This window comes from Hetaerina americana, unplaced genomic scaffold, assembly GCF_022747635.1.
Source record: "Hetaerina americana unplaced genomic scaffold, ioHetAmer1.1.p SCAF_15, whole genome shotgun sequence".
Lineage (NCBI taxonomy): Eukaryota > Metazoa > Arthropoda > Insecta > Odonata > Calopterygidae > Hetaerina > Hetaerina americana.
In genome coordinates, this window is record NW_027286625.1 from 7,212,445 (window position 1) to 7,284,533 (window position 72,089).

A 72,089-nucleotide genomic window follows, 5' to 3' on the forward strand; every position below is an offset into this window, starting at 1 on the left:
ATAAGTTTTCTTCGTCACCGTTTAGCCAACTTTTCAAAATGCAAGTAAAACGGTCGTGGGCAAAAGTCGTCTGAGAAGTTCCACTAAGCGCCAGAGCAAGCAGCACTAACCTCGAATGCAATGTGAAAGATGTCATAGCGCTTAAGCAGCCTCTCGTGGCAGGAGAGAAAACTAGTAGGAGCGCACTTTAATTCCCAATCCTTATTCGATTTAAAAATTATTATTACTTGGTAGTCTACCGTTTAAGGAAGGCTAAGGAGGGAAAAGGACTGAAAAATAATATCGTTTGCCTAATGGCACTACTAAAAAAAACAAACTGACATCCAAAATAACAAAAAGTCCCTCTTTAATTTCGCTAACTTCGGTTCCACCGATCATTCCTTCCAACATGCCCATATTTTCCTAGGCCTTCCTATTTTCCTGAAGTTCTCACCCCTACCACAGTGTTCAACATGTCATTGCCAATCAAAAAGCATTGCATCCATCTTTTCAACCTCGTTAGGATTTCTCCCAACAATCTCCTCTTCTTCCAAACCATGCCTATCACTTGACATGTTTTCCTTTCGGTCCATTTATCCCTTCAATCCTTCCTCAGGCCCATATTTCAAAATCTTCCCATTGGCTCCTACCATTCTGCTTCAATTACCATGTTTCCGAGCAGTACATAACTACGATCCAAGGCAAATTTTTGACGAGCCGTTCCTCAACAACCTAATCAAAGTCGCTGTTTTCGATTACTTCTGACTAACGGAAAAGAAAAGACTTTGTTCTTCCATATATATTTTCTTAATTTTTTGTCATAAATGTTTCAAATACAAAAGAACTGTGGAAGAACAAAGTATTTTCTTTTACGATATGAATAGCTTCCACAAAGTGACGCCTCAAACCATTCTATCCTTCGACTAGTAAAAGCTTCTTTTCCTTAAACAACTCTTCTTACATCCCAAACATTTTCAACATCTTGGCTCAAAACACTTCCGAGATATGTATACTGTTCCACTTGCTCAAGTTTATAAGAACCTATTTTAACATTCAACTTAGCCTTGGTGGTGAGAAGGGCGAATTACTACGTACATAAGGGATGATCAGATTGGTTTCAGGAAAGGGTGAGGAATGTGTGAAGCCATAGCAGTGGTAATGAGGTCACTAATTGAGAGGAGTGTAGAATACAATAAGAATTCATTTGTTTGTTACGTAGATTTCGAAAAGGCGTTCACGCAAGGAATTAGGCTTTTATCCTTGACGAAAAACCCCACTGCAGGAAAACACCCACACATGAAGGGGAGTTTGAAAAACCTGAGGATGGATGATGTTAATGTTATAATTACTAAATTTTTTAAAAAAAATAACAAATAAAAATAAATCAATGCATGAAAAATAAGAGAAAACCAAAATAAGAACTGGTATACACATATAAATGTGGAGAAAATTTAATCAAATTAAAATTTTTGATAAATAATACAGAAGTAAGAAATATTAAAGAAAAAATATTACTACAATACGATTAAGTGATATTTTTTTAATTTAACCATAATCTAACACAAGAAGTGAAATTTTAACAGGGATATTAATATGTGAAGTGGATATTTCTGATAGTTGTGTGAATAAGATGTGACCGTGAGCCCCGGAAGTGTTTTACTTGCAATTCTGTAATTGTAATGCTGTAATTTTAGGAGAGTCTTCTCTAAAGTTCTTTTAAATGATCCAATTGAAGGAGCTCCCTCGAGGTTAAACTGAGTTTGTTCCACTCGTGCAGTTATAGTAAACGATTTATTTTAGACGACCGTTCGATGCTGCGGAATAGCCAGGTTTTTATTCCCTCGTGTATTCGTTTTATGAACCTATTATTGTGTTTTGAAATATTCTAAAAACTAGTGAGGATCATTTGTGTTCAGAATTTGTTCAAGTAAAGATAGTGTATAAAGGTGACGTCTGTCACTAAGCTTTGACCAAAAAAAGTTTATTAATGTAATTTGTGATGTGATGTGATCAAACATGTATATGAAATATGAATCTAATGCATGAATTAAGCAAACACTGAAGTTTTAATGATAGTTCATCTCATAAATCTTAGTAAACTACATCTATGTCTACAACTAAATATATGTTAGATTGCAAATAATTTGAGAGACCTCGGTGCTGAAACATGCGCATCTGAATTTATTTAGTAAGTTACAACTACCATTGAATCGTCTTTCTTCCAATGATTCCCACCCAAACTCCATAAGCATTTCAGTGACGCTTTTCGTTTTACCGGTACAGAAACGGGCTCAAAAAGGTTTTAAAGGACTTATTAAAGCGATGCATCAATAGACTTAAATCTTTTCAAAATCAACACACAATTTATATGCTATTATACACTAAGAAAAAATCCTCCCCGGCGGGGAATCGAACCCCGGTCTCCCGCGTGACAGGCGGGGATACTGACCACTATACTACCGAGGACTGGTGACGTCTAGACAAATTCCTGGAAACTAATTTTTGTGGCTTTCTCATGCATGGGTGTAGTCCGCAAATTCATTATCAATGCGATTTTTTGGGTAGCAATAACAGATAAAGTTTTACCAACATTAAATAAGGAAAGTAGCGCCAGGATCTGTAAACACTCTTGAATAATCGTTGCCCACATTTCTGTCGCACAAAGTGGGGGAAACCACGTTTACCTCGCAAAACTGGCTATGAAAGTACGGTCGCTAAATCCGGGGGTACAACTGTAATTAATACTTGAGCGTGCGAGTTTTATTAGATGGAAAAATATAACTGCATGGCATGTGAAAGTGAATGCAATTGAGTAGAACGAATTATTTCCTGGACACTGAGGGTGGCAAGTGGTATTTTTGCTACCTATAGCCCTGCAGTTGCTCTCCCGTATTGTCCTTGGGAAGGAGTGCAAGTAGCAAATACTCCAGCGAGGCCCTGGAGGACTGATGTGGAGAAGGGTTTCGTGTGAGCAGCCGTTGCACACGAGTCAGTCGATCCTAAGCCCTAGGAGAAATCCGAAGATAACGGCGATAGAAAAAAATTTTCATAAGAAAAATCAGGAGTTTGCTAGTTCTGGCCCCTATTTCCCGAATTTTGTATACATGATCGAAGCGACCAATATATGCAGGAGTGCGAATAATGTCAGAGACCTCGGTACCGAAACATGCGGATCTGAATTTATTTAGTAAGTTACAACTACCATTGAATCGTCTTTCTTCTAATGATTCCCACCCCAACTCCATAAGCATTTCAGTGACGCCTTTCGTTTTACCGTAACAGAAACGGGCTAAAAAAGGTTTTAAAGGACTTATTAAAGCGATGCATTAATAGATTTATAACTTTTCAAAATCAACACACAATTTATATGCTATTATGCACTAAGAAAAAATTCTCCCCGGCGGGGAATCGAACCCCGGTCTCCCGCGTGACAGGCGGGGATACTGACCACTATACTACCGAGGACTGGTGACGTCTAGACAAATTCCTGGAAACTAATTTTTGTGGCTTTCTCATGCATGGGTGTAGTTCGCAAATTCAGTATCAATGTGATTTTTTGGGTAGCAATAACAGATGAAGTTTTACCAACATAAAATAAGGAAAGTAGTGCCAGGATCTGTAAACAAGCTGCAGGTAACAGGAGGGTCCCCCATGGAGAGACACTAGGGATGGAAGGGAAATCTTAAATAGATAAAAGGCACAGCAAACAATACTATGAAAAAGAATATGGAAACATGGAATATATATAGTATCCTCATTCTCTTTGCAATTGAGCAGGCGAGAGTACTTTCGGCCGATTTAATGAAAAAATTACGAACTATAGCGCAGTCATTTGATGATCCTCACTTAGCAAAAGGATTTACCCAGTGCCGTTCGCAATACCCATTCCCCCACTCCTCTGCCAACTAATCGACGCCAAGCAAAACTTCTTTTTTTCAACAATATTTGTATAATTTTTTTTTCTCTCTCAACAATGTATTTTTTGTTCTTTTGTATTTTCAACAATGTATTAATTTCTTCTCCAAGCCTGCTAATTTATCAATATTACCAATCCTCCTCCTCCGCCCCCTCTTCCTACCTCAACCGATCCTTGCTTTCCTCCCTCCCTCCTCTGCCCCTCCGTCCACAGCTATATATACAGGGTTCCTCCGGAAAATAAGTGTACTGAGCTCAGGAAAAAAAATTTATTACACTTTTACATATCTTAAGCTAATATTCCTCAAAATAGGACCCTTGTGAGTCGATACACTTGTTCCAGCGGCGTTCCCATTCCTGGAACGCTCCCGCGAAGGCATCATCGGGAACCTCTCGAAGACACGTCGTCACGGCCTCTTTGACGGCGTCCCGTAACGCGTTCCTTTCAAACTCCTCTTTATCTTCGGGAACAGAAAGAAGTCCGGTGGTGCCAAGTCCGGGCTGTAGGGCGGGTGCGGCAGCGTTGCCACGCCGTGCTTGGCCAAGAAGTCCGACACGACAAGCGCGGTGTGAGACGGCGCATTGTCGTGATGCAGCCGCCAGATGTTTTTGATCGCTGGCCGGACGCGGGCGACTCGTTTTCGAAGCCTGTCGAGCACTTGGACGTAAAATGCAGCATTTACAGTTTGTCGTTCAGGCACAAATTCGTAGTGGACGACTCCCCTTTTGTCAAAAAAGACAATGAGCATCGCCTTGATCCGAGATTTGCTCATGCGAGCTTTCTTTTGACGGGGTGATGATGGGGTGTGCCACTCCGCACTTTGTCTCTTCGACTCCGGGTCGTACTCAAAGATCCACGTCTCGTCACCCGAAACAACGTTCTCTAAAAAATGTGGATCATTTTTGCAGTGATCCGTAAGTTGTGTCGCGATTTCCAAACGATTGAGTCTTTGATCATCATTGAGCACTTTCGGCACCAACTTTGCACAAATTTTTCGCATCTGTAATTGCTCCCTAATAATCTCGTGCACTGTTGTTTTTGGCACATTACACTGCTCTGCTATCATCCGAACACTAAGACGACGATCAGAGTTCAGTAAATCGCGAACTTTTCGCACATTTTCGTCGGTGAGTGTCGTTGATGGGCGTCCAGGCCGTGGTTCGTCGTCGACCTCTTCTCTGCCCTCCACGAACATCTTGTGCCACCGAAAGATCATGTTTCTGGACATGGCTGACTCCCCGTAAGCCTGGTTAATCATACCGACAGTTTCGGTAGACGATTTCCCAAGCTTTACCGCAAATTTGATGGAATAGCGCTGCTTCGGCATCGCGTTCCGTGACGTGGGTCGAGCGTGGAGGTTCGCGTTAACAGAGCTCCTCACTACACCACAGCTCAGGCCGACTGCCTTTTTCAGCGTCGCTTGCCAACATACCCCCCTCCAATCGCAGCCCGTCAGAGCGGTGCTGGGCGCGCCTGGAGCGGCGGGAAAAAATCAGTACACTTATTTTGCGGACGAACCCTGTACTGTGTTTGACTTGTATTTTTACCTGATGATGTTATACCATAACGAAACCTAGGTCGTAATAAAAGTTTTTTATGTGGAAAGGCGAAGTATTTTAAATTTAATTTCAGCAGTGGATCGGACTTACATTAGACATTACATCAGGAGTAATGTGATGGGAGAATAAGTGTTTTACTGATATGCTGCATGAAATCGTGAATAAATGCCGATAATATCAGTTACCTGATGTTTTCGTACAACATAATTCCTTGGACAGGGTATATCTTCCATAATTGAGAATGCAAAAGCCATTTAGTCGCTGTTTATTTAGAATTAGTAGTTGGGGTTATGATTTATCACTGTGCCATGCAGCTATATTTTTCCATCTAATAAAACTCGTATGCTCAAGTATTAATTACAGTTGTACCCCGGATTTAGCGACCGTACTTTCATAGCCAGTTTTGCGAGGTAAAGGTAGTTTCCCCCACTTTGTGCTACAGAAATGCGGGCAACGATTTTTTAAGATAGTGTTTTTAGACCCTGGCGCTACTTTCCTTATCTAATGTTGGTAAAACTTCATCTGATATTGCTACCCAAAAAATCGCATTGATACTGAATTTGCGGACTAAACCCATGCATGAGAAAGCCACAAAAATTAGTTTCCAGGAATTTGTCAGCATGTCACCAGTCCTCGGTAGTATAGTGGTCAGTATCCCCGCCTGTCACGCGGGAGACCGGGGTTCGATTCCCCGCCGGGGAGAATTTTTTCTTAGTGTATAATAGCATATAAATTGTGTGTTGATTTTGAAAAGTTATAAATCTATTAATGCATCGCTTTAATAATTCCGTTAAAAACTTTTTTAGCCCGTTTCGTTGAATACTGTTACGGTAAAACGAAAAGCGTCGCTGAAATGCTTATGGAGTTGGGGTGGGAATCATTAGAAGAAAGACGATTCAATGGTAGTTGTAACTTACTGAATAATTTCAGATGCGCATGTTTCAGCACCGAGGTCTCTGAAATTATTCGCACTCTAACATACATTGGTTGCTAGGATCATGTATACAAAATTCGGGAAATAGGTGCCAGAACTGGCTGACTCAAGGACTACTTCCCACGGACAATACGGGAGAGCAACTGCAGGGCTATAGTTAGCAAAAATTCCACTTGCCACCCTCAGTGTCCAGGGAATAATTCGTTCTACTCAATTGCATGCACTTACACTAACCTCGTGTGTTTTGTTGTAAAAAAACCCTTTATCTCCGCATGACCTCATTAGAATGCCTTTAAATATGTAGTGCTCTTTACAGTATTGTTTGCTTTGCCTTTTATCTTTTTAAGATTTCCCTTCCATCCCTAGTTACTCTCCATGGGGGACATTCCTGTTACCTGCAGCTTGTTTTTAGATCCTGGCGCTACTTTCCTTATTTTATGTTGGTAAAACTTCAACTGTTATTGCCACCCAAAAAATCGCATTGATACTGAATTTGCGAACTACACCTATGCATGAAAAAGCTACAAAAAATATTTTTCAAGAATTTGTGTAACCGTAATCAGTCCTCGGTAGTATAGTGATCAGTATCCCCGCCTGTCACGCGGGAGACCGGGGTTCGATTCCCCGCCGGGGAGAATTTTTTCTTGCTATTCCATGAATTTTATATTGATTTTGAAAACATATAATACTATTGATGCATTGCTTTAATAATTGCATAAATACATTTTTTTAACCTCACAACCTCCACCATGCCGAAGCACAGTGCGCAACGTATATGAGACGAATCTCCAAATACATCTAATTAAATATTAAAATAATAAGTCAATTTAGTCCAAATATCTTTCCTTCCGTGTTGAACAATGGATTAATAAAAATTATATATTCATTGAAATTTTATTGCAAATTGGAACTTGTAAAAATATGATAAAAACAAATGTTCTCATATTTATACAAGTACTAATTAACTTGAAGTCAGTGAAGCTCCGGTAATATTTAACTGAAGATTCGTATTTTAACGCGTCTTTCGACAACTTATCGATGAACTGATTATTTCTCTCCTCTCCTTCCATTTTCCTCGAGTTACCTGTTATACCCATACCGCAGTTTTAACGAGTTGAATGGCTTCGGTAGACTATGGATAGTCCAGCTAGACTACCCATAGTCTAGCTGGACTATCCAGTCCTAGTCCAGCTATGTGCATGGCTGCATGATATTGAATTATCAAACACTCAAAAAATTATAAACCTACTATTGGCATGTCCACCACTACCCTTTCCCTAGAGCAATCATATGAGACTTGCTGGGTTGGTCCGTGAAATTCACACCCACCTGCCAGCCCAAAAGGTAGCGAAGTCGAGTTTCACCTCTGCCATGGGTATTGAGTCAGCTCTGTTGGCTTGGTTTCTGGATCGCCTGATGGCATATGAAGGCTTTCCGGGATCCCAGCGGCTGACATGTGACCAGACGTATCCCAGTAGCAGAGGTGTCACCGGCTGGCCAAAAGAAAGACACCCCTATGACGAAACAGGCATTCACCAATTAAGACCTTGCATTCGTTTGCAGTTTGCATTAATTGAAAAGAATGCATTCCTTTTTTCAGTTTTATGAGGCTCAGCTGTGTCCTATTGATTTTTGCATTCATAAAAAAGTCTATTCGGCCGGTCTTATTCTCTTCTTTGTACTAAGAATTAATTAAATAAATATAGAAAAATGTATCTTTACACCGACTTAAGATGCATAAAGGGGTTGAAATAATCTTGGCGGATCAAGTAATATGCCTATGAATCAGTCCATCATCAGGCTGAACACTGGCTAAACACGTTTATTTTGTTTATTTATACACCCCTGCCAGTCACCGCTAGGATGTGTGACAGGGGGTGAATACACACCAGAATAAATTTACCCGAACATGACCCTATCTTAATATATCTACTCTACACTCCATTTCCCTAATTTAATTAACATGAGCTCTCCTATCGTAGTACTATGGGGGTAGTAATACATTTTCAACATCACTGCTAAAGAGATCTCCTTACGATTTATGCAAGGGCTTCATCTGTAATTTAACCTTCACTCCGCGAGTAATTCCCAGCTTAGCTGCTCCAATATTTTGGAAACACTATCCCTCCCATTCGTATAAAATCATCAACAAATAAAGGAACGCGAGTATTAAAAAAATATTTTTTTTAATTTTTAATTAATTATAATAATTTCTTGGTGAAGTACTTTTATGCATTCATTCTTGAATTCTCAATTTGTCTACATGATTATCAATATTTTATATCCCTAGTAAATTTCTGATATCTTAAAATGATCTAAAAAAATGCTTCTTCGCCGGTTACGGGTTTTGGTAAATTTTGGCGAAAGCGATATTGCAAGACCCAAGGAAATCACTTTTTCTGCGTTCTCTCCCGCCTTCCCCTCCTCTCACCTCATTCTCCTCCTTTATTTTCTTTTCTTAACCCTCATCTCAACGCCCCATTCCGAGATATGTAGTACTCCTTCACCACCCTCCTCCAACCACCCCTCTCCCACTTACGGCTTCGGATTCCCGTTCCTCGCATCCTGCCATAAACATTTCATCACACTCTATTAATTGCCACGCTCCTCTTCCTTACTTTCGCTAGAACTTCGGCCTCTTCCTCCCCTTCTCCGATTTATGCCATGCTAATGCTGTTCCATCCTCTCCCCGTTTCCCTCAGCTGTTTATTTCATTGAGTTTGTTTTTTTTCTCTATTTTCCAATCCCCGTTGTTTCTCTTCTCAGCTGTTACCACATCTTACCGCGAAGTGAATCTGGAATTGCGCGCCAACATGCAACATTGCAACGAATCTTTTTCTGCACTGCCAAATACGATTGGAATGTTTTTTTTGGAACTTCCATATTTATGTCGCCTTCCCTGAGGTAGTTTACAGAAACGCTTCCCTTTCTCTTATAGTATGTTCCGGTCAAATATGTTCGGTGGCTTATCGCACCAGCTTGCTAGTACCTCAAGAATTTGAGTTTCGAGTCTCCCCTTAAGTGATTTGGTTGCGCTTTTTAATGTGGCATTTAATTTCCACTTCAGCGCTGGTCCCTCTTCAATGCTATCCCAAAGCCGGTCTTTACTTTCATGTTTTACTTTGCATGAATATTGGTGACGTATCAATTTCTTGGTGGACTACATCTAAATAGGACTCCCATGTTATTTCAACGTTTCCAAGAAGGTTGGTGTCTAAAAATCTCAGAAATTCGACGTTACATTTTTCGAAAAGAAAAAGTTTTCGTTTTGGCTTTGTGATATTTTCCAATGTAGTTTTTAGTTCAACGAAGGTTGTCGTATGATCATTTGTTCCATAATTTACAATGATGATGAGTCGCTAAAACATCCACAGTTCTATTTCCTCTCATAAACTATGAGCGAGTTGATTATCGCATCACCTAACTGTCGTTTCAAGAATGTATCCCAATGCTGTAGATATCTTAATTAATTCTTGGGAAGTTAAAGACACTGCCGTTAATCATCCCTCGATTAGGGATCTTACGTAAAAAAGTGGCTCGATCCATGTAGACTCAATGAAAAGCGAAAAGTTTACTGATCTAAATCCCGTGTATCACACTGACTACGAGAGTCATGCTTGCTGCAATATGTGTATTCTTCGTATTATACTATGCATATCGTGTAATTAGTCTAGTATACCTGCTTTTACCGTGTTATCTCGTTTCATTAATCATGTATCGAGGAACGGGGACATTTTAGAACAAGGGGGGACCCTATATCTATGTTCTTCATAACAAGCATTTATTCTTCTTATCCTCTCTATGTCACAACTATATCTAGAATTCAGGACCTTTATACAGTCTGGTAGGCAAGCAATGTTAATTCTTAAGTCCTCGGTAGTATAGTGGTCAGTATCCCCGCCTGTCATGCGGGAGACCGGGGTTTGATTCCCCGCCGGGGGGAATTTTTTTAAGTTAAAGAGAGAAATTTTGCTCTAGTTAGACCTCATTTGGAATATGCCGCATGTATTTAGGATCCTTGGAAAATTTGGCAAAAAGAAATAGATGAAGTCCAGAGAAAATCCGCTAGATTCGTTAAAAATTGTTATGATAAGAACACTAGTGTGACAGGTCTCTTAAGGGATTTAGGCTGGGAACCACTTGAAGGGCGGAGAGAACAAGCGAGGCTTAGACTTTTAGAAAGGTTCAGAACAAACGAGTTTAACTATGACACCGAAGGAATTATAATGGCCCCATACCACTTGACCACAAAGATAAAATAAGGGAGATAGATTCTAGTACAGATAGATACAAATACTCATTCTTTCCCCAAACGATCAGAAATCATAAAAGTAAGAAACCGAAGTCACTTTAGAAATATTAAAAACATTGAATTTACAAGTCGGAACAAAATTAAACATTGAAAAGTGTTAGGTATACTTTCAGGTGCATGTAAGATGTAGTTTGAGTGTTTGCATGTGTGGGGTGTCAGTGTTCTTGCATGAATGTATGCCATTTTTTTTGCGGATGTATGAATTTGTGGTTTTTGCATGCGGTTTCTTTTTCTTTTCTAAATTACGGGTGGTGTCCTAACACCCCCCGCCACATGCCCTTGCGGCGGCTTGCGGGGCATTAAGTAGATGTAGACGTAGATATCGAAAAAGTTGGTAAATGGAGGTAACAATAAGGAAATTATTATGATGATCTACAGGGATAATATAAGAGAGATATTGCCACTGGCAGATTCATGTACCTGCTCTTCCCTCGCACGATACTTGGTCATAGCTAATGTGATCGTACCACTGAGTTTTCCCTCACAATTCTGGTAGGAATTTGTCTTCAGAGCATATTCCACATCATTAAAATACAATGCGTAACTTTATATCTACGATAAATATAATTGTGTGAATTCGGGTAAACTGTAAAACTTGTTCCCGGACGGTGTTACGAATCGTAAAAGCTGCAAATCTCTTCAATTATATGATCAACAGATGGTTTAATTCCCAGTCCAACGAAATATAAATTAATTATGAATTAATATTCCTTTGATCCTCCGGTATTCAGGACGAAAATGCATTTACTGTATTATTTACTGTATTGTATTATTTTACTGACCTAACACTCCCCGCCACACGCCCTTGCGGAGGCTTACGGAGTATTGTGTAGATGTAGATGTAGATTTGTCTACCAATGAACCTCTGTTGACAAGGGCATTCAGCATTCACTATTGAAATATTATCATATGCTGTTTTAAATATTAAATTAAATTTTTACATTTATATCATAATTACTGTACAACATGTTAGTGATGATGTTGTAAATAGCCTATGATTCAACTGTGACAAAAAAATATTAATTTTATCAAATTGGAATACATTAATTCTATGTATGGATGAATATTCTCATCATATTCTTACTATATATCTCGCGGACACTCAGAAAATAGGTCTGGTTCAAGTGAGCAGGTAAGCTTTGAATGTTGAGGTGGATCAATTTCTTTGCGCGTGGAAATCGAATAAACTTGTCCTTGAGTATTTTGCCCATTGGTGTGTGTCAGTGTGTGAATTCCAAGAGGGCGTATAATTATGTCTTTCTTGGAAGGTGCAGGGTATTCAGATGCGTTCGGATTAAGTCCGATTGTCGTATGGGTTAAAAACGAGGCAGGTAGAAAAGAAGGGGCTATGGGGTTTAGAGGGGAGGCCTGAGTAGGGAAGCGATTTTGAGGATAATTCACAATGAAAGGGGTCGTTGAAAGGAGTGGAAGTGGAGAGAAGGAGTGCTGAGTAATGCGAGTACATAATACCACTCAAACCGCCGCAGGGGCGTGTGGCGGAGGGTGATAGGTAACCCTCCTTAAAAGAGAATATAGCTGCATGCGAAACGATGGTTTGCCGGCCTCGGTGGCGGCGGGGTAACGTCCTCGTCTGCCAGTCCATGGGTCGCGGGTTCGATTCCCTCCTGGGTGCGTTTTCTTCCACCTAGGGCTTGGGTGTATGTAATCCATTGTTATTCTTTGTTAATATAGTCCGATGTAAAGGCCAGAGCGCTGTTTTCGGACTAAGGCTAAATAAATAAAACCGACAAATTAATGCATACCTACACCTACAAAGGCGTAGATTTCACGCGAAAACCTTTTCAACTTGACGCATGCAAATACATATATTATCAATTAATATGCATATGCACCTACAAATGTAGTAAAAATCTATCCACTGATGAGGAAAATTAGAAATGAAAAGTATTTAGGGGAAATTCTACTATCACATCTATCGCTACTCATGGTCTCCGCCCCCATAAAAACAGGTACGGAATGTGACACACAGTAGGAAGCAGGCAGCGGAGGCACAAGGAAAGACCCGTTAAAACTTAGATATGGACCGTGGTTTTGTACGGACTTAGTCGTTGAACCAAGACGATAAGGGTAAATTGGAGGTTTTAAAATGCGGGTCTGGATAAAGATGCACGAGGGTGGTTCCATAAGTACCCGGCCTGACCCAGATATGGCGGTCGTTGTTTTTAAAAATATCACTGTATTAGTATGCATACAATCTATAAAACATGTGTTTTAAGTTTGAAGACGCCAAGTTGTTTGGTATTTGTTTGGCAGCCATCTATATTGAACGTTTTCAGTGAATTTGTGAAAATGGATAAAATTGGTCATCGTTATATGATACAATACTTTTATAAAAGACCTCGGCCAAACCAATATAAAACCTGAACTGGATTCCTACTCTGGGTGAGTCTGCTCCTTCGTTTACAATGGTAAAATATTGGGTAGCAGAGTTTAAACGAGGTCGCACGAGGTGCCAAGACGAGCATCGCATTGGTTGACTAAATGAGGTGATGACTCCAGAAACGGTGAAGAAAATCGACAAAGTGATACTGGATGATCGTCGACTGAAGGTATGCGAGCTAGCAGACATATTAGGCACTTCATGAAGTGCGGTACAACGCATATTAAATGAAAATTTGGCCATGAGAAACTTGGGTGCAAGATTGGTCACACTCGAGCAAAACCAGTGTCGTGAAGATGTTTCAATTGAGTGTTCAGCAAAGTTTCGCAGCAACAAATTAGAATTTTTGCGCCGTTTCATAACCATGGATGAAACATGGGTCCATTACTTTACACCTGAGACAAAATAAAAATCAAAACAATGGATTCAAAAGGGAGACCAGCCTCCAAAGAAGGTGAAGACCGGTTCATCTGCAGGCAAGGTAATGGCGTCGGTTGTTTGGGATGCGCGTGGGACAATTTTCATTCACTATCTTGAAAAAGGAAAACCTATCAACGACGAGTATTATGCGAACTTATAGCAACGTTTGAGCGAATAAATCAAGGATGAACAATAAAGCACACGGTTGCAGTAAGATGGAAGTATTAACATAAAAGAAGAGTTTCGAAAAATTACATTACTATCCAATACAGAGTTTTCTCTTATTGTTGTTTGTAATCTACCAGCTTTAAGGTACGTTTTGGATGGACACAAGCTACACAACGCTTCCACGATTACTTCCCTGCCTCTCTTAACAAAACAAAACCTGAAATTTGACTTTTCAGTAAGTCCCTCTCCAATTTCGCATACTTCTTTCATCCTTTCATTCCGTCCAACATGCCACACCTATTTCTGCTCCTTCCCCGTTTGTCTAACGTTCTGTCCTCTATCGTAGTCTTCAACATCCTATTGCCGATCAAAATTTTCTGCGCCCATCTTTCCTGCCTCCTTGGGATTTCTCCCAACAATCCTCTCTCTTCCTCCACCTTAATTAGCACTACTTCATTTGTTTTCTTTTCTGTTCATTTCATCTTCCCAATCCTTCGCAACATCCATATATTTCAAAAGCGCCCTATCTATGCTTATCATCTTGCTTGAATGACCATATTTCCGTGGCTTGCAAAACTATACTCCTAAGTTTCAACGAGTCTTTTCTTAACACCCTTTTAAAAACATCCCTGTCATCAATTCTCTCCTCCTTATGAAAGTTTCTTAAGCGAACGCACATTATGTCCCCACTGCTTTGACTACTTTGATCCAAAACACTTCCGAGATTTTTACTGTTCCACCTGCTCTAATTTATGAAATTTCAATCCTAATATTTCACTCACCTTTTCTCTCCCACGAAACCCGCATCATAATTGTTTCGTTTACATTTATTTTCACCTAATACCTAACGCACTGACTTTCCAATGCGGTCACCATTACTTGCAACCCCTTGGTTGACTGACAGCTAAAGCTGTATAACATTTCAAAGGGACGATTCGCTATGTAAGTAAAACATGAATAAGTTGTAAAATGAATGTATCAATAAAAAAATGAAAGAGACCAGAGTTTAGCAGAGCAATGAAATGTCGATACTAGAAGGTAGAACTTCATACCGAAGCATTCGATCCCTGCGATTCCATAACATTGGCCATTTATGGATTCAATGACAAATTCATAGGCTGAACAATAAAGTACACGATTGCATCAAGATGGAAGTATTAACATAGACATTACTGTCCAATACACAGTCTTCCCTAATTATTGTTTGTAATCTACCAGTTAAGGTAGGTTTTGGATGGACACAAGCTGCACAACGCTGCCACGATTATTGTTGACGACTTCCGAGGAGGATATGGCTTCCTCTTCTTACATGCATTTATTCTTTCCAATTGCGTACCATTTTGTACGGAATCGCTTGACGCTCCAGAATTGCTGGTGCTTGGATACGATTTGTTACGCGTACGCTACTCGTATATCGTGCGAGAGAAGAACAAGTACTGAACCGCGCCAGTGACGGAGTCTCTCTCTCTTATTTTACCCTTGTGGTGCCAATGATATGTGGGAATATTAATTCCCCTGGTGTCACTAGTAAACTGAGGTGTTCTGCAACTTCCTAAAAGTCTTAATCTAGCTCTCTCTCTCTCTTTCGTGAACTTAAGGCTCTCGCCCTAGTTCCTCCGACATACCCATCGCGCTTACTCTCTTCTCGAAGAAATTTAACAAAAAATCTCAAACCATTTTCACGTTGCCTTGCACGTGGTCTGATGGATCTCGACGGGCGAACTCCGCTCTCTACGACAGACCTAATCTAAGGACACCCGAAAAGAAAATCCAGACCAAGCATCTCCATATCGCTGCCCGATGATTACGAGTGTCTGGTAGATAAGCAAAGTAGGGGAGACAACGGAAGTAATGAGTTCGGAGGAAGCGAGAGGAGACAGAAGGTGGAACAATTGTAATAAAACGTCCTAAATGAGGCGAGATAAAAACTAGATGGACCGTCCTTCCACTTAACCCATTGTCATTTACACGCATAAATACGTCGGAAGGGATACAAGGAAGGCACTGCTGAAAACATCGTGCGTCCAAAAAGACGCGAAACACTGATAGCAGATTCGCATCTAGGAGAAATCCTTGGAAAGCAAATAAAATTAAAAGCCTGGGGATCAATAGATGCCGAAATCCAAATATTCTATTAGTTCTCTGCTAAAGAATATTGGACGGTCAGAACGTTGGTTATTTCAGCTCATTTTATGGCTTTTATTTCCTCCACAATATGCTTCCATTTAGAAGTGAGTTTTTTCTTTGCAACATTTAGGTATCTTTCATAGAATGAATGGTAAAAATTGTAATCTTTTATATGCCAAAAAACAGCTGTACATCAACATAATATCCCGCAAGCCACCGCGAGGGCGTGTGGCGGGGGGTGTCCGGTCACAACCCGTAAAAAGGAACAAAGCCACATACAAAATCAACACATACATGCAAAACTATACCCACAGTGGCTCATACATTCATGCAAAAATCCTTTCATTCTACACGCATGCAAATGGATTTAGTATCATCTAACCAAGCTAGAATTTGAAAATTAGGAAGGAGAAATTCCACTACCACATTGACATGCAACATAAAAAGGTCTCCTCCCCAAGGACACAGGTAGGGAATGTGACCCAACGCCGCAGGTAGTAGTGAGGAAAAGAAGTGTAATGTAAGATTCAAAGGCTAAAAGAGGGAAGACAATTTAAGAAATGGAATGTAGGAGAATTAACCGGGACGATTAAAAAGGAGTATCAACAGGGTATCGAGAAAATCATGGACGAGGACAGGGAGCGGGGTTCTATAGAAGAAAAATGGAAAAGTATCGAAAAAATATATTGGGCAAACGAAACTAAAGGAAATGTTAATAGAAAAAGGGCGTGAAAATCATGGATTACAGATGACATGATTGGAAAGGCAGACGAGAAAATTAAATGGAAGGATGGAAACACTGAGTTAGGTGGAAGGAAATATAAAGAGATAAATAAAAACAAACTAAGGTGGGAACCAAACGGAGCGAAAAACAGCGTGGTGGAAGACGCAGTGCGCGAATATGGAAAATTCACAAAGCAACGGTAAAAATGGTGCATTGTACAGCAATTTGAAAGCGCTCTCAGAATGTAAGAAGGGCTAATCCGAGAAAAAAAAATCGTATATAGGTCAGGAAAGTTATTAATTGAACCAGAGCAGACTCAAGAGCATACAGAAAAGTCAATGCGATATGTATGGGATGAGAATATATGTAAACAAAACAAATACTATTCGGTTTCCGTGAAAAAGAAAAGCTTAATTGAGTAATAAAAAAGAAGCTAATAAACTAGGCTGGATGGAAGAATTTACATATCTCAAAAGGCTTCTGGACCAAATTGCTCAAGTGGTAGCGACATAAAGCGAATAGTTGCGTCAGGCAAAGAAGATTTTACAAGGCGTAGGGAGCTGATGAGAGGGACGTTGAGTGAGAATTTTCAGAAAAACTCGTCAAAGAACTTTGATATGGAGCGTGGTTTTGTACAGCGCGGAAACATGGTCACTGCAGCAGAATGATAGGAGACGAAAGGAGGCTTTTGAAATATGGAAGAGGATTGTTGGAAGAGATACAAATGAGGCAGGGACGATGGATGCAGAGCATTTTGATTAGCAATGGGATGTTTAAGACTGTGATTAAGCAAACAAGGAATAGAGGTAGGAATAGAATATGGGTGTTTGACGAAATGAAGGGAGGGAGGAAGTATGCGGCATTGATGCGGGATGCTGTAGCGTGTATGTCAGGTTGCTAGGAGAGGCAAGGGAATTGTCGCTGTACCGTTTGGTAGCTTGTTTTCATCGAAAACCCACCTTGACCGTAGTTTACCGATAATACTAATATAAACAATGACACAGTCGACACATGTCTGTCGATTTTAGAGCCGCCCATTTGTATTCTTCCTCGCATGCCGGCCGTCGCGTCATTTCGCATAGTAACCTTGGTTTCTACTATCATTTCCTGTCCGCGTCAAGTGCCAAGCGGTGGGTGACGCATCGCGTTGTTTGAGTAAAAAAATGCCCTTATGCACGGCAATTCAATTATGAAACAGAATCCAATGAGAAACTGTTTCATTAAATCTTAAACCAATCCACCTCTATTCGATTAGATGCGGTAATATATTTTCTACATTCATGGGAGAATAATTTATTTTCCATGTAGCCACAGGAAGTACGGGAGCCTGTATGAGATCACGCTTATTTAAGACAATTAATAAATACTCTTATTTACTTAAACCTATTTGGCGAGACTCATTTGAATTTTTGAAAGTGCAAATAAATGGTTCGTAATAACTAAATATTTTTATTAAATTACCATACACACGAGTGCGTTATTTTTTCTTTTTATTCGGGGATTTTCGTCGGTAACCGCAAATTTAACTTTTCCTCGCTTTTTTTATATTTTCTTTCATACATACAATAAACTCCTAGGAATTTTAATGTAAGAATTTTACAATATTGCGTAGTCCCGGTAGCAATCTAGATTATTTCAGACATGACGTAAATGAATATGTCATGTGTACGCTTTGAAAAAAAACGAATCTTTTCCTCCGAAGCAGTACTCCCAAGTCACGTGAAAGAACCGCGCAGTGTCTCTAGGCCTTCACATTAACGCAGTTTCTTTGTAGCACGTGATTTCTAAGAATAGGATGTCGAAAGGGAAGGGGACGCGAAAGTGCGTGTAAATAAAACCGACGACAGACAGGATGGGAAAAAATTCCGCGAAAACGTTCTCGGTTGATACAGAGAATCTCCCGGAAAGTGCTTTCGCAACAACTCAGGACTCGTATGATATATAGTATGTATACGTAACTGCATAGGGAGCGGGAGGAGTTACTCACGTTGCTGTCCACACAAAAGCTCCTCCCACTCATTCTTCCCGCCTCCCTCCTCGCCTACGGACTACCTCAAGTCAAGTTCGCGTATTTCCTCCTTCAAAAACCGCTCGAACCCCCAACACCCCTTGACCCTTGCAAAGCAAACCCACCGCTCCCATAACCACACGTGCGTTTCTCCCCTAACTGATCGAGCTCACTAGTGATCAGTTTCTTTCCGACGATTTTATTCGGCCGCTTTGTCTCTCCTCTTCGCCGTCATCACCCATTTTTAGGCGATCGCTGGGCACCATTCTATCGGAGACAATAATGAGGTAAGCAGAATTCCATTCGTTTCATTTTTCGCAAATCCCCCTCCCCCCTTAACTGTGCTTGTCGGCGTTGATTCTCATCGAAATTCACTGATTGATCCCCTTAAATTCCGGTGAAATTGATTTATTCATGATAATACAATGTAATTACCTACTCCACGATTATGTGCGCTGTGTCGTGCAATGCGATGTTTCCAGACGGAAGCGTTTCGTTTCACGGAGCCGTTCCCTTTTGTTAACATTACGAGAGTGGCTGTGTGATGTAAGGCAATGTGTTGGCGGACCGAAAAAGCGAAGCTATAAGTTACACGACGATTCGGTAAGAAGGTCAGTGAAGTAAGATAGATTTTATGTGGATAAATGTTTGTCTTGCGAAAAATTAAAAGGCAGAAGTAATTGAATATGGCAAAATACTTAAATGTTTTTCAACAAATTTCTATGCAGCATAGCCTGAAGCAGTTCGAAATAAGGTCAAGTTCATCAGCTGATGAACTTGACCTTATTACGATACTTTTATAATTCCTTCTTATTTTAAAACTTCGTGATTCAAATAAAGAGTGGTCGTGATTTAGCTTAGAATTAAATGGACATAACTTTAATTGCTCAATCGGGCTGTGCATCACCTATTTAAAATAACATTAACATTGCATTTTGAAGATAAGAACAATCGGATTTTTGACAATGTTTAAACTCATTCCATATAGGTAGGGCAAATCAATTTTAAGCTTCTCAAATGATCGAAATAATTTCTACATTATTTCAGCAACTCAAAGTTGAAAGAAAAGAATCATGATCTGTCATATGAGATGAATCATGATTACTCTTAACGCCGTCAAACACTCGCTTCTCTTCCGCTTCCGGACGACCTAAGTAACGGAAAAGAAACAAGAATTACATACACCTAATCCAACATTAAGTCCAACAAACGCAAATATCTTCATTTAGCTCAGCAGGATGAATAGGCTCCATGGAGTTGCATAATATGGTAGGAAGGCAATCCAATGGGATAAAAAAACTTCAGCGATTAGAACAATTCTTAAACCAATAAACCTGTCGGGTAGTGATCAGAAGGCAGACGACGAAATCGATTTATATCGTATGGATCTATCTACCTCGAATCCGCAGCTTAGCGGTTACTGCAATGATTACGGTTGACGGCTACGAACTAGGCTTGATAGTTGCCGTGGTGGCCGCATGTGAGATATCAAGCGCTGGCTGGCAATTTTCGTGTTCCTGACTTGCTAATTACCTACTTTATGTCAACGAATTATGTTAATTTTAATGCAACGCTAATTGAACTTCTTTGTATTTTATGTACATTATGTAATCATAGCACAAGTGATATTTTTTCATTAGGGTTTGCATATTTGTGACTTCTTCTCATTGGCTAAAAAGAACTTTTAGCCATGACAAGAATTTTGAATTGAACCTTAAGTATATCACTTGCACCAGAGTATAATATCTTCGTTTTTTGGAGGACTTCATTGAAACATTCCCACCTGCAGGAAAAATATTGCTCAAATTTTTGGTTAATCAACGTTATTGTGGGACGTGTGGATAGATATCTAATTTTTCTCGCTTGCGTACTACATGTTTTTGCATATATTATATATGCTATTAGATTTTGTTGAATTATTGACATCAGTGTATTAAAATTCTATATAATGTTTTGATTATGCATTTTTGTCTCACATCAATGAGTAAAATTGTTTCTGAACTGGTGTGATTAAGGATGGTAATGGTAATGGACCTCCGATATTTGGTGTACCATTAAGAAGGGGAACAAGGATAGATTATATTCCCTCCGTAAGTCCATTGCCATTCACAATATATGTAGCGGAAGGTTTATCGCTTAAGGCTTCCCTAATGTTCGTCTACTCGGTGCATTATTTAATATATTGTAAAGAAAGCATGAGCGATTTCATTTGTAAAATAAAATGGCATTAAATATTGAATAACTGTTATCCTTCAAGTGACAAATATTCACACTTCCTAGCCAAGCTGCCTACTAAGGATTCTACCTAGTTTTTTTGGTTTACTCTAATAACCCAGTTATTCTCCACCCCCATATATTGAGTGAATTTCAATTGTTATAAGACTGAGTATAAAGTAAGCTCTTAATTTAACTGTCAAACCAATATTTCAGTGTGCTGTGGTGTGTGGGTTTAAAAATATTCATTGAATATATACCAGTAATTTCTTTTTTTATTCTTTAGTGATAGTTTGTCAGGTTAGGGCAAGTTTTCAATGGACCCTGGTAATACACACTCCTGTGATTCTAAGTCCTGACTAACTTAAAACAAAATATTCTCAAAATCCGTACTACATGTTACAATAACTCATTCTTCTGCTCTGCATACATCCTACAATCCTTAAGTCCATCAAAAATGCCTACCCTTTTCCTCGATCTACCTTGCTTTTCCAACATTCTTCCCTCTATTGCCACTTCCAGCATCCCATCACTTCTCTTTATCCACTTTTGCTGCTTCCTTTGAATATCTCCTAACCGCTGACATACTTCTCCTGCCTTTATTAAACTTCATCATTTTTATTCTCCAGTCTTCTCTACATCCCAAAGTCTACAATCTAGGTCTATCCTCCTACCTCAATGAATAATATATCTGATGTATATGACCCCATTAGCAATTTTTAACAAAAATAATTAATTGTCAGCCATTCATCATGCAAGAATTATCAATCTTTCACCATGTTTGGCCCAATGTTCCACTAGTAAGAGCAAGGAACTGATGTGATACATTGTGAGTGTGGATCTGTGTGTGAATACATACGTGTGAGTCTACATATCATATAAATGAGATATTTGCCCTGTGCTGCCTATAGTTTCCCAGGTTCTGGTATCCAAAAACTCACTGAGCTCAGGTGAAGCTGTAACAGGCTTTTAGAAGCCTGTATTTACCCAGGAATTAATATTAGACATTAAAAACCTCACACTCCCCCCATTATCACTGAATCCCTACTTAATTAATACTTCCCGCTTCCATGCGTTTTCCTGAATGTTATTGTGGTTCCCTCCAACACTTTTATGTCAGAATGTTTACCAAAAAGAACTATTTTCTGATGGAAATTTTCAGATAGGATTTGCAAAGGTTCAATTTGATGTTTTCCTCTCTTGTGAACTATTTTGTCAGTCATGGGGAAATCATCATCTACCCAAACTTATACTAAACCATTTTTAGTAATGGCTTTGCCTCTGAATACCTTCCCACTTAATTTCAAACTAAGAGACATTTTCAAAGACACTGCAGTGTATGCCACGCAATAACTTTGGAGGAGTCATTTGCACTCATATTCTTAGCACTATATTGTGCCCACAAATGTGAGAAATTTCACTGGAAACAAACTCATTCACTCAGACTAGGCAAATGATTTTTCCAATGTGAAATACCATACATTTTCTGAGTCTTACTTTGCAACAACAGCACTCCAAATGAAATTTGAAAATCAGAGGCCTACTTTATTATATTTATATTTGAAAATGTAATCCTGTGGTTAGAGGATTGAACTACTGACTGGAGGATCCTGGTACACTTTCTGATGATGCATTGGGCACTCTTGGCTTCACGCAAGCTGTGTGGTTTTTCGGGCACCAGATCTTCCTGGAAAACCACGGGGAGCATGGGAAAAAGGAACTGGCACACTCTCTGTTGTGTGAATTTCACCGAAGGGCTTGGTATTAGGTGAGCCTTACTCTCACCTATCAAACCATCTTATGGGTTGATAACTGTGGTTTCTATATACTTTCACAATACCAGTAGGGTCACAGTGGATCGGAAATAGAAAGTAAGATGGACTGTTTGAGACCAAAAACCCATTATGCAGCCCTCCCTTGTATTCACGCATGACTTTTCACTGAAGGTATGATGATTGAGACTTGTACTGAGTTTCCATTAAGGGTTGTTGGCAAAAAAATATTTGATTTTCCATTTCTTCCTCCCAAAGGAACTAAATCAAGAAAATTCCAACCATGGCAGCCAATGCATTCTCTTTGGAACTATTTATGCTATTCACCTCAGCAGCTGTTGTACTAGCATCTCCACTCAACTTGAGAGCTGAATTCGCTACAGGAAATCCTTCCCTTGAGGATGGAATGGCTCCAACAGCTTCGGCCATTTCACTCTCTGACAAATCTTTACAGCCAGATGACCTTTCAAATGTATGTACTGTCAATCAAAAGTCATAATGTAATGGCAAAGGGTTCTTGCAGCATTCTGACAACTATAATATTATAAGTAGTATTTTTTATGCATTATGCCTGCCAAATGGGAGCTATTTTAGAAATATGTAATCATACTGTGGCAAATTAGTACACTGTTTAGCCATATTCTGTACCAAGTACCCAGTATTCTCAAAGTATTGTAATATCATGTATGAAAACACATTCAATAGCCAGATTATTTATACTCAACTTTATTAATTAGTTTATATTATTTTCAATGTGTATTATCATTTATAGGATAGAAAAGGAAGGAGTATCAGTAGGATGTAGAGCAAATCATGAGTGAGGATAGAGAGCTGGATACTATACAAGAAAAATGGGAACATATCAAAAAAAGGATGTAGGTAGTCACAAAAGAAACTATAAGAATTCCTAAATAGTAAAAGGACAAAGAAACCATGGATTATGGATAAGATGATTAGAAAGATAGACAAGAGAAGGAAATTAAAAAAAAAATCACAAACTAATTTCACGTTGCCTTTCATGTGGTCTGATGAATCTCGATGGGCAAACTGAAACACTGATTAGGGTAGAAGGAAGTATAAAGAGTTTTATTATAAATTGAGGTGAGTGACAAATAGAGCAAAAGAAGAATTGTGGAAGACTCACTGCATGTATATGGAAAGCTTGCCGAGGAAGGGGGAAATCGATACACTATACTCGAAGGTTAAAACGCTATCGGGAAGTAAGAGAAGGCAATCTATGTTAATAATCAGAGATAAGTTGGGAAAAATACAGGGTGAAGCAGAATGGACTCTCTGATTTGACAAGTGAATTGTAAAAAAATCAACAAAGATGAATTATGAGAGGACTACAGAACAATGAGTTTGACTTTGCACATGCTAAAGTGGTTCTTAGGATCGTTAACAAGAGGATGGAGAGCAGAGCAAATGATTACTTAGCGGATGATAAGTTTGGGCCCAGGAAGGGGAGAGGCATGCACGATGCCATTGCAGTAATGAGGTCATTAACAGAGTGGAGCATAGAATACAACAGAATTTATTGGTCTGTTTTGTAGATTTTGAAAAGGGGTTTGATAGAGCAGACTGGGAAAAATAAATTAATATATTGTACAAAATAAGAGTGCGCTGGTGGAATAGGAGACTTATCCGCAACCTGTGCCTGCCACAGAAAGCATAGGTGCAAGTGGTGGATGGCGAGTCGGAATGGGCAGGGTTAGGAAGAGGAGTAATACAAAGGTATCAATCATCATTTGTGCTTTACAAGGTATATGTAAAGGAAATAGTAAAAGAGGCATCGGAAGGCCTTGGAGGTAGGATTGAAAATCAGTGGGGAATTCATAAAATCAGTTAAATTTGTGGATGACCAAGCTTTAGGTTGTCAGTCAGCCAAGGGATTGCAAACTGCTTAGTTAGTAAGATAGAATATATATGTAATTGTTATGGGATAAGAATAAATGTAAATAAAACAACGGTTATGCAATTTACAAGAAAGAGAAAGGCTGATTTGAATGTTTAAATAGGAGAGTAAAAATTGGAGCAGGTGGAACAGTTTACATATATCATAAGTATTTTGGACCAAAATGGTTAGAGTAGAAAGGGCTAAAGGCAAAGAAACTTTCACAAAGAGGAAGGAATTGATGACAGGGAGAGTAACAGAGACTTCTGAGTAACAGGGACTTTTGAGTAACAGGGACTTTTGAGTAACAGGGACTTTGGAGTAACAGGGACTTTGAGTAACAGGGACTTTGAGTAACAGGGACTTTGAGTAACAGGGACTTTGAGTAACAGGGACTTTGTCCCTCTCCATAGGGATGCCTCATGAGATCACAATGCTCTGTGAAAATATATTACCTATTTGGACTTGAATGGATTCTATGCTCGAACGTTTTCCATGCAATTCCCTAATGTACCAGTATGCCAAAATGGTCAAAGTAGTAGGGGCATTAGATAAAGAAGTACATTAGGCTAAGAAGCTTGCACAGGAATGAGGGAATCCATGACAGGTGTGTGGAGTAAGAATTTTAAGAAATGGTTCATCAAAATCTTGATGTAGAACATGTTTTTGTACTGCGTGGAAACTTGGTCATTAAAGCAGGATGATAGGCATAGATTGTAGGTTTTCGAAATGTGGAAATGGGAAAGGATGGAAAAGGTAAAATTAACGGAGAGGAAAGCAGAAGAAGAAGTGCTAGGTTTTTGTGGGGGAGAAAATAGGATTATTGAGAGAAATCAGGTGGAGGCAGGAAAGATGGATTCAAGGCATTTTGATTGAGGGAGGAGAGAACGTTGGGCAAGCAAGCAAAGGAAAGGAATAGGATAGGCATGTTGGATGGAATGTATGGAGGCTAAAAGTATGCAGAATTGAAGAGGGGTATACTGTAGTGCCCAATGCGCTTTTTGCTATTAAAGGCAAGTATAAGTATTTTTGTATTAATTTTAGCCTGTGTTCATCCAAAACCTACCCTAACTGGTAGGATACTAACAATAATAATCATTTTTATTCATTTTTTACTGTTGAAACGGACATTACTATAATAATTAATATTAACTTTCCATGATTGGTGACTACCATTAGTAAATATTCTATCTCTTTTATAATGACCCATACTCATTGATTATCTGATGACCAATAGTTCATCAATTAGATATGTACATGATTCAGAGACAAAACTGGTCTCATGTCTTTGAGGTAAAAAGTGCAAACGCATGGTTCCATTGTTTTTAAATATTGCTTTGATTTTAGCCTCCCCTTCAACAGACAAAAATGCAGTACCATAAATATTCAACATATGGATTACTGACAAAATTGGGTATTATTCTGCTCTTCTCAAAGACATCCCTACTACAAAAAAGCACAGTTCTCTAGAATATAACCATGAGATACTATATAAAGAAATTAAAAAGCAATATAAAAAGCTGCTTATTAGGGCTAAAAGGGCATACATGACAGTAAAATACTTGCTGCTAGTAACAAAACAAAATATGCTAGGGAAATAATAAAAATTACTCTGGGAACAACCTCTACCACTATACTTACCAAATTAATGAGAGCCCATGTTACAATGAAAGTGCATAGTTGTCATTCCTAGGCTAAAGAATTCAATAAGTACTTCACTAATTCCACAGGTGTAACATTCATGTCCATGGCATGTCAATTCCAAATCTAAATACTCAAACTTCATTTTTTGTGAACCCCTGCACTGAACCAAAGCTAAAGAGTATCATTGCCTAACTTCACTGTAAAGATGCTGGTCCAGATGAAATCTCTGGGCAAGCTCCCTGTTATTTTTTTATCTCATTAAGGTACCCCTATTAAATCTCATTAATTAATCACTCACATAAGATGCATTACAATCCGATAGTTAAAATTTCTAAAATTATACCTGTTTGCAAAAACAAGGGTAGATCTGATGACTTCAGAGACTACAGGCCTTTAGCCATGTAAAATACTTTTTCAAACATTTTTGAAAGGGTAATGCAAACCCAAATAATGTGATATCTTGAGGATTTCAATAAATTGTCTGATAACGTACAAGTGTTTAGAAAAGAGTAGTACACCTATTCTGTCAATGTATGAAGTATGTACTAGACGTAACTCTAAATTCTATGGAAAGCAAACAGGAGATATTAGGTCTCTTTTTTGACGTATCAAAACCATTAGATCATGTCTGGCTCCTAGCTAAAATGGAATGAATTGGAATTAGAGTAACACATTTCTGCGTAGTTTGTGATTTTTCATAGATTGATATGCTCTAAATCATGTGTAATTGACCTCTTATGGTATTGTATCCTGATCGCTTTGTGAGAATAAATGATTTATTCCCACCAATAATAATTTGTTAAATCAACTTTTTCATAGCTATGTGGTTACTTTTTTATAGAACTAAATTATACTTTACCCCTTTTTATTTTTTTTAGAAATATTCATGAATTGACATACCTTTTTTCTGTCAAGATTCCACAGCAATTGACCTCAAATCACACGGTTCCCGAAGTTTATAGTTTGAACATTTGGTCAAACATTCAGTACCGTTATGCAACCACTCTTGTGACAAGCAGTGTGGCCAATAGGGGGTCCAATTCAGCCGAGGTTGTATTCCAGTTTTTTCTTCCACAGAATGCCTTCATCTCCGGCTTCCTAATGTAAGTTAAGAAATGAAATGGAAAATCGCATTCTGATTTAGTATACTTCATAACTTTACTAACAGGAGGAGAATATTTAGAAATTTCATTTTAACTCATTCTTTTTTATTTTTAGAAGCTACTGAATTATAATCTCTGTTTTATTAGTATGAGTAATCTTAGATTATGTTATTAGGATGTTCAGTAAACAATAATGTGAATGATACATTAATGCCTTTGGATATTTTCCCCGTATAAACTGGGTGCATAAAAATGTAAGTGGGTGCTTTCAGTGATTTATATGTTACATGGCCTTTGTTTTCAGGGAGGTTAAGGGTAAGACTTACAAAGCTTATGTCAAGGAGAAAGAAGAAGCTAAGAAAGAATACCAAACAGCCATAAAACGTGGACAAACTGCAGCTCACATAGCCGCCAAGTGGGTATTCCTTTGTTTTTAAGTTATGCAGGATTATGGATGGGAGATTAATCAGTGTAAGCGATTCAATGCTCAGGCTCAATGCATAACACTTTTACAGTTACCGTATTCTCCTATCGATAACGCGCACCTTATGTGTAACGCACACCAAGAACTTTGTAGCTATCATGAATTTGTATAGATTCCGCGCGCCCTGGTCCTCATAGTTGTCTCGAACGTGTATAGATGCCGCGCATCTGTATATACATGTATGCGCGTAAAAATTATATATTGTGTGTAAAAATAAGTCTACATCGGATGCGTGTGTGTAAAAATTCGTCCTTGATTGGATTTATTCAATTTTCATTACTTAAGGTGTATCGTCATTTTTTTCGATCATCTGAACATTTTTGTATGGATAACGCGCGCGTTATCGATGGGATAATACGGTATTTCAAATCTATTTTTAAATCTGCATGCTTTATATCTAGAGAGACAGAAAAGAAATGGAACACCACATGAAATGTATGCCTCGTAATTGAGCAAATAATAAGGTAAATAGTAAGTAATTAATGTTACATGTCATCTTGGTCTGTTCAATATTTGCAAGTTGTTTCTAGACACAGAATGAGTATATTTCAATGCTCAAGTTAAAACCGTTTCAGTTAAACTTTGGCTAAACTAAACTTGGCTCTTCCCTTTCAACTTGCTGGAAAGAGATATGCCAATTCCAACATTTTTCTATTACACCGTGCGTATTAAATTTAAAATTTCAGCTCACAAAGTAAATATACTAAGCATATCACCTGCAATAAAATAGAAATGGAACCATATGTCCTCATTTTTATACAGTGGAAAAGTCATGCTGTTAGATGCCAGGTGCAAATGTCCTTAGCTGTTGGTTGCCTCCCTAATAACTAGCTTGATTTGATTTTTGAAGGATTTGATCTTTGGGAGGGGGAATTAATACTTTGTAGGTTTCTTTCCTATTATTGGAGCTCGTTTAAATCTTACTTCAAATACAATTGATTACCTAGTACTTTACCTGCATAATTTTTATTTTACAAAATGGTGAGTTTTTGTAACATTATTAATAAAAAATATTAAAAATTTCATTTTTCACAGACGCATAACAAATGCTAGTTTTCCTTATGTCAACTTCATTTAATTGCAGAACCTCTTATTCCACATTGTGGTAACAAAAAGGCTATGTACCTGTCTACTTTCAATCCTTACAAGCCATCTACATTGATCATTGACCGACAATTTAATGAATAATTTTACACCGATCATATGGTGCTGGTCAATTGTTTTCTTGAGCCTGCAGAAGGGCAGGTCAATCAAATGACTTTCCTCATAATGTATTTGTGGATAATATCCCTTCTACTACAATGCAATGTTTTTTGTCATTTTGAAATCTTGTTAAAAACTAAGGGAGTATGTTCATTTGAGGTGTAAGACCTGCCAACTAATTTTTAAAAATGAATGATTTCATGCAATGAAATATTTTAAAAAATAATGCCATTTGTTTGCTCCTCCATTGAAGAAATTTCCTTCTACATCATCTTATGGGCCCAGAAATTTTTATGACAAATAAAGTATATTATTCCTAGACATTGAAATTTCCATTAAATTGTATAATCTGTGATGGAATTCTATAATTAAAATACTGAATTAATTGCCTTTTCAATCATGTGTTACAACTTTAACTGTGTCCTTTACACTCAGATAAAGGCATGGAAAACCAGCAGTATGACACAATTCAGACAAGATTACCAACTTAATGTTCCATGCTATATAAAGGCTTGTTGAAAGCACCAATTAATACAATAACCTGGCTAACTTGCTGAAAGAATGAAAGTTACTTCTACGATTTGAGTGAACTGAGTATATTTATTAATTATTGAGCACTGAGTTTCAGTTGACATTCCAAATAAAAGTTAGGCCCCATACTGAAACTGTGAACTAAGCTTTAAGGCATTTTTGGGTATCAAAGTTTCATAGTACATAATTGAATGTCTCTGTTGACAGTTTGCTACCTAATGATGTGCAGAATATGAGCTCATTCTTGTTTAGGTGTATGTTTTCCAAATCATTGAAGGACTGCATAGTATTTGTTGGTCTCTTTACTATTCCCTTAATTCTAGAGGATTTATTTTAGATGGACCTCATGGGATAAAAAACAAGCTCACAATCAGCAAGACTATCTAAGAGTCAATTTTGTTCTATAAAATTATCAACTTGGCGACTTGAACAGGGCAAAAATAATATGCATGATTTTTACACATTTTCTGAAATACATAACATTCAAAATATCGCATGATTCTGATGCCAACCTATTAATTTTCTCCACAGTGCAAGGCACTCAAATTTATTTGCTGTATCTGTGAACTTGGAAGCATACAGTAGCATGACCTTCAACTTAACATATGAAGAATTACTGGCAAGACGTCATGGGCTCTATGATCATGTAATTCATCTTGTAACATGTAATCAGGTATGGAAGCATTAATTTTCTTTGAGAAAAAACCAGCAGGAGTTTTAAATGCAGAAATCATAATTAGGACTTTAAAGAAAGAAATGCACAGAAATAAAGAAAACAAAGTTTGCAGCATGGTAGTGACTGAGAGAAGGCTTTTGGGAGAAATTCAAGGGAGGTAACTTTTTGAGAAATAAATGTTGCATTGTAATAGTAAACTATTAAAATAAACAGTGGTTGTTGAAGTTCCAAAGTAGTCTGTTGAAAGTCAACAGTTTGATATTGAATTTACATTTTTTTTACAATAATTTCACCATATTTTTGGCAGCAACAATTGTTCGACAATAAGTTAGACAGTTTCTCAGCATAATTTGAAAAAGTTTTCTAACAGTAAAACCAGAAGTTTCTTTTAAAATTAAATGCAATATTTCCAATTTATTGTTGAAATTTTTGCAAAAATGGAAGAAAAGTGGAATCAGGGAATCTTGATTGATGATGGAATGTTGCTAAATGTGATGGAAGAAAGAATGCCAAGTAGGAATGTCCCAATCTTGCATGAAAATTTCCCATAATGTGGAGTTTCAGCAACTGAAATGCACTCTGCTAACATTATCGATGACAATTACATGTATCCTAAGAATTTTACGTGAAATTGAGTTAGCTAGTCACGAGTGGATGAAATCTGTGCTCGACTCTTTGGCATCTATACATTCTAGAGAGGCTCTCTCTCTCTCTCCGTATTTAGTCATTTCCTACAATTTATATACGTAGAAAAATTTACCTGCATTACTGGAGGATCTACTCCACAGAATTACCCAATAACTGTTAAAATTCATGGGTAATTTAGTTTCTCCTCTATAAAATAGCACCACAGTCTATTATCCAGCTGAAAGCTCAAATCTAAGTTAAAGCTGTTATTTCACTAATGTGTTCAATAGGTGTCAAAATAGATGTGCTGATAGACTGGTTATTAATGCCTATTTCCAGATTATCCAAGACATAAACGTGGAGGTATATATAAGTGAACCTCAGAAAATTACAACTATTAAAGTTCCCGAGCCAACTACTAGTAAAGAAGATGCAACAAGAGGTAAAACATATAACATATAAATATATATACATAGAGTTCAAAGAAACTATACCATATTGGTATTATGCATAGACGAAATGCACAAACAAAAATTAATGCACATAAAAGAAAATAAAAACACATTCACTCCTTGCAAATGAGCCTGAATTAAATTTCCTTTCAAATTCAGAAATGTTGGCAGCTACCAAGAGATGGGAAGTCTGAGAAAGGTTAAGTGAATCTTGTGGTGAACATCCTGGGCAGGTGAGAGTTAAGAATTTTACATGGCAATTAATATCTCGGTAGAATATGTAGATTCAGGTAGAATTTATGTTACTCTACAAATTAATATTTATATTTGAGTGCCATCATCTTCAATCAATGAGTGCAAGAAGAGGAAGAAAGCTTCGCCTATTAGATCTGCTAAGAACTGCTGCTTCTGGAAAGCTGAGCCTCCAGAGGAGTCACTATGTTAACTGCAAAATGTTTATGACAGGCATGATGACTCTGAACCAAAGGCTCCACATAGATTACAGATGATATCTTTATGAAATAAAGAGTTTTTATGGACTAATTCATAGCATTTAAGTGGGAAGAATTTCATCAGAAGATTGCCAGGTCAGTGTTTGTGCCATCCCAAAATATGGAAATGTAGGCATATTTTAATACCATAGAGCAATAAGATCGATTTCATATGCATCTAATTTGATACTTAGGATCATCAATAAGAGGTGGGCAAATGATTACTTAGAGAATGATCATTTTCAGGGAAGGGAGAGACATATGCGATGGCATAGCAGTAATGAGGTTGCTATTGGCGTGGAGCATAGAATACCATCAGGATGTATTTGTTTTGATTATTAGGAAAGAAAATGCTAGCTCTTTCACTCATTATAAATTTATTTACCACTGGTTTTGATATAATAAGTAATAATGATACACTGTATTAAAACCAGTGGTAAGCATGATGCCAAAACAGTAGTTAAGTTACTAATAGAGACGAACTTAAGAGTACAATCAGGATGTATTTGTTTGTTTCATAGATTTTGAGAAGGAATATGATAGAGTAAATTGAGTGGTGTCAATGTATATATTGATGAAGATGAGAGTATATTGGAGGAGTAGATGACTTACATGAAATCTGTACAGATGTCAAACTTCTCGGGTGATCGTGTGATGATAGGTGGAGGAGTAAGACAGAAGAGTAAAAAATAAGGGGTGTCCATTATCACATGTACTCTTCAACTTATATGTAGAGGAAATGGTAAAAATAGTATGGGAGGAACCTGAGATAAGAATGAAAGACAGTGGTGAAACAATTAAAACAGTTTGGTTTGCAGATAAAGAAGCTTTAGTTAGCTAGTCAGTCAAGGGGTTCAAGCATTGCTGAGTGCATTAGAAAATCTGTGTGATAGATATTGGGTGTAAACCAATGTAAGCAAAACAAAGGTGATGAAATTTTTAAGAAGAAGGAAAGCTAAGTTAAACTTTAAAATTGGAGGACAAAAACTAGTGCAAGTGGAACAGTTTAGCTATCTTTGAAGTGTTTTGGAACAAGATGGTCAAAGTAGTGCAGATGTAAGAATTGGATTATGTTAAGAAGCTTTCGCAAGGAGGGAATTGATGGTATGGACATTTTTTATGGACTTTTCTTTTCATTATGGCCTCAGCATTGGCCGTGCTGTGCTGTGGCTCTTGTAAAAGACGACTAAAAGTGCTAGATAAAGTTGTTAATTGTGATATTTGCATGTGTGAATATCACTATAAATGCTCAAGATTAAGTGAGATCTCATTAAAAGCTCTCTTTGACTGCTGCAGTATTTATTGGAAGCGTTATTAATGTCATGCAAATAAGCCTAATATTTTCAATGTGGTAGCCAATATTGAAAACTTGAATATTGAGTTAGAGGCCCTCAAATCTACTGAAATTACTACCTTGCAGCCTATTACAAAAAAAAGCTGTATCATTTCCTAAGGTATTGCAGCCTGAGGGCAAAAAACAATTGGGAACCAAATGTGAAAACTCAGATTCGTGCTCCAACAGTGCAAACCCTGGATTTCACACCACGGGTCCCAAATTCACCACTACTGATGAGGAAGGTTTCCAAATGGTGCGTTATAAAAGAAACAAATGTAAACAAAACAGTGTTTGGAAGTTGTAAGCAGCTTACTGTGGTGTGTAACTTTGTGGGAGTTCCTCGCAGGACTCTCTTTTACATTGGTCGTATCCAGTCCAATGCAACGCCCAATGGCATTGTGAAGCCTCTGTATGGAATAATTCCTGGGAGTGATTTCAAATTTGAAAGTTTGAGAGTTGGTGAAACATAAAGTTCATTTTAACTCAGTCCGCCCATTAGCTTAAAAGAGCATCTTCTTCAAGATGACATTTGGCCAGTTGAAGTGAAAGTGGGAAATTTTACCCCCCAAACTGACTCCAGTTGCTGTTGTGGATACTGGCGAGAGTACTTTCCAGAAGGTGCAGCTACCGTATTGAAACAGTGAAACTCCAAGCTTTTGAAAAATTATGAAGTGCCAGTATCCACCACAGCAACTATGGCCCACAACGACAACACTACAAAAATGGGTTCATCAATCAATCCACCTCCAATCAAGAATTTCAAACCCTAAGTCCTTCCAACTCGTTAGTGACGTTAATATAGTTTGCCAAAATGTGAGATATCTATGAAATAAGATATCTGAGATAAAAGCAGCGGTTAAACATGGTGGCCACAATATTCTATGTCTCAATGAACATTGGTTTACAAAAAATGAAGTTGTCATGTATAGCATTAGTGATTTTAGCTTGGCATCATTCTACTGCCGGTCTGTATCAAAAAATGATGGTATTTATGCATTTACGTGTATTTATGCATTTAAAGGTATGCCTTTTAAGGTTATTAATTGAGACAAATTCTGTATGGAATTGCACTTTGAAATATCTGTGATCATTTTGAAGGGCCTGAATCTGATCATTGCTTCTGAGTTTTGCTTCCCTAATTGTATTTTTGAACTTTTCCCTGAGTCCCACTGGGTGTCCATGAAGGCTCTGTTCTTGGCCCAGTATTTCATGGCCAGTAATCATCCATTTCTGGCTTATGCAATGTGTGACAGGGACTATTGGATTTATTTATTTCAGTTAAATATGCAACTTTCATTGATTTAACCTTCTGAGCCTTGACTTCATAAATTGCGAATATTCCTATGCTGTACTCTGTTTACAGAGTATTTATTTTCTCCTTTTTCCATGCATTTTCTCAGCTTCAGCTTTTATCTTAACATTAAGACCACTATTTTTTTTCTTTTTCACACCTTGCATACTTTTGGGCATTGTTTTTTTATGGTATTCTTTCGAATGAGTAATTTTGAAACAGTAAAACAAGAAATTGGAACATAAATACAATGACAAAACTCATATACAGCACCGCGTCTTTGTCAAATAAACCAGTGATGTGAAACAAGTTGATAGAGTGAAACAAAAGGGCCATGCTTGATGACATGAATCATCAGGTAAATTTAGCAGTCACAGCACATTCATTATGGTGTTATTTCGGTGATAAATGTGTAGTAGTTGAAGAAATTTTAATTAGATAATCAAAAACAAATCAATTAAATCATTTAAAAAAATAATTTTAAATGTTTTTAGATCCTGTTAATGAAAATTTCATTCACTAGAGTTTTCCAGATGCTGAAATTTCAGATAATGCAGATTTTACCATAGTGTGTACCAGAAGTTTTAGCTCATTATTATTATCAGTTGGTAGACAACTGTTAAAGGTAGATTTTGGACAGAGACAGACTGAATGCCTATGCTGAAAGAGATTACTGAAAAAAATTAATATTTATAATGATGCAGTTCCATCATTCATATGAATAAGTAAAATGGGTTGGCTAATAAAGGCTAAATTAATAAATAAGGTGACTAATTAATCTGTCTTTATGCTCTGGCAGGTCAATTTATAAAAATTTCAAAGGAGTCACCAAAAACTGCACTTATTACTTATGCACCCAGCATAGAACGGCAGAGAGACATTTTACGAGAAGTTAAAATGAATCAAGACCAACTGCGCATGAATGAAGAAAGTCCTTCACAACGTCTTCGAGTCCAGTATGATGTAGACCATCTATCAGCAGCAGGCGAAATTTTGGTGAATAACCATGGTTTTGAGGTTGACATTTTATTATTTAAACTTAAATGGCCATCTAAATTCATCCCTTCATCCCTAGGAGCTACTTATTATTATAATTGTATAGTATTATTCTTATTATTATTAATAGAATGAAACCTCGCCTTTACACTCTTCTATTAGTCTAGCTATTACACTTACAAAATTGAATAGAAATCTATATAAATTAACATAAAAGCAGGTATTTGTGTTTTGAAACTCATTAGTGAAATCAGTAATGCTTGCAAATTTCATATTATCCTCTTCAACATAAAAATTAATAATCTTCATTTATCCATGCCATGGAGTTATCCATGTTGATCACGTCAGAGTAGCAGAGTAATTATTAATATGTGCCATAATGAAGGGGATGAGCCAGTGAGTAATGGGCAACAGTACATTTAAATTACAACAGTCCAAAAGATAAGCTCAAAATATTTATTGATGGAATACAAAGGGTTGGTGCACAGCCATTTCTCAATCACATTTTCAAACCTTAATTGGTTACTAAGAACTACTTGGAAGCTTACGGAAAAAAATTATCACCAAGTTGTTGAACTAATAGAACATCTTAAACAGTCTGCGCAGGTTAATATCTAGATTGTGCTGGATTGATTAGTGTAGTCAGATGCTGAGGTTAATTCTCAAGGAGCAAATAATGTCCTTCGCAAGAATGACAAAGTTAAGGATAAGCAATGTAGGAATAAAAATGCATTGCCCATGGTGACAGCACTGGAAAAATATGAAAGTAATTTTTTTGATCAGGTTAGCATTCTAATTTTGAATTGATATTTTAATCATTATAAAATGTACTGTCTTAAATTCCTCTTTCATTTTCATTTTTCACTGAAGGGACTGAAAATTTTATTCGAGTTTGAACTTGATTATTTCTCCTGGAATTTTCAACTTTTCAAGTTTTATGACAGTTTGCAAAATTGAAGTGATACAGGCAAGTGAGGGTTTATCTTAACATGTTATTCAGGGATGATGGAATGTATATTAATTATCTTTCATGTTGCTCAAAATTGTGCAAGCTAATGGAGAGATTTTCCATTTGTGAATGGTGTTTTCAACACCATTCACAAATCTTTCTTCCCAGCAAGTCCCTGCGATCACCTTGAAAGACCGGGCAAAATTATTTTTACCTTGAAAATAGCATCCAGTTCTGTGCGCCAGTGGTTCAGCACATCTTTACTGCATTGCTTGTTTTATTTGCCGTTAAGTCATGGTGTTGAAGTTATACAGGTAAATTTGCTCATATTTTGGTTGACACCCCTTTGATAAATAAAGTGGACTATTACAGAGGAAAAAGTTTTCATGGATCTTAAAGCTGTACACATATTAAGTAATGGTCTACTTCAAATATGTTTATACACTAGCCATGATGAAAGTATAATCAAAATAATCAAATGTGTTCCAAATAAATTTGAGGCTAAATTCAAGAAGCTTTTATTATCAATAAGACTTGGGAAGTAAGTCATTCATCATAAATTGGGGGTATCCATTTTCTCCTTATGAAAACACAGTGTCAAAGCTGTATTGTCACTGTTTACATTTCTTGGATGGAAGTTTCACTACTAAAATTTAATTATTTGCCACTCGTATGACTCAGATTTGGAGGAACACCATATGAACCTAAAACTGATATTATCTTAGCCTTTGAAGATAATACCGATGGCCAAAAAATACTGATATGATTATATATCATTTGTGCCAATATTGTTTTCTGATACTATCAGTAAAAAACTGCATTCAATAATTTTTAGCAATATTTTTACCACTGAGCATAAACATGTAAGATAATAGAATGAAAAACTCTGTAAGTTGTCCTAACTGATAAATTGTTGTTTAGCTTGTTATCACTGAGGATTTTTATTGTATTTGCATGGGTAATAGAAAGTTTCACGAAGTGGTGTCAGATCTTATTTGAGTATGAACATAATTGAGAAAATTGTGAAGAAGGATTGCACGCATTTTAAAATCTTAATGATAGTTTACTTGGTTTCATTATTAATTTTATCAATTCTTTTTGTTTACAATCGGAAGATGATAATAGCAGTTTAATTAAATTATGGGATCTGAGGAAAACGGCTTATGTTGATAAATATTCTTTCATATTTACTTGTTAATTGTAGTCCTAAACACATTAATGCATATTAAAAAAAACCACAAACACAGTAATCAAGCCGAAGGTCTGTTTGGTAGGCGATGGCAGAATTCACCCAGTACTAAGCCCGACGGTGTGTGAAATTCACACATCAGGGTAGGGGTCCAGTTCCTTTCCCTATACCCATAATGGTTTTCCAGGAAGATCAGGCACCCCTAAAATCACATAGCTTTTAATGCATATTAGTGCGTACGAATGATATACACTGTTATTATGCAACATGAATTCACAAATCTATTTTGTTAAAATTCTAAATTTACTAATATTTTTTGATTATGATATTATAATTTTTATTTGAAACAAACTGGAGCTTGAGTATTTATAAGAAAATGTTATGGAAGAGATGCACACCATAAACCATTCTGGTCAATAACATCTATTGCTCTTCGATAATTATTTTTTTTATGTTTGACAACATGGCAAACTTTTTCATGCAATAATCCTCCAAATTTATCTGTATTTTAACATAAAATATATATCAAACAAAATGACAGTTAAAAAATACCAATAGTCAATATATCAATCAGTATTTTTTTCACTATCAGCCATCCCTAAAAGATAATATCACAGCCATTGCCTGCTTTGTTGACTTTATGCTTTAGTTTCCTCTGATCTGGATTGGTAATGCATTCTTTTCTCCTCGTGAAACTTCTCTTATCCAATTTGTGGAATTCTACCAGTAGTTTACGACACAAAGGAAAATAAATGAACCATAATGCCGCTAATTAACGTATGCATTGAAACAAATCATGATCAATAGTTATCAGCCAGTCATTATTTCAATATTTACCCGACTAATATCAGTTAGGTGTAAGTCGTTCCTTCCTAGCTTTCAGTGACCTATAATCAAAATCCTAATGGGTGAGGCATACCTTCCTAATGATCTCTTTTAATTGTCAACTTGGTCATAAAAAATCTGTCCAACCATCTTCAATTTATGACTTGCACTAAATTCACTTAACTATTTTTATTGTTTACACCTGTGGTATTGTTTATAATCATTATGTTATTACCAATAAATCAAATATAAGGCATCATAATATTTTTTTGATGGATCAAAGCTTATGCTGTAGGGTAAAACTCATACCTTTAGGGTGATTACTGTCCTGGGATGACAGTATTCTGTGAAATGATGGCACACCTAGTTGCTGACCTCTTTAATTTGCTGCCTTGATTATGAAAATCTCTTCAGCCAACTTTAATTTGACTCAAACAAAATTTATCTTGGTGTATTTAATATATAAAAACCATAAACTCAGTAATCAGCCCAAAGGTCGGTTTATTTGGTGTTCGCAGAGTTCACCCTCTACTGAACCCAGTGGCATGTGAAATTCACACATCAGCTTGGGTGGCCAGATCCTTTCCCTGTGCCACCTATGGTTACCCAGGAAGTTCTGGTGCCCAATATATCACACAGATTTGGTTAAGCTGAGGCTGTCCAGAGAGGCATACCCAGAAATCAAACCCGCGCTCCACAGTCAGTAGTCAAATGCTCTGCCCCTGGACTGCCATGTCCCCTCTTTAATATATATTTATACATGAATGTCTCATACTTTCAGTTGAATGATGGATACTTTGTTCACTTCTTTGCACCAAGCGCAAATACATTGGACCATTCAGCTAAGCCCAGTAAGCATGTCATATTTGTGCTTGATACTTCTGGATCTATGTATCTGAGAAAACTAGACCAGGTGAAAGAAGCTATGGGAATTATTCTTGATTCATTAACTGAAAAGGACTATTTTAGCATCGTTCAATTTAGCTCATTTGTAAAGGTAAGTTTAGCAGTATGTATACATATTTGCAAATACTATTTGGCTGGAAAAATATGTTGTAAATCAGCAAGAGTATGTTATCTCAAGTATGCACCAATAAAGCAAGATATTTTTAGGAATGGTACCTGAGCCATGAGGAACAAGATCTGGAACAAAGTGTACATCTTGCCATACCAGCTAACATACATTCTGCCAAGATATATATTTCAAACATGGAAGCTGAAGGAGGTGAGGCTCAATTTGAAATACATTCTAAATATTAAGGCTCTATAATGATTAAGAAATATTCAGGAAAGTGAGCTGCTAAATTATTTCTGATTATAGATTTTTAAGGAGTAAAAAATGTGTTTAATTTCTTTTTAAGCCTTTTTATGCTCCTTCATAGGTTGTTTTCAGTGCTAAAAAGTGTGATATGTACAAAAAACATTAGATTCTATGGTGTTGCTTACGATGTAAATACTAAGTAACTTTGAGTTTTCATCAGAGTGAGCATTTCATATCAGCTAAAAATATCTGTTAAAATTCTATTACCAAAAAAAAAGCTAAAAAAAAGCTAGTTTTGTGAATTTCAGTGAAAACAAGTAAAGATAATTTAAAAATAGAAAATAATTTTTCTTCTAATAGAATAATTCCTTGTAGGCTATTCCTCAATGTTCCTTGTACTTTTACCATCATCACTGATTCTTCTTTTCAAATAACTAAATTCTTCCCCCTCCAATAATTTATTTCCCAGTTTTATATACCTTTGCCTCATAATTTCTTTGTTTGTATGTTTTATTTTTAATCTTCAAGTTTCAAATTTTCAGCATCTCCTTTAAGTGGACAAGCTCTTAAATATACCCTTCTCTCTCTCTGGCATTATTATTAGCAGTAGACTACCAGGTTAGGGTAGGATTTTGATGGACTGTAGTACTTCACACTACCATGCTCCTGTGCTCTGAGTAGTATAACACAAAATATCCATCAATTCTACAGTACATATTACAGCAATTCGTTCTTTAGCTCTGTATACTTCCTGCCTCCCTTAATTCCATCCAAAATGTGAATTCCTTTCCTCTCTCTCACTTTCCCAACATTTTTCCCTCTATTAGCGTTTTCAATATGAGGGATATTGAAAACGCTAATATTATGTCTCAGTATATCTTGCCTCCAACTTTCCTGCCTTCGATTTATTTTTCAAATGCTATCTCTCTTCCACTACAATGACTAGAACTTCATTTTATGCTTTCTACTTTGTCAATTTTATTTCTCCATTCTTCTCCACATTCACATCAAAAGTGCCTCTAATATATCAAGAAGTTACTGACCCATAAAACTTAACACTCCACATTAAAGTTTTCACCAGTCTTTTCTTACAATCTTTACTGAAGGTGCCTGTTTTACTGAATATATCAGGTTTTTATTTGCTAGGGATTCAGCTAGAAGTCCTCACTCCATCCAGTCTGCAACTGTATACTTATGAGCAAAACTTGTCTTCATTATATTAAATATAATTTTATATTTTTTTGTATCTTTCATATTTCTCTTTAGGGACAAATATAGATGATGCGTTAACAGTAGCTCTTAAGGTAGCTGAAAGTGGACCTGGAATCAACCAGTTAAAGGGAGTCACCTACCCAAGATCGATATCAACTGCAAATGGAGCTTTAAATAAAGCTCAGCCAATAATCATCTTTCTAACTGATGGAGAGCCAACAAGTGGAAATACAAATCTGTCAAGTATTCTCTATGGCACTAAAGAAAGGAATAATAAAATCAAGGTAAAAAGAGTGGTATTATTTCTGTGATTTCATTTACACTTAGTTAAATCTGAGTTTTATTAATAGAGCATCATAGAACTTACATATCATGGGGACTAGCCTGTGTGCTTTGCATTGAATCATGCAGTAGCCCTTCATTAATAATGTTTTAAGCTCGTAGTTGATCGTGTGTGTGTGGAAAATAATTGAGTATCCCTATTCTCAATGATTGACACTTTGATTCTTGGATTAAATTATTTGGATTACAGCACATATAATTGAATGCTACTTGGTTTCTGTTTCTTTTGCATCACTTTCTATTTTCAAGGGTAAATGGTAACATTTTTGTTTGAACAGGTACCAATATACTCTTTGGCATTTGGTGATCAATGTGACTTCAAGTTTTTAAGAAAGCTGTCATTGCAAAACTATGGATTTGCAAGAAAAATATACAGTTCTGCAGATGCTGCTCTTCAATTGGAATCCTTCTTTCAGGAAATATCTTCCCCTCTACTGAATAATGTCACCTTTTCTTATGTTAGCCCAGTTGTAAGTCAAATTCTGAATTTAGCATGATATTATATTTATTGAATAAGATAGCACATAGATCTAACATTTTAATTTGAACCATCCCCCCTTGCTACTTCTAATTTATTTATTTTTATTTATTTGGGATACATTGCTGTTAGGCGATAAGCCGGGTGGCAATGACATGATATAACAAACAGTAGTCATTCTTAAAACATATCACAGTGTCATTAAATAGTCGCCATTAAATAGTGTCATTTAACAATCCCATCATGTATACCTTTTGCATTCACGCCTAAATGATTTAATGCTTTTGGGTAAGGGCTTAAAGAGTTCATCAGGCAGCTGGTTCCACTCTTTGATTCCCATATTTAGGAACGAAAACTTGGCGGTGTTTGTCCTTTGGGGCATGTATTTGATTTTAAGCGGGTGATCATTCCTGCCGAGATAACATGGCTTATTTACACTCTCGTTCAGTTCTTTCCAGCCTCCGTCAGCTTTCAATATTTTAAAAATGGCACACAGTCTATTCAGCTTCCGTCTGTTCTTTAGTGACCCCCATCCTAGTGAGCCTAGCATGTCACTTACACTGTCGGTCTGCCTATGTCGCCCTAAAACGTACCTGGCAGCCTTCCTTTGCACTGCTTCTAATTTTTTCACATGCCCTATTTCAAAGGGATCCCATACTGTGGTCGCATATTCGACAATAGGCCTTACAATTGTTTTGTAGGCCAATTCTTTAGTTGATTTAGTGCTTCCTTTGAGGCTCCGCATGACCCAGTGGAGCGATTTAAAGGCCTTGCCTACCACATAATCTGTGTGAAGTCCCCACCCTAAGTCTTTACTTAGGTGTACCCCTAGATATTTACAATTATCTTTTGTTACAATCGTTTCTCCCATTATTTTATATACCCTTCCCTCACCTGCCTTCCTTTTGGAGAATGAGATGTGGATAGTTTTTGCAATGTTTATCTCCATTTTGTTGATTTTGATCCAATTAGCCACGTTATCTATGTCACCCTGCAGAACGTCGCGATCACTGCTGCTGCTGATTTCCCTATAGAGTATACAGTCATCAGCGAACAATCGTATTTTGGAATTGACACATTCCGCAAGGTCATTCACGTAACAAAGAAACAGAGGAGGACCAAGCACGCTACCCTGAGGTACTCCGGATGTGACGCGGGTTTCTTCTGAGATTTTGTGCCCAACACGAACCTGCTGGGTTCTATCTTGTAGGAAGGCCTTCGTCCATAGTAGTACTCTTTTATCAATATTTAGTTTTCCAATTTTATCTAACAATCTGTCATGGGGAACCCTGTCGAAGGCTTTTGAGAAGTCGAGTATAACTGCATCTATTTCTTAACCTTTGTCTAAGCAGTCTGATATTTCCTGGCAGAGTCCAAGTAGTTGGGTTTCGCATGAGTACCCTTTGCGAAAGCCATGTTGGTATTTAAATAGCCAGTCCTTATCCTCCCAGAAGTCACGTAGATATTTTGCGACCTTCTTCTCCATTAGTTTACAGGTTACAGACGTTAGGCTAATCGGGCGATAGTTCTCTACACTGCTATTGGTCCCACCCTTAAAAATTGGTATTACATAAGCCTTCCTCCAATCATCGGGGATTTGATGATTATTTAACGTAATGTTAAAAATGGTGCGCAGATACGGTATCATTGCCTCTGACCCTAATTTGAGTGCGTCTCCAGAGATGTTGTCAGGGCCAATCGATTTGTTGACTTTAAGCTTTTTTACTTTGTCCATAACTCCGCGGTCACAGATCTTCATATACTTAGGAATAACAATATTACTCTTTGAAGGTGTGATGACTAGTTCGCCCGGACATAATACGTTCTCCCCTTCACAAACATGAAAAACACGTGGGGGGAGGTTTCCACTGAAATCCTTGCTAAACACACTTCCATACCACTTGTTGAGCTCATTTGCTTTCCCTTCATCATCTGTTATAATGTCCCCCCCTTGGGTTTGGATCACGCCTACCTTCACCTGGCTGTTTTTTCGTCTTCTTAAGTATTTGTGAAATTTATTTGTATCGTTTTTAGTGAGAATGTTCACTAAGTATTCTTCTTTTGCTACCCTCTTTTCCCTATTCAGTTCTTTTACTATCGATTTATATTTGCACAGATATGGGTTCCCATACTTGATCATAGAGTGACTCCTCCTAGCCTTTCTCTTTAGTTTTTTTATTGCGCAGTTATAGTACTCGGGGTCGGTGTTACTTTTGAGAGTCATTTTTGGAACGAATTTTTCCAGCCCTTCGTTGACAATGTCTTTGAAACTGTTCCAGATGTCGTTTACAGTTCCCCCTGTACAAGCCCAGTCCTGAAAACGTTCCTTCAACAAGGTACGGAACCCATTGCTATCTCCTTTGCTGTATCTCCACACCGAATTTCTTACTACCCTATTCTCGGGTACCCGGAATTCCCATTGAATATTGATACATACCGCTGAGTGGTCGCTTATACCAGGAATTACCTCTCCTTCCGAGAACATATTGTATGGTCTAGCTAGAAACACATCAAGGATGTTCCCCTCCCTTGTGGGCTTGTTTACAACTTGGGTAAAACCCTCTCTTTGAATGAGACGATTAGCGAGCTCTTGGGCTTTGCCACCTCTTGCCGTGGGGCCACTCCAATGAACGTTGGGGAGGTTAAGGTCCCCCGCTATTAGGGTTCGACTACCTGGGTTTTCCGCGCACGACGCGGCAAGGGCCTCTATTACCTGGAGGCCATCGGTGGGTTTTCTATAAACGGCAATGATGTTTAAGAAGTTTTTGTTATTCTCGCTTAATAATTTTACGCAGATCATTTCATGGTCCTTATCGGACCATTCTAGTACATTACGAAGGCCTTCCTTAACGCAGATAAAAACACCCCCTCCTCTCGTATCTCGGTCTCGGCGGTATATTGTAAAGCCTTTCGGAAAGATTTCATTCGAGAAGACGTCACTACTCAACCAAGATTCCGTTCCTATTACAATGTCAGCCTCGCTGACCTCAACCAAGGTCTGAAAATCATCCCGCTTATTGATTATGCTGCGACAGTTGACCTGAAGAACTTTTAAGCCCTTACCTTGCATGAACCCATTACTGCCTGGTATGTCACTTCCTGGATCGGCATTTGGCTCAACTCCGCTCTCTTTGCAGGTCCGGTGAACATCTCTGGTTTCCTTTAGTAGTTTCCCCGTTTGGTGATCTTCTCTACAACTTCGTTTAACAATTCCGCGAATAAAAATGATCCTTTTCTATTCAACTGAATACCATCCCGTCCCAGGTGATAGTCACTTATTCGACAATTAGGATCAATGAAGGTAACCCCCATTTTGTCACACACCCATTCTATGCCTTCATTTACGTATCTGATTCTTTTGTAGTTCACGTCTCTTCTTTGAATAATACCTGTCACTACAATTTTTGCATTACTAAACTTTGATTTGGCAGCGGTACACAGGTCCCATATATAACCGGTTACGTGGTCATCAGATTTGGCACTTTTGATGTATTTGGATCCAACATGTAAAATCACTACTTTTTCTTCTCCACGACTACTCATGTTATCGATTTGCCTCTCCAATTGTTCCGTTCCAATACCCGGAAAACACTGAACGGAGGCTCCCTTCCTTCTGCAATGGTCTCCGGCAAAACGTATAAGGGAATCCCCGATTATCATCGCCTGGGGTGCTCCCGAACGTCCGCCATTCGCCGGGCTGGCCGCCTCCGTCGCTCCGCCGTTGGCCCCTCCGCCGTCTCTCCTTTCTTGCTTGCTTCCACTCTTCGTACGCGGCGATCTCCACTCCGCCGCGGCGGCTCGTAACCTCTCATTTTCGGCAGTAAGAGATTTAATTCTCTTATTCGATTCCTCCAACTCGGCCCGCAGCTCAGCAATGGTGATTTCCCTCTCCTTCAAGAGTCTCCGGCCCCTCTGAATGTCGCAATCACAGCACTTCCATTCCTCTTTTACACAATCCTCCAGCTTGGATTTAGTACATTTAAAATGGTACCAGCAGCTGCATGCTTGGCACTGGACACCATTTTTCAGTTTTTTACTGCACACTATAACTGTATTTCTGTAATAACTCAATTATTTTTAATCATACAGTGCAGCTATGCATCACAGGAGTATGAAATATTTTTTTTAAAAAGGCAAATAGGGTTGCAGTATTATTTCTTAGGATCTCCAACTCTTGCCCTGTCTAATCTGCCTATTATAGCTCTCTCCTTGCTGGCGGCTCTTGCAGCATTCCTTCAATTTCCGCTCTTTCAGTTTTACTTCCTTGTTTTTTGCATTCATTTTGGACGTACATTTGTTTTCATCTTTTATGAATATAGAGTCATATGTTTTATCATCTGAAAGAAATGTGCCATGGTGACATCCTTTATTGAGTAGGTAAGTCTTCAGTTTTCAGTTTAGTATTCAAACAGCCAGTTATAAAAAAAACATTATATCCAATTGTATCTTACCATTTAGTTTACTTTTCAAAAAGTGTTATTCTATTTTGATGGTTTTGGGCTCAACTTTGTGGAAGTTCATGTTCATTAAATGAAATGTTATTCTACTAGAATTGGCATTATGAAAAAATAAAACCCCAAAGAACTATGGGGAGACATATAGTTTTTGTTGCCATGGTACTAGTACCATAAGGAAGCTGGTACCTCTAATAATATAGGTTATCTTGGTTGACTTGGTTAGCACGGTGCAGCACCATTGAATTTTTTTAATATCTATGGTTGTCCTTGGCCTCTGAGACAATGTCCTCTTTCTGTTTTGACTACATGAGAAGGCACTCTTAAAGGCAGATAAATCTATTAAGCCTGTCCTTATGGGATAAGCAAGTTCTTTGCATCTACCCTCTGTCCTCAGGTTCTGTTCATCCTTATTTCTGGATGTGATACCCTATCTATTTTCTCTTTAACCATTCGTGTTCATGATAAGAATATAGAGATGTTCAATGCAACCTCAACAGGCAAATACTTTTATTTCCAGTCAATTGGCTTATTCTCTTATTTTAGGAATAAGATTGTAATAAAAACTCATTGCATAATATGCTAATTATTTTTTTAAGTATTGTTCCATTGTAGTTCTGAATTATTTCCAAATCTAGGTGGACAAGTCAACATTGACTAAATCAACATTCCATGTCTATTATGATGGAACGGAAATTATTATTGCTGGAAGAGTCAAAAATAAGATATATTCCCCAGATGACTTGAGGGGCATGGTATCATCGACCTATTATGAGGTTCCAATTTCTGGAAGAAGTTTAGTTCGTGATCCATTGATCCACCGAATACCAAAGCCCATTTACCCTCCCTATCCAGGTAAATATTTCACCTATTTGAAAAAATTTGTGTGTTTAAGGAAACTTCTAAACATTATTCTAAACCAAACATTTTCTGCTATCAAGAAATGGTAGGTTAAAATTAAGCCAATTAAAATTAATAAGGGTCACATAAAAAAAAACAGTAGTCTCTTTTTAGCATGTTTTTGAAGGAACCTGAAATCTTAACCAGCAAAACATGGTAACCAGTGTTGAACTTCTGTGGCTTGCTGCCATCTTATGTGGAATTCATGACATAAGTTATGGCATAATAGTAAATGATAACTGCTTATTCCATCTCTCATTGGTGATTATATAAGGCAAAACATTTCAGATTTCAAAATTATGAAAAATATGATGGGTCATTAGTAAATGCTTCGTTGATGCCTAATTGGTAATTTATAAACCTGTTGTCAATACTGTTGCAGCTTAATCTGTATGCTTGAATTTTATTTTTTTCTAATTTCCGCACAATAATTAACTGAATAGTATGGCAGTTAAAATTATACTACTTGTACTACTGAAGTCATTTGGCCTAAAAGAGTGCAGCAAGTGTACCATACTCTCAATTCAATTTTTAAAGTCCTGTGTATATTCGAATTATAATCGACATGGAAATAAAACTGTTTAGAAATTACAATAATAGTGCTCTGGGTGAAATACATATTTCAAATAACATTATTTATCACATGGGCTAGGGATATCGCATCCCAAAAGTAGCAATCTGTCCATCAGAATATGTGTACTTATTCTTCAAAATCCCTGCATATTCATAGGTTAGCTCCATGCTCTTTGTCCCACGGATGGAAAGTATTACAATGACATAACAGTGGATCATCAATCTTCCGTGATCCCTTTTCGCTTAGCTTTCTTTGAACGATTCATTGACCCTTTGATGACATTTTAAAATATGATGAAGTGACATCATATGGAAAATAATTCCATGGATAATTATTCATGTAAAACGTTTGAAGAAAGGGATTGGGATGGTTTGGTGGCTGATACCCAGACTTTCTGCCATTAGAGCCTTGGTTTGGTTTCTGGCAGTGGCAATATTTTTCAGTGGTATCATAATCCCTACTTGGGGTGTTATGTGAAGAGCACTTCAAGTGAAGTACACTCTCTGAGGGATGGGGTGTTAAATAGTGAACCCCCTTGGCATCTATTGCTAACAGTAGGCTAGTACCAAAGTCAAGTTTTCCTCCACCCTTTCCATTCCTCCTATCCTAGCCCTAGTAAATTACCCACCTATCCCTAATGGTGCTAAAGGTCTCAGCTGTCAGTCACCTCCCCTCCTCTAGTAACTGCTTCTTATAAAAACATAGAAAAATATCTTTTGACCTCTTCATCAATTCCATTTGGCATACTACCTTGATAAAAAATAGGAAGTCTTTGCTCTTTTTTTATCAAGGAGAGGAGTCTTATGGATTTTCTATAATCCCACATGAGTAGCATGGGAAGTAGAAGCATTGCAAAGGTTTGCACATTGGGCAATAAATCAGCATCCAAAGATTTTTGAAAAGTTTTCTCTGCATTTCCTTGGAGCTGGTCTATTTTCTATTATGCTTTGTATTGTTGTGTATCATAGAGGAAGTTTATGTTGCAATATAAAAGAAATATATTAAGAAATGAATGCTTGCCAAGTCTAAAAAACAGTGGCTATGAAATAAATGTGGAGTATTTAGTGGTGAACCAAACTGGAGGATCCTTTCACGTGACTGAACTGCATAATACTATTTCCATCAGTGAATGGTTTGCACAGTCCAATAAGGCAGTCCTTTGGCAAGAGCAAATAATTATCACATATTGATTTTCCTGTGAAATAATAATCATGGCAAACTTTCTAAATAATTGATTGATGATAAAATTGACTGGTTCAATAAATGCCTTACTCATAAACAGCATTTAATTTTAAACATCTAATTGATGTTTTGATGATGTTTTAAAAAGACATAGCACCAGAACTTTGTGTTAAATTCTATTTGCTATATCCTTCAAATGTAAATATGAGGTTTTATTGATCTCGCAAAATACACATGATGAATGGCTTAATTCTTTGGGATTGACGATTTATAAAACACATGGGTTACATGGGGATTTGTGGTGGAAAGGCATTAAGCAAGCAGGTCAGTGTATTGGAATTTGTTTATGGACATCATTAAAATGAAATCGATAAGAATTACAATATAATGTCCAAACATCAAAGTTAAAAAGTAAATTTTGCATTTTGAATCCTCTGAAATACATTGTACTCATGTACTCACTCCTTCATGCACTTAAAGTGTTAAAAGTCGTGCTTTTTTGCCAAGTAAAATAATATTTTCTTTCCAACTAACTAGGTGAGTCAAGAGGAAAACATACTGAGGTAATCAAAGAACTTGAAGCATTTGCGGTAAAATTTTGGCCCTCAAGAAACTTCAATCATGATACTGGCAAGCATAAGCTTGGATCACTTGAAAGGCTTTGGGCCTTCCTTACTATACGTCAACTTCTGGATGAGGATTTAGCTTCAGAAGAGGAAAAGGGCTCTAAATGGCAAAGTAGTGAAGAAATTCAAGGTTGGTTTTGTTTCAATTTTTACAAGGCAAATAATTTCCGTGTGTGAGCTTTTGTAACATTGGTAATGATGGTCTGCTTCTCTGGCATGCCATTAATGCATGTTTAGAATACATTCCCACTCTATGGAATTCGAGTTTTTTTGACAGGGTTGAGTGAATTGGGGAGGATAGTCAAATCATTAAAACTATATATTAATCAGATTGTGGGTCGTGGTAGTCCAGTGGGTAGAGCGTTGGACTTCTGACCGGAGAGTCCCGGGTTCGATTCCCGGGCAAGGCACTCTGGGCACCTGCAGCTCCACCCAAGCTATGTGATTTTTCGGGTACCAGATCTTCCTGGGAAACCATAACCGGCACAGGGAAAGAAACTGGCCCCCCTACCCTGATGTGTGAATTTTCACACGCCGTATAGGGCTTAGTACTGGGTGAACTCTACCATCACGTACTAAACTGACCTTCGGGTTGATTACTGTGTTTATGGTTTTTATTAATCAGATTAAACTAGTAAAGGTCACAGAGGGAGAAATTGGGATGGGCAGTCATTGGAAGAGTGGGATGATGTATTTTCTAACTTTTATGCTGAGGGAATTTTAAGAAGGGGCAAAGAAGGGTCTTAATTTGGGAATGAAGATGGGCTATGGAGCTGATTAATTTAATTACATTTGCATATGATCAAATAATAATTATCCAGGCAGCTAATGGATTGCTGTTATATTTCAATGCATTACAGGAGCGCTGTGTGAAGTATAGGATGAGGATTAGGGGACAAGCATTCATTAAAAGGGTTTTGAGATGTGGGTATACCAACAAATTAGGAGTTATTTGTTACTGACCAACAATAAAAAGTCACAAATGGATACAAAAAGGGGTGGGGTAATGAGTTACATCTACAAGAGCTTACAATCTCATCAATTTAATCAAAAGGAATAAGTCATTTAAAAAACCTAGTAATGGATGTAATCATAAAACTTCCCTTATGGTGACATGATGTAGGATCTAATGACCTCAATCAGAGACTGCTGAGCCAATAGTTTCATTTGCAGTCATATTTTACTTTTATAAACCATAAGAGGCATTGACAATATTATTTGAGACCATAAACACAGTTATCAAACTGAACGTCAGTTATGTAGGTAGAGTTCACCTAATACTACATGTAAGCCCAATGTTGTGTGAGAAAATAAAATTAATAATTTGATTGGGTTGAAATGGGGAGTCTCTATTTTTTATGGCTTGCTTTCCCTACTCTTCCTTTTTCAGGTAAGCAAAAGCATTTATAAATGTTGAGATGATATTCTAGAGCAATTCTTTAGGGAAAATGAGAATGAATGAAGTACTGATGTTTGCCGGACAAGCAATCACTGATTTGACTGACAGTCAATGAAAATGACATTTTTAAAATTTTACAATAGCCATATTCTCAAATGGTCCCAAACTTCATTGTTAATCAGCATATTTGACCTTTCTAGAAACATCTTATTTACAAAGCTTTTGGTTAATTATGAAATAATCTTCCTTTCAGGAAAGGATACAACGAGTCCAGCCAAGGAAAAGGCTCTTCAGTTGGCTCTGCAGGTAAGTTAATACTACAGAATGTCATAAATAAGCGTACATATCTGAAGAACTTCTTTACTTTTTTGCTACAGAATTTGAAAACAATCTACATATATTGAAACAATTAAATCTTACATATATCATCAAACAAAGAAATTTTATCAACCAACTGCTATAGCCGAACTGTATCATTCAAATCAATTCTGTTCCTTTATGATGGGATGAGAATCCTGACCCTTAAAAGGTCATTTTTGGTCTCAAAAATTGGGTCTTTTGCACAGAAAGCTATGATACATAATGGAAATTTATGGAAAGAGAAATTATTTGTAAATAAATGTAATACTTGTGAGCAGAAATTGAAAATTCCTAGTTCTTGAGGAGTAATTAACCATATAGTATGCTGTAGAATGTTGAAATAAATAATAAAGGATATTGCTACCTGAAAGGTTGAAGACCAATAGACAAAAAAACATGATAAATCACTAAGTTAAATATGTGCGTTTGATGTTTTTTCCTCTCTCACGTTTCCTCTATTAGAAAGCTTCTCTGAGTGAGTTAGGAATATTCTTATGGATTCTAATTCCTAGGAATTCTTATTCTTAGTAATGAGTGGCAGCTGGTTTGAAACATGCATTGCATTTTTATTCTTTCCAAATACTCTGCAAACTAATTAAAGTATTTCAATATCAATTTCCAGTACAGTTTTGTAACCCCGCTGACTTCTCTTGTTGTTGTGAAACCATCAGAAAAATATTATTATTCGGGCAATGATACTGTTTCCATCAGTGATCCATTAGATGAGAGTTTCAACAGGCATTTTGATGGAAGCAATCTAAGTAAGTATGTCCATTTAACTTAGCATATTAGTACTGAATGATGCACATCTAATATACAAGATGTGTTAATAATCAAATTTTGTTATACCTAATAATTTCTTTGTCATTATAAACCTAATTCTCATTTTCTTTGCTGATGATTGACTCTTTTGCATTGCTGTTTTCATTTCTTAATGCATAGTGTCTTTGTTATTCAAATAATGTCAATTTGATTGGGTAGAGTATATGTATTTTCATGAAGTTTTGAGATGCAATTATTTACACATGAAATTTTTGTAACAGTCTTAGGTAGCCCTGTTTATATGTATTAAATTTCTTTCCATTCACGTTGATATCCACAGAGCATCTTCCTAGCAGTTTCTGACCCCAAAATATGCCCATTAACCACAAAATTTCATTCGAAAACTGTTTTTATATTCCTATCCTCCTAATTTCTCAACTGTTTTGAATACACAGCAAGAAAATGTAATTGTCAATAATTTGGTTATTAAAGCCATTCCAACCACCAGGACTCAATAATTAACAATGAAGAAATCTGGCTCAGTTTCCCCAAACATTGGCCTAATCCTTCATCAGATAATTACCCTTTCATCACGTCTCAATGAAACCTCTTTGTTGCCCACTTCATTGTAGGCTACCCTATGAGCCTATATGTTACCCTCCTCTTAAAAAAATATTATAATTCACATGATGTGGACATTTAATCATGAGATGGGTGTTAATCAAGTTGAATGTTTTATTATTGCATGAAGGATTTCCTCAATATTATGACATTTCAAAGTGTGATTGCCTTTTGTATGTTGTATTGACATGGTTTGATTCCCATTGCTTTGATGTGCTTGATGAAATTTTTACTGGTAAGGCGTGTTACAGACAGTACCTATTATAGTTTTAGTACAATATGAATTATGACCATGCAAAATTCTAAATAGTGCTTCTTTTTCGATTCGATTCAAAATTCGATTTTTTGCATTCGTGCAAAAAGTGCAGAAGAGTATATATTCTGCTGACTAAAATTTTATTTCTTATTTGGATAATTTTGAGCACTTATCCACAGAAACATGATTATAGGTAGATGAGGTTACATGCATGGTATTTTGATGGTAGCAATAAAAAGTGTGCAAGAATTAAAACTTTTCCAATGGGTGAGTGTCTTTATGTGAAAGAAAAGTTACAAGAATTGATCATTATCTCAATAGTTTCAGCCTCAACTTTGTGGAAATTCATTTTAATAAATGAAAAAGAAAAACTTTGTTCCAATCCACCACTTTATTTCAGGTACGACTAGTTTCGATGCTACAGCGTCATCCTCAGACCTGAGGATGACGCCGTAGCGTTGAAACTAGTCGTACCTGAAATAAAGTGGTGGATTGGAACAAAGTTTTTCTTTTTCATTTATTAGAATTGATCATATTGGCTTCTTTAAAATAGTGAATATTTAGATTTATCCTATAAGTCCTTTTAAGGTATAATGAATGTTGCTTGCCTGATAAACATATCTCCAGAACCTGATTAAAATATTAGTAATTCCAAAAATAATTTATGGCTCACTCTTCAAAATTACCAGTCAAATAGTTCCTTACGTAAAAGGGTTACTGTCTTGTTCCTTACCTAGAAATGTATCATCCCTACACTTATTCATGCTTTTAACTAATAAATATTGAAAATTATTATTTTTCAGTTGCTCACCATGGGACTGGGTGGTTTGCAACGACATCGGCATCATCTCCTAGATGCTTATTGTCCCAATCAAAAGTAATAGCAATATTTTTTGTACAATTATATATCTCATATTCTGAGATAGGTGTGAGAAGGTTTATATATTAATGGAAGTTACATGAAAAGATCAAGGTAATTTTTCCAGGGACAATCTCACGCAGTTTGAAATTCAAAGCAGAGTATATCAATGCATTATTTAAATGTGCCTTCCAAGAACCTCTGCAAAAGGATTTACCAGCTCCACCAATTTCCAATAAAATCTGTGTCATTTTAGAATGAATGGTGGTCCCATCAAGACTGATTAAGGAAATGCATCATTGGAGCATTGACAGTGGCATTTTTTTCTCATTTATCCATGCTGAAACTATGTCATAATCACATACAATGACTGTTTATAATGCGATATTTAATTTTGTAACTAGAATTCAAATTTTGAATGAAGTATTAATACCAACTTTGTGAAAAGAAGTTACAAAATTCACACTTTTAGACTGAATTACTGTGAATATCTAGAATGACCTTGAGTGTCTGTGAATACGTATCTTGTTGGTTTGTTTTTCTTTGAGGCACCTAATAACAGTATATATTATACTTCGTAGGCAATAAGTGAACAATAATCATGCCGTATGGCAATTGTAATTGAGAAAAATTCCTGAAAAAAATATTTGATACATTTATAAGTGAATTATGATAGAGTTTTAGAATTGTAGTGGAACCTCATAATACGAGAATAATCAATTCCGCTATCTTTCTCGCAAAGCGAAACATTCGTTTAGTGAAACAACATTTTGCTTAACAATTAATGTAAAATACGACAATGCGTTCCATGCCGAAAAAATAAATAACATTTTTGTACAAAAAATATTCAAAGAAAATTATGTATACATAGTTTAGGATCGTGCATCACGTTCACCTTTTCTTCTATCGCGGAATGAAGCAACCGAGAATGCGAACTCGATTTGTGAAAGCAAAAAAGAATCCAAATAAATTATTGTTTATTTTTTACACGTACCTGATTTCTTTTTAATATAAATCTGTTAAGAGACATTTGTTTTGGCCGATACTTCAAAATGATGTAAAAATGCGACTCAGAAGGATCATTAAATAAATTTATGGTGTGCGTCCACACTGCCTTATTATGCGATGCCTCGTACGCATGGTACGAAGCAAAAGTTTCTCGTGACCTCCACATCTCATACACCTCATCTCACACATCAGCTTGCTGTTTTGGACTTAACACTATTTGAAGGCTCGTGGAGTTTCTGAATAGTAAACAAGCAGGGGTTTGATTTTCAAATCGCCGCTCGCATATGTGCAAAATATCAGCGTGAGACGGTCTTTCATTGCCTTGTGATCGGGCAATGCATTCTCTTCTTCTGTTACGTGTTGTTAAAAACCTTTTTGGGTCGGCAATCCTCAGAATCTACGAGTTTCTTGAAGCCCCCGATAAGGTTCTCCTCTGCCAATGCCTCAAAGCTTGCTGCTTCACAACGCCGTGGATGACGGTTCTTCTCGTTAACTTCTCGAACCATGCACGGCTCACCTTAAATACTTCTTCGGCCGTTGATGATCCTGGCATGTTATTAACGAGGTCGGCGAAAATTATTTTCCCCCTCTCACAAATTATATTCTCAATAATGGTGTCGCATTGCAATTGCTTTTCGTTGATGCATATGAGAAGCAACCTTTAGACATCTTTCAGAATACGTAATTGTTGTGCAGATACTCGTGTCACTATTTGAAGCATCGATCTCCTTAGTCTTGTCGGTGTTCCTGAAGAAAAGGCCAATCTTTGATATCGACCGATTGTTGTGCGTACTGAATCAGTCACGCTAACACCATGTTCCCGATTTTCAATGATTTTACTTTTCATTTATACTGTTATTTTATAATTTTATTCTCTTATGGCTTCCTTATTACGGATTTTTTTATCGGGGTCAATTTTAAAACTACGCACAAAATATTATTAAACTTCGCACATAATTATTACTAATAATATGTTTGAACGCAAATGTGGAAAAATGTGCATTCTCGTTCCGATGGCTAAAGATAAACTTCATTAGCAGGCACGGTTTCACAAAATGGAGAGGCGCATATAATGTTACAGCAGTAATGAGGCCACTATAACATAAGAATGCAATCAGGATGCATAAGTTTATTTCTTGAATTTTGAAAAGGCATTCAATAGAGTGAATTGGGTATAATTAATCAATGAATTGCTAAAATAGGAGTGAATTAGAGGGTTATGCGATTTTTTATGAAGCCTGTTCATGTCTCGAGCTGTACGAGCGCAAGTGGCAAATGGGGAAATCAGGATGGGCAGTCTTGGGAAGAGGGGGGAAGACAGGGGTGGCATCGCCCGTGCTTCTCAATATATACTTGTATGTGAAGGAAATACTAAGAGGCATGGAAAAACTTGGAAATAAGAAGAATTAAAGTTAATGGGGAATCCATAAAATCAGGTTTGCAGATATCGTAGTTTTAGGTTGCCAGTCAGCCAAGGGGTTGTCAGCGTTGCTGAGCGCAATGGGAATTCAGTGTGATAGGCATGGAATGAGAATTAACGCAAGCAAACCAACGGTTACAGGATTTTCAAGAAAGAAGATAGTTATGATGAATATTAAAATAAAGAGTTAATAAACTAGAAAAAAGGCAGGGTTGACCATTATCACCGTTGCTGTTCAACCTGTATGCAGAGGAAATAATCAAAGAGGCATGGAAAGAACTCGAGGTAGGAATGAAAGTGGGCGGGGAATTCGTAAAATCAGTTAGGTTTGCTGATGACCAAGCTTTAGTTTGTCAGTCAGCCAAGGGGCTGCAAGCATTGCTGAGTGAATTGGAAATTCAGTGCGACAGGTATGGGATGAGAATCAATATTAATAAAACAAAGGTTATGCGATTTTCTAGAAAGAAAAAGGCCAAGCTTAACATTAAAATAGGAGGGCAAAAACTAGAGCAGGTAGAACAATTTACGTATCTCGGTAGTGTTTTGGACCAACACGGTCAAAGTAGTAGGGACGTAAGGAGAAGAATTGCGCTAGGCAAAGAGGCTTTCACAAGGAGGAGGGAGTTGATGACAGGGACTTTGAGTAAGGATGTTAAGAAAAGACTCGTAAAAACTTTGATATGGAGCGTAGCTATGTATGGTGCGGAAACGTGGTCATTGAAGGAGGATAGACGTAGACTGGAGGCTTTTGAAATATGGGTGTGGAGAAGAATGGAGAAGGTGAAATGGACAGAGAAGAAAACAAATGAGGAAGTACTTGGTATGGTGGGCGAAGAGAGGGGTTTGTTGGGAGCAATCCTATGGAGGCAGGAAGTGGATGAAGGGGGTGTTGACCGGCAGTGGGATGTTGAAGACTATGATAGAGGGTAGAATGTTGGGCAAAAGAGGAAAGGGAAGGAACAGGATAGGGATGTTGGACGGGATGAAGGGAGGAAGAAAGTACTCAGAGATGAAGAGGGAGCTGATATAGAGTAGGATGATGGATTTTGTGTTTTGTTAGGAGTAATAAAATATTTGTTTGGTAGTTGTGTCCATCCAAAAACCTACCTTAACCGGTAGATTACCTTAAAAAAAAAACTAGAACAGGTTGAACTTTTTCACCTATCTTGGAGATGTTTTGATCCAAAGTACCTGCGGAGACCCATGTTGCGCTTAAATAAAAGCAACTTGGAAATGAACAGTCACCACAGATTTTGTCTTTATAAGGTTAGTATAATTTCACTCTAATTGTTAATTTCAGTTCTTTAAAATTTTCAATCGTACTACAGTAGGAGAGACCATGCTAATAAAATTAGAGGGATTAAGTGTAGAACAAATAGATTTAATGTGTCATTTTTTCCACGATCGACAGGGGATCATAATAACATTGTTCGACCGCGTTAAGGTCTTGTTCGGGTAAAATTATTCTGGTGTGTATTCACCCCCTGCCACACACCCCGGCGGTGGCTTGCAGGGTATGCATTAATAAATATCATGCGATGAATGAAAAATAACTTACCAAAACGGCCTTGATAATATCGTTGAAATCGAATGGTTTGGAAAATGATTATCCAGATAAATATTTGATGTTAAACCATTGAATGTAATCATCAGATGAGCTGATTCCTTTCTGAATTCGCACCCGTTTTATTAACACTGAACCTTTCTGCCGAAGTACTCAGTATCGTGAAGTTGTGCCAACGATAGACCAAATGATATTAAACCCCTTCAACAATTTTTCTAGTGCGAGAAAGGCTTGGAAATATTTTCCAACCGTTCATACTTTTAAATGTAAGGAAGCACGTGGTTTAAAATTACTTTCAGATGCGGGAAACAATGTAAACTTTAAAAACGAAGCATATAAACGGATACAAAAGGAACGTCACCGAACCTTAACAAATTTCACATTGTCAGGACCCTCCATGCCACTTTCTTGCTTCATTTTGCCCCATAGACTAGAGCACCGCCCCACGGGGGGGCGGTAGCGCCCACTTAGGGAACCATTGATCTGGAGCAATCGCCACACACGTGTAAAGCGTGCCATTTTCTACTTTTACTTTCCAGGATCCTAGTCTTTCACCATCAACGTTTGTGGCAGTATACATTTAATTCTTTCAACTGGTTTATTCTGATTTTTCTTATAGTTAAATAAATATTTAATTTTTTTCATTGAGCTAAATTTCATGATCTCCACCGCCCAGCGAACGAATTGCAATGTTTAAGGCCCAGTTTCATACTTTCTCGTTAAAATGAAATTCAACTTTCAATTTCATTTAAAGCCACTAACTACTTTTATTATTCCTTTTTAAATCCAAAACAAACCGTTAAAAGTGTTCGTTAACCTAAAGGCAGAAATCCTGCATTTAGCATGTTCACCCGCAAGATGTAATTTTTTTAAAGAAAAATCGGACCAGTCGCTGACTTCCACGTTACATAGTAGGCCACGTTAACAACTGATAGGAATCAACAAGACGAAAAACCAGCTACAAATAAGTTAAAGTATCTGATATACGTAAAAAAGTACCAAGAGGAAAACCTACCCCTGATCTGAATCGACCATTGCTTATATATATATTGCCAAAAGCTGGAGGTCACTACTAAGGCGCGCCTTTTTAATCTCGCGTTTAACCCCGTAGGAAAAATCAAGGTCGCTGTTCCACGGGATGCTATCGGCAGTAGGACCAATGGGCCCGCAACCTTTCAACTCGGCAAACTACAAGGTCAGCACGACGGTCTGCGCGAGCAGTAGAAACAATCTTTGAATCCTCTCGGTAGAGGACATCCTGTAGTTAAAGAATTTATAGTAAATTTAGCACAATTTCACATCGATTCTTCGTAACTTGGCTCCTGACATAAATTATAAAAGTAACCCGGATTACCTGATGACACCCCTCCAATGAGTAATAATGGATAATTAATCAAGAAGCGATGGCTTGCACAAAATCATTTGCTGAGACAAAGATGAGGGATATTCATTCCTCCCATATGTTTTTGTGTGGAAGCACAAATTGGGTATCATCAGTATTGGATCAACGCACTTAGGGTAGGCTTTGGATGGACCCTCGGACTACACACTAACTCTTAGGCCCTTACACTATGACAAAAAATATCCTTAGACTCCACGCTAAATATTACAATAACTCATCCTTTAATCCAGCATACTTCCTTAATTCCATCTAAAATGCTTATTATTTTCCTCCATAACCCTCACCTTCCCAGCATTTTGCCGCTATTAGTCTTCAGTATTCCGCTGCCTCTCAATGATCTCCTGCATCCACTTCCTTTGACTTTTTCGAGTTTTTTTCTCAGAAGCCTTTTTCCTTCTTCTCTTACCGTGCCTAGAGGTTCAACGATTGTCGTTATTATTGTGTCTCCACCACTATTTCCACCCTAATTTTTCAAAACTTTCTAAATAAACTAACTGTTTCGCTGCATTTAGGTATACCAGGTTAAGTACCAATTTTGATTAGATTCTATGAGGATGAAATGTTTCAGGGATGTTTTCGGTCGAAAGAAGAGTGGCAGGACGAGAAGTGAGTGTGTCATGAAAGAATGTTGATTGTATTCAACGGTAATGGACGAGAGTACGAAGTAAATGCTATTCGTTGGTTTGGTTACGTTGAGAGAATGGATAAGAGTCGAATAATCAAACAAGTATAGGAGCTGAAACAGAATTGTTTGCGAAGAAGACGTAGACAGAGAAAATCATGATGATGGGTATGTGTGTGTGTGGTCGAAGAGATTCTGAAAACGAGGCATATTTGGAATCTCAGAAACAGAAGAGCATGTAAGAAACAATGAGCGAATATGACAAACACGAAATTCACTAGCAAGGACGGGGTAGCGTGGAAAGATTAAATAACGGAGTGAGTTTGCTGAAATAACTCAACATCACCCTTTTTTTTACTGCCGTAATTGCGATTTTGTAGCCTGCGGTTTAAGATGGGGTTTGAATGGACAGACTGGACACCGCTTCGTTTCGGAGCCTCGCCTGACAAGACAACCTGAGCCTCCCTACAAAAATACAACCGTTCTTTAACGACGCTTTCTTTCTACCTCCCTTCATTTCGACCATCATACCTTTCCTTTTCCTCCCCCTACCTCGCCTACTTAAATTCCTCTCCTATATCAGTGTTTTTGTTTACTAGGAAGCCCCTGAATTGAAATGTCTTTAAGAGAATGTATGCATTCGCTGATATAATCAGTAAGTCAAATTTTCACACCAAATTAATACCTTCCCTCGAGCGGTCTGAGTAGCAAAACAAATCAAGAGGAATTAATTGTTATTGCCCAGAGATTCTAAGTTTTAAGTTGGTTCAAAAGGATTTACTCGAGGGTGTATCAAATTTTGCAGAGAGATATGGTTATGGGGTACCTGACACCACATGACGTTGGTTTTAGAGTCGGCAAGCTGGTCCACGAGTCGGGGATCCCTTGTGTATGAATGACCCAGAGGCGACAAGGCCCTAAGCGAGAAGATCGATCTCTCAAGTAGCAGCCCCTGGTGAGGGATTTCTTTAAGCCCTCCTCGATTTTTTCCCGTGTGAAACACTAGCGGTCCATGGCGGGTTGGACGTGCGCTACGTGTTAAGGGAGAGGAGAAAGGGTAGAGAAACTCTTGATCGATGTTTCGCTATGTTCCACGGAAGGGTGACTCGAAGGGCGACATAACATAGATTTATGCAATGTATTTTAAACCCTCGGAGACGAACAGTACGTCCGCTCCGCCAAGAACGAGTCCCAGACGGGTCCTTTACTTCACGACTTGGAAATTAAACGAGTTCATTTACTATCTCAGCGAGTTCATTTACATTATAGGGTCTCCAGTTTACGGTTACCTTTATGGAGTCTCTCGTTAAATTAAAAAAAAAAGTGTGGAGCATTGCATTACTGGGTAAGGAAATCCACTCGCCCTTAAACCAGACTCGAGCGGTCAAGACTTAAAGTATAACTAACCAATTAAAATACCTGAGAATCATGCTAAAGTCGGAACTATCAGTTGGAAAACGGGAACATCTGCGGAGCAGCGCTGAAGAAACTTTGCTCTCTTCTAACGAAATGGAGAAATATCCGAATGAAAAATTGGAAGTGTTCTATCGCGTTGGTCAGACACCATCTTGAATACGCGGCGAGTATTTGTGACCTTGCGCAAAAAGATTTAATTCTTACCCTCACTCACGATCTCTCCTGGGTGAAACATATGCGGGGAATGTGGACAAGGTAAAGAAAAATTAGGATTTATTAGAAGATTACTGGGTAAATGTGATGAAAACATCAAAGAGAAATGTTATCTGTCGTTGGTTAGACCACGTTTAGAATATTCTGCAAGTATATGGGATACTCACGGATGGATGGATTGGATTGTTGGATTAATTGCCGATTTAGATCGCGTGCAGCGTAGAGGAGATAGATTTGTAAAACGTTGTTATGATAAATTTAGTAGCGCATCCAAGATATTGGAGCAGTTAGGCTGGGAATCACTCACTGGACAAAGGTTAAAATACAGATTGAAGCTCTTGCATAAATTGAAAGGAGGTATCTTTAGCAGTGATGTTGAAAATGTATTATAACACCCATCGAAGTACGACAGGAGAGATTGTGCTAATAACATAAGAGAGATTAAGTGTAGAACAGATAGATTTAAGATGTCATTATGATAGGGGATCACAAGAATATTGGTCGACCGCGTTAAGGTCATGTTCGGGTAAAATTATTCTGGTGTGTATTCACCCCCTGCCACACACCCTGGCGATGGCTTGCAGGGTATATAAAATAAAGGCTATTGTCGTTCAGAGAGGGAGCCTCTCCAAATGCCAACCCCTCACGGCCGTGAGACACTTCGCTCGTATCCCATTCGATGGTTAGCGATGAAGCGAACACGAAACAATGAACGATCCTACGGACCTCCAAGCCCGATTGAATAATACAGGTATGTAAGGCACTTTTTGAATCTCAAGTCCTCAGAGCTTCGGCCATAATTTAGTTGAGATGTGCATGACAGAACGCCGCCTTTAGGAGGGAGCTGTAAATACATTCGTCCTCGTTTCACGCTAACAAATTTGATAATCGCTCACGGTAACGGGGTGTGTCGAGATGTGATGTAATTCACAGAATAAGGAAGAATGAGTTGTTAATTGACCTCATTTCACGACTGCTTATCGAAATTTGAGTCCTACCCGATCACGTATAGCTTCGGAGGTACCGATTAGCATACGCGTGGATTGCCAAAGATAATAAAATAAAATCCCTGCAGCAGAAATAATTTGAGCATAATTTGTTTTACTTCCGAGTACAGGTGAACTTTTTTATATGAATACGTCTATGAACAGCCTTTCTTTTTATCAGGATGCTCCCAAGTAGTTACAAACTTTGAGCATGACTTAAATGCTCCAATTAATATGTATATGATTCCGATTTGGTAGATCCCATTTTATTTTGTTAGCCCACTCCAATTTATGTTGTGATCCAACTCGATACATAAATTGGATGATTACGTTTCGGTACGTCAAGGTTACCGAAGAAGATTCCCGTAAGTTCTCAAAGATCTCTGTCCACACCTTAGTCCGTTCCTCGTATGTGCAAAGCCAATTTCAGGGTTCCAAGGGAATGAGAGATTGATCATCTCCAACTTAAAAACGGTGGCAATGAACTAAACCATTGCTATTACCGACCACTATCGCCAACCTTTTTTCCTGCAAAACCCTACAGAACATCATGTTAAGCAAATTGAAAAAAGACTACCCACAATAGTCACTACTTTCTGTCTTTGGGTCTACATGGCTTCAGAAGGAAATAGATCACTTGCAATACAAATGAGCACCTTTATACTTCATTTGATGCGTATTTTATATTCAGGAGAGGGAAAGGAGATCGATCTAAATAGATTTTCAAGGGCGTTTTAGATAGTCTCGCAAGCCAAATGAATAAACGAGCTTCAGCTCGAATAGGCTTCAATAATGTGGAATAGACGGCAAGATGATTAACTTGACATTTTGAAAAATCAACATTAAGATGATTAACATGCTCCAAAACGTCCTCAAACAGTAAAAAGAAGATCCACAGTGAGATGATGATAAACAATGATCCACATGGTCCATGAAACATATTATCCGCGAACAAAGATTCTCATGGATCGCCAAATGACTTGTGCATTCATCAGTCTCAATCACATTAAGTCAATTACATGAAAATGACATCCTATTGACAAGTTCCAAAGAAACTGCGGGAGATGCCGCAACAGTAACTTTTAACGGAGTCATCCGCTAATGTGCCCAGTCAAGTCCCAGTAATCATAATAATCCCAGTCAAGGCGAATGATTTTTACACTCTGAAACTGTTGCATTGAAATGACATCCTATGGTCATCCTACACTTGTTTGTAAATACCAAATAATGGTACGACTTTCTGTAAAATGCATGTCAGAAAAAAATGCTTTGATAGTAAATACATCACTTGGTGGCATCGATCACATCCTATGAAGAGTACATTTTGTTGGGTGTGCCTCAATTTCACATAACTCACCACTCCGTCTGGAGTCCCAAAAACAGTCAAACGCGAAGAGATTAGAATTGAGTTGATCGTCTGAGGTCAATTGGGCGATAAGGAGGGCTCATGCGGAAGATAACTAGTTTCATGGATAGTGAAAGCCGCTTCACAGAACTTAAAAACAAGCGTCCTCATTTCGAAGTCAAAACGGATGCGAATTAGACTAGGAAACTTGGATTTCTCCTTTAAGTATTACACCACCCTCGAAAGAACCTTTGGCAATCAGCGAATTCCACAGGTCACTCCGACTTAATTTTACTTGGCCCGAATTTAAGGATCATCGAACGAAAATGAAACAGGTCTTTAACTGGAGGGCCAGTTTCATGGATGAGAGTAGATTCCAGAAAAATGCCCTTGACAAAAAGGGTGGGAGAGGGCAGTTCCTTTCCCTATTAGGTTTGTGGTTTCCAAGAAAGATACGGTGTCCAGAAAAATCATATCGCGTAGGATCATCAGAAGGTTCTCATGGGCATGATCCGTCACTGGGTCCGGAATTTCCATGCCAGTAGTACTACATACTACCACACTGAATACTGCTACAACTCTATACTACCACACTAACAAAAGTCACATTTATAACTTCGGATGCATTCAATTGAGCCAGAATAAATTTCAACTTTCTCCTCGTCGTGGGGTACCTCTAACATTAATCACATGGGAAGGTTGGGTGATAGCCGGAAACAAAAGAAGATACCAACTCGCTGCTGTGTGTGCGACACTTCAGTGAAAGTGAAGCATCTCCTGACGGAATGCGATGGATACCGGTTAGTGCGTAACCAACTGTCTGGCAATCAGGAGAAACCTAGAAGACACTATAAGACGGCCAGAACCATTTTAATCGGAGGATTCTATTAAAAAAGGAAACTGGCCTTTTCATTAAACAGAGGCACATTTTGATAAAGTTACTTCGCTAAAGTTGAATATTATATCTTACATTTACTGTATTTTAATATATATTTTTAATTCTAGTAGGTGGGCGGTCCTAAATGGCCTGCACCGTCGACAAATCCTATAAACCTAACTCTACTGATACTTCGGGAAACTATATTTCTTTCTAAACTGGGATATATGGGTTATCATTGGAAATAGAAAGCATAGCTGTACAGAAAGAGGAACCTATCCTCTGCTGTATATCATATTGTAGGAATATAAACTTTGGTGAACAATGTGTCACATTAAAAATCCATTTTGAAGGTTTGTGAATTTTCACAGCTCAACAATCTGGCTTAAATTTTCGGAAAAATATTTAACTTATAATATTCTTCACAATAAAGCTAATGCATGCTTGACTTTCCCATTAAGCTGCCCAAGAAGGACCACGAATCATACTTTGCGCGTTATTGCAATCGGTCCTCATAACGCAATTGCCTTTGCAGTTTTCGTTGCGAAAACTGGTTCTTGTATCCGCCTCCAATGAGTCATGAGAGCTTCGGGAATCGAGTCATGTTGGTTCCGTTGTGTGAAACTTGAAGAAGAGTTATAGCTTTTTCGCGCGTTAATAATGAAAATAATAATTTTCACGTGTGATGAGGATCGATGACCGTGTCCCGGATTACAGATAAACATCGTATAACACCAGAGGTTTGTTACGAGAGAGTGGAGGGTACAGTGGCATCTATAAAATTACCTACAAGTAATTAAATCCGAATAATAGAGTAAATTAAAGTAAAATTAAGCTATGGGTCTGCTGATTAAGAGGCACCTGCGTTGTTGCTTATGGAAAGATTGAATGGAATATTTTCCTTAAGATGTTTTGGTTCTTAATATAGTTTCTACCATTGTTCATAGATAGATTTTTCGCCAGACTGCATGATTCAGACGCAAATACTGAAGGAAATATTAAAATTTTACCCCTTGTTGTGATGGACTGTTTGCCTAATAACTAGTTCAGCGTATACATTCATAATGACTTATTTCTCAAAACACTCTAAATATTTATTCGAAAACAAAGAAATCGACAGAAATTAATTTAAATGTCTCTGGAGTTATTTATCAGTCAAAGTTATCAAACTCTATTTAAAAAAAAACACTAGACGTGTCAATGAATATACTTAAGAGATCGCGGACCTACACAACATTTTTATACCTCTCTTGATATTTCTGTCTAAGTTTTATCTCCCTTTCACCCGCTTATGGCGTACCATGGCGATGGTCAACTTGGGTTTTAGAAAGGGGAGAGTAACGCTGATGAAGTAATGGAGATATTAGTGGAAAGGGACGTAAAATCATGATGCTTTTGTGTGATTTGTGGATTTAGAGAAGGCGTTCGGCGGAGAAAAACGGAAATTGATGAGGAAGTATTTCGGAGAAGAGGAGTAAACGGAAGGGATAAACAACCAGCAAATGAAGAAGACGGTATTACTAAGGGTAGTAGAGGGAGAGTCAAGATGGACAGTGATAAGCATGGGAGTAAGGGAGGGTTTGTCCGATATTGCTGTTAAAACTTATGTGCTGAGGGACTGTTGAGTGTAGCATGGAAAGGGCATGAGCTGGGAATAAAATTTGGATGCGAGATGATTAAGTCAGTAGCTTAGCAGGTAAACAAGCATTAATAAGTCCGGAAGCTTAAGGCATTGCAGTTCGAAGATTGTCGAGTGCCTTACAGTATATATGAGAAGTATTGGATGAATATGGACCACATGCAAACCAAATTAATGAGATTCTCAAGAAGTAGGAAGAATCAGTTAAACATTAAAATAGAAGAGAATGAACTAAGAATAATGTCGGACAAAGAAGAATTCGCGAGAGGGAAATTGATGAGAGACATTCGAAGTAAGCAAAGATGAGATTATTAAAGGCTAATAAGAAGCATTGCACTGCATGGATGGTAAACCTGGTCTCTGAAGCAAGAGGATGGGCGTGGATTGGAGGATTTTGAGATGTTAGAATGGATGAGAATGGAGATAGCAATTTGGAGGAAAATATGAAAACTAATAACCAAGTGTTAAATATGGTGGTAGAAGAAATGAAGTTGCTTGTTATGGAATCGTAAGCAGGGATAATTGGATGGGGGAAATATTAAGAGGTAGTGGAATAACGAAAGCTGTGATAAAAGGGGAAATATAAGAGTAAGGGAGAAAATTGGGTTTTTATACACCATGAATGTAGGAAGAGTATCGTACGTCGATCTTGAGGAAACTATGCGAGGCAAATGATAGGAAAAATTTAAGCAATACGCAAGATAGTTGATGAGCACTGTTTAAAATCTACCTTTAATAAGTAGATAACCGTTGATGATGGTGAATTTTCCGTTAGATGTAATCAGCGGTCTCTAAACATAATTACTGAAGAGGGCATAACGTCGTAGCATAACCACTTAAGTTCTTGAAGCATCTTTTTTAAAACGAGGTATCTTTTCACGTTAAATTTGTTGACAGAACACGTGCGGCTTCGTCATATCAGAACTAGTAATTACACAATGTTGATATTTCGCCGAAAACAGCCGTTTGCAGTGATGATATTGAAATGCGGAAAAATGGTTTGTTTGTAAAAAGAAATCCATATTTATTTTATCTCTATGGACGTAACATTTTCATAAATCGGAAAGTAGTACAAGGAAATGGTGAAAGTGCTCTTCTCAGAAAAAGGAATAGATGTATCTAAAGGTCATTTGATGCCAAGTAGCAAAAGTTCAAAGGTTCAAAGGGTAGGATCAAAGAAAATGCACGATTTGCCGCCAAACAACAGATCTTGATTGGATATCGTTAATTCCCATTCGTAATTTGAACATCCTCGTCTGAAAAACTTCCAATTTACTCAAAGATTCATCCCGCTTGTGATAATTTGCACTGAAATAGCATTCATTATATTCGTGTTAACGATTCTCCCGACCGCACTCCTTTCGCACATTAATATAATTAAATTACCCACTAAATAAAACATAAAAATCCATTGCTCCAAAGAATAACATACATTTCTGGAGGCTACATGCAAGAATTCGAGTTAGACGGCGGATACTGAACGATACAAAGGTGCTTGGGTCGTTCAATGCAGTGCAGTTTCGAAAAATGTAAAATTTGGAAAAATCAAAATTTCTTCCCGATTTAATATTTCTGCAAGGTTCAAAGTAATCTTCTAGGAACAGTATTCGGAAGTCGAAACACTAAGCGCACCATTATAAAATGCGCTTCTCAAGCATTATGGGAAAACCTAAGGAGTGCCTTTGTAGATTTTGAAGAGAATCATCGTTACACTGGTCCTAATCACTGCTTGTGAGTCAATGAAAACCCCATCGAAAGACAAAGCACCCTGTAGGGATATTAGTGTGTGCCCGGAATACCACTCAGGTTCAATTGATGGCCGTGTGAACATTCCAAGGGAAGCAGTTTACGAGATCGCCTACGGTAGTTATGATGCGATCTGTTTGGTTGGAACGTTGCCTGCCTTAAGATCTAGACGTACATATCCGAGCTTTTTTTCACTGCGATAGACGGAATATATAACGGGTAATCTTACGATAAGCCATTGTGGCTCCTGGAGGCACAGTTCAGAATTGAAACTTCGTACCGGAGTTTCGACTTCTCTTATAATAATTACGAGTATGTCTAAATCACCACGAATCGTACTTGAGATCTCTATTAACTGCAAAAGCGAAAGCACATTTTGATGAAGTTTTACGCCAATATGTCCGTCCAAAAATCTTTTATTTTACATTAAATTAGCATTTTAAATTAACTTAGCATTTTAGGGAAAGAAATTATGTATAAGTTACGTTTTCGAGATTACGACGCAAAATAATTTAATAGAGCAATAAATAGTAACACTTGCCATCTATTCTTAATACTTATGAACTATTCTAGAATAAATTTACGAATGAAAAGAATTTGGTAATTTTAATATGCGTGGAATCGATAGTTTATAAGCTAAAACGCTGGAATGCTGGATTGCTCGGGGGTCAGTGACGGCCGTCAACGTTGCACAACATGGAATTTTATGCATCGGCTACTGACCTCAAAAGCTACGAAAGGCTTCTTCCTGAATTGGTAAGAGAATGTTTCATTGGGCTAATTGCTAGGTCGGAAGCGATCATTATTTTCATGGTCTTGAGACTTAAAAAGAAACAGGAATGTATTAAGTTGGCTCGTTTGCCCTCTAGCAGAGTAACTCGATAGAAAAACAAGTGGTAGGTACAACCCACAGTTATCCTCAAGTTTGACTCATTCAGCATCTCCGCGTTCACCTTCTGGGTAAATTTAAGTATATAGCAAAAATTAGTTTACGGTACTTTTGAGGGTGTGCCAATGCATCTGCTTAGTCTCGAAGTCAAAGGCCTCAAGTCAAACCGATAACTCTATGAGCATTCTATCGTTTTCAAAGAGAACATTACAATGAAATGACACTATATCTAGAGAATATCTCTATACACGTATGTAATTATGAGTAGACGTTCATACTTTTTTCCAAAGAACAACTTCATAGTCTTCAAGTTGATATTTATACTTACCTGAAAAATACAGGGGAAATTAGTTTCCAGGTTGCCATGCAATTTTGTCCGCTGAGCTGCCTAACAAGTTCATCATCTTTGATGAATAATTTCAAGAAAATCAGTTCTGCTTTCCTGGATAAAAATATGCCATGTCAAACTGTCATAGCTCAGGATAATGCAGGCATCGAGTTCTCTCGGAGAAAATTACGGCGTTGTCAGACGACATGCCCTATGATATACGAACGTAATTATAAATGCCTACGTACCTTGTTAACATATCAAAAGTTTATTTCCTAATAACATAGAACTCTTGGGTTTCGAAGTGCATAATTTTCCGTTCTTGTCATTAATCGAAATTAATCTCTAATACCTGGTCACTCAAACTCTTTCATATTTCGTTTGTGAAGAATACCTAATTCTTGATTACCGCTGACTACTTGAATAATTTTTTATATTGTTCTGAGATCGTGGGTCACGGTAGATCATATCACCTGGAATAATTTATTTTCCCGTAAGAGTAAACGATTTGTTTCCCGTTCAAATAAGATCAAGACTTAGGGTTAGCATGCCTGTTTTTGACACTCAACCTAACTTCGGCTTCAAATTGGTCTGAGAGGGAGAATATGCGCGATTTTCAGATTGCTCCCCCACGAGCAAGGATTTATACAATATTTGGCGACTCGAGCGGTGGGGCTATCCTTGTTTGATTCATCAGGCAACCCTAATCCCTGGCGGCGTAGACGTCAGTTGCGTACGTAATAATAACCAGTCCACTTATGTCATAGTAGCATGAATTTACCCAGCCAACTATCTCGCTCCACCTCGGAGAACTCCAGCGGCTGGCTAAAACCTTTCCCGATAAACTTTTCATTGTGGTAGGTTTCGGAGTCAGTCAGCCAGCCAGCCAAGTTGGTCATGGATCGTGTGCCAACTGACGTCATTGTTCTAGTTGGAATACCTATGTAAAAGATAGATATAGGATACAAAATTATTTTACAATCATTTTAAATGAAATTACTTAAACCGTCTATAACATTTGTGTGCTATATAATATGATTTATATATGTGGAAATGAAAAAGTAATAGCAAAAAAAATAAAATAGCTCTGAGCGAGAAGTAATTTGCGATTTTACAGAGTCATCTTGAATATTTTGAAAAGTAGACTTAAGAATACCACAATGTCATAAACGCAAAGAAAAGTTTCAGCTTTTCTCTGCAAGATTGTTATACACGATTATTAAACACCGTTTCGAAAATGTCTAATTGAGCTCGATGAAATTTTTGCATTGCCATAGCTCCGTCACTCTAGGAGTTATGAGTATAAAATCGTAGAAAGGAAAAATGATCAAAACCAATTCTCCTAACTTCTTTGGCTTACACCTCCAGGAGGTAACTACATGCGAAATTCTATGTTTTTGTGTGCATACAAAGTCACATGGTATGGTAAATCCACACATTGAGGTAAATGGGTCAGGTCCCTTACCCAGGCCGCCTACGGTTTCCCAAGAAGTACGAGTATATTTGAACATCGTACGACTTGGGTAAAACTGAGGGTGCCTAGAATCATTCGAAATTGAATCCGGGCACTCCGCTCAGTATCCGGATGCCGTATCCTCTACACCTACCACGTATTTACATTGATAATCCGGTTAATACTTAGATTCCTATATCTATATACCACTTCAAGTGCAATGCCACTCCGTACGCTGAATGGAATTTCAAACTGTGATCGATTGGTGCCTTTCAAAAAGAGTAGGCCAATGCCGGATGCCCTTTCCAATCTCCAATCCGTAAAATCTCCACTGAGAACGTGCAAGATATTGTTCGAAGAAAGAATTTCTACCACCACCGCACGCTGAGGACCATTATCAATTGCTCAGCAGAAAATATTGTTTCTCTACAATTGAGGTCATAAATTCATGGGAGAGAGGAAAAGTAGGTGGGATTAAACTGCGCAGTATGTGGAGGGTGTAAATTTAGTAGGCAGGGGAAGATTCAGAAAAAGTTTTTAAAAACGGGTGGTTTTTGGGAAACGACTATTGCATGGCAGGGATGCCATATCGTATTAGCTCTAATGAACATGGTTTGGGCCTCTGATTAAAGCAAAAAAAACTTTTCTGACATGAAATATAATCAGAATTAATGTGCAATCTTGCCGCCATAGAAAATAAGCTGCAATTGTAACATTAAAAAAAATTGTATTTCATAGCTGAAGATCACACGAAAAAAAACTTATTCTGTTTTTTTATGGGAATAACACCCGACATTTATACAAGTATCTAAGAGATATTTATTAATTTATATACTATTTTAATACTTTTACCAGCTAGGTCGATCGGCACATGCACCGCGAAAATTTGTTGCGCAGGGTCTTCATAATGAACTCCAATGAGGAAACAAAATGAATCCGACTTGATCTGAATGTAGTTATACTATTTTATCTGAACTAGATTTCTTTGGCTTAAATCTCCCACTTGTATAAGTGGGGAACGCTATTGGGTGCAATTATGCAATTTTTATCACTTTATTGGATGATCAGCATTGCTTGTTTTAACTTTAAAGCACTTAAGATGCCATTTTTTTCATGAACAATAGGGGGTTATGATAACATTGTTCAGCCGCGATAGGGTCATGTTCGGATAACTTTATTCGGGTGTGTATTCACCCCCTGCCACACACCCTAGCGGTGCTTATATATATATATATATATATATTTATATATATATATAAATATATATTTAGCTATATAATATATATATATATATAAATATAAATATATATATATATATATTTATATATATAGCTATATAATATATATATATATATATATATATATATATATATATATATATATATATATTTATATATATATATAAATATATATTTATATTTATATATATATATATATAAATATATATATTTATATATATAGCTATATAATATATATATATATATATCTATTGCTATATATTTATATATAGCAACATATAGGTTCGATTACTTTTGAATATTTATTTCTAAATGAATTCTTCATTCTGTAGTTGCAATAACATGAGAAAACTAAAGTAGAATACATAAGGATGACGATCATTATATCTCTTAATATTATTTGGTTTGTCCAATTCAAACACTCACTAAAAA

The 72,089-nt window shown here is 37.4% G+C and overlaps 1 protein-coding gene and 5 non-coding genes across 8 annotated transcripts; 4 read left to right on the forward strand and 2 right to left on the reverse strand.

The window, feature by feature from the left end:
* Positions 1-2,373: 2,373 nt before the first annotated feature.
* On the reverse strand, positions 2,374-2,445 carry TRNAD-GUC (transfer RNA aspartic acid (anticodon GUC)). The gene has a single exon. It is a non-coding gene; the product is annotated as a tRNA-Asp (tRNA).
* Positions 2,446-3,372: 927 nt separating this feature from the next.
* Positions 3,373-3,444, reverse strand: TRNAD-GUC (transfer RNA aspartic acid (anticodon GUC)). Its single transcript has one exon. It is a non-coding gene; the product is annotated as a tRNA-Asp (tRNA).
* Positions 3,445-6,084: 2,640 nt separating this feature from the next.
* TRNAD-GUC (transfer RNA aspartic acid (anticodon GUC)) lies at positions 6,085-6,156 on the forward strand. Its single transcript has one exon. It is a non-coding gene; the product is annotated as a tRNA-Asp (tRNA).
* Positions 6,157-6,951: 795 nt separating this feature from the next.
* On the forward strand, positions 6,952-7,023 carry TRNAD-GUC (transfer RNA aspartic acid (anticodon GUC)). Its single transcript has one exon. It is a non-coding gene; the product is annotated as a tRNA-Asp (tRNA).
* Positions 7,024-10,258: 3,235 nt separating this feature from the next.
* Positions 10,259-10,332, forward strand: TRNAD-GUC (transfer RNA aspartic acid (anticodon GUC)). The gene has a single exon. It is a non-coding gene; the product is annotated as a tRNA-Asp (tRNA).
* Positions 10,333-18,345: 8,013 nt separating this feature from the next.
* LOC139686781 (inter-alpha-trypsin inhibitor heavy chain H4-like) lies at positions 18,346-54,504 on the forward strand. 3 transcript variants are annotated; one of them, XM_071583822.1, is made up of 17 exons: positions 18,346-18,835; positions 22,606-22,708; positions 22,793-23,006; positions 26,988-27,175; positions 27,480-27,590; positions 29,925-30,066; positions 31,036-31,138; positions 35,066-35,262; positions 39,007-39,222; positions 39,339-39,450; positions 40,753-40,982; positions 41,319-41,510; positions 46,611-46,827; positions 49,166-49,384; positions 50,907-50,959; positions 51,636-51,774; positions 53,456-54,504. In XM_071583822.1, exons 3-17 carry the CDS (start codon positions 22,818-22,820, stop codon positions 53,599-53,601), a joined length of 2,454 nt encoding a protein of 817 aa, XP_071439923.1. In that variant the 5' UTR covers positions 18,346-18,835; positions 22,606-22,708; positions 22,793-22,817; the 3' UTR covers positions 53,602-54,504. The 3 variants fall into 3 exon arrangements, with proteins under 3 accessions (XP_071439923.1, XP_071439922.1, XP_071439924.1); XM_071583821.1 differs by lacking the exon at positions 22,606-22,708; XM_071583823.1 differs by lacking the exons at positions 18,346-18,835; positions 22,606-22,708 and adding an exon at positions 23,307-25,441 and having other exon boundaries at positions 22,958-23,006.
* The last annotated feature ends 17,585 nt before the right edge of the window (positions 54,505-72,089 follow it).

Coding starts and splice junctions, on each gene's coding strand:
- LOC139686781 (XM_071583822.1), top strand. CDS start 22,818: ATGGCAGCCAATGCATTCTCTTTGGAACTATTTATGCTATTCACCTCA. Junction 39,451..40,752: donor AAACATGGAAGCTGAAGGAG/GTGAGGCTCAAT, acceptor ATTTCTCTTTAG/GGACAAATATAGATGATGCG. Junction 51,775..53,455: donor TTTTGATGGAAGCAATCTAA/GTAAGTATGTCC, acceptor ATTATTTTTCAG/TTGCTCACCATGGGACTGGG.